The sequence below is a fragment of the Manacus vitellinus genome, unplaced genomic scaffold (genome assembly GCF_001715985.3).
Source record: "Manacus vitellinus isolate BGI_N305 unplaced genomic scaffold, ASM171598v3 scaffold_10_pilon, whole genome shotgun sequence".
Taxonomy (NCBI): domain Eukaryota; kingdom Metazoa; phylum Chordata; class Aves; order Passeriformes; family Pipridae; genus Manacus; species Manacus vitellinus.
This window is the reverse complement of record NW_021938838.1, coordinates 5,924,211-5,996,299: the sequence shown is the minus strand read 5'-3', so window position 1 is coordinate 5,996,299 and position 72,089 is coordinate 5,924,211. Positions and strand designations below refer to the sequence as shown.

General features: G+C 41.6%; 2 protein-coding genes across 2 annotated transcripts; both read left to right on the top strand.

Moving 5' to 3' along the window:
- The first annotated feature begins 15,257 nt into the window (after positions 1–15,257).
- On the top strand, positions 15,258–32,175 carry KCNG4 (potassium voltage-gated channel modifier subfamily G member 4). The gene is made up of 3 exons (XM_008925057.3): positions 15,258–15,603; positions 16,458–17,257; positions 30,754–32,175. The coding sequence occupies exons 2-3, from the start codon at positions 16,508–16,510 to the stop codon at positions 31,543–31,545; spliced, it is 1,542 nt and encodes a 513-aa protein (XP_008923305.1). The 5' UTR covers positions 15,258–15,603; positions 16,458–16,507; the 3' UTR covers positions 31,546–32,175.
- Positions 32,176–61,322: 29,147 nt separating this feature from the next.
- On the top strand, positions 61,323–65,083 carry HSBP1 (heat shock factor binding protein 1). Its single transcript, XM_018083861.1, has 4 exons — positions 61,323–61,423; positions 62,131–62,197; positions 62,372–62,491; positions 63,698–65,083. The coding sequence occupies exons 1-3, from the start codon at positions 61,379–61,381 to the stop codon at positions 62,488–62,490; spliced, it is 231 nt and encodes a 76-aa protein (XP_017939350.1). The 5' UTR covers positions 61,323–61,378; the 3' UTR covers position 62,491; positions 63,698–65,083.
- Positions 65,084–72,089: the final 7,006 nt, after the last annotated feature.

Genomic DNA, 72,089 nt, shown 5'->3' with positions numbered 1-72,089 from the left:
GGAGCAAATTGCCCCAAGTTCTGAAATTGCTGAGATAATTTCGTTTTCCAGTATTTTATATGGACATGATATATGGAGAGCAAAAGGGGGGGAGAAGCCATGTTACACAACCCCCTTTCCTCACGTGTCCCTTGACAAAATGCTTAATATGAGCACAATCTGCCAATGTCACCCACATGACAGAGCTCTGCATCTGTGTGGCCATATGAGGGCTTAATCTGCCTGTTTCATAAGATAATTACTGAAAGAGGCACCAATATGAGCCATAATCACAGTGGCTGGGGCTTTGCTAACACCTCTCAACTGGTCAAGTTCCCACACCAGTTTGCACAGAACTTTGAAATCTTCGTTGGACATGGAAGTTGGAAGGACAGAATTAGGACTGAGCCTGAAATTTGCTCCTTGTGAGCTCCAAGTCCACAACCATTACAATCCTTTGGGCTGTTTACCTCAGACAAACTGCTGTAAATAATCCATCAGCCAGTTAAAGAGCTTCCCCCTGATTTCTGTAGTTAATAGAAGAGCATTAATTCTCTCAAAATAATTGCATCAAAATAGAAAATAATGTGGGGCATGTTAAATCTCTTTTGAGGAAATTCTAACACCAAAATGTTCTACAGAAAATGGTTCCTTGAAGTTTGCAAATCAGTCCTGTAGAAATGTTAAAGAGAAAAGTTCCCATTCCTGCCTAGTGAAAGTGCAAAAATTTCTACAAGAAACTAGAGCAGTGATTTTGCCTCCTGCATTTCTCAAAATCAGGTGTGATGGATTATTCATCATTTGTGACACACTATATCCTATAGTAGGTGTGCATATATATATATATATATATTTATTTACACGCACAAATATGTTTAATACAAGTAATAGGAATTAAGAAAATGAAGTTATATAGTAGAGGTAAACAAAAATTCATATAAAAGATGCCTGAAAGGGATCTATACAAAAATGGTAGCGAGGAAATGTTCTTTATATATCATCTCCTGCATAGGCACTGCCTGAAAATAAAATGCTTCTGAAATGACATAAATACGAGTTTTTGTCAAATTCCTCACTCAGTTAAAAACTAATCTTTGCCAGTGCGGGAAAAATACTTTAATTCCTCACAAAATGCTTATTTCCACGTGTCCTTGGGCTGTGTTTTGTGCCAGCTATTGAGCTGCTCTCCTGCAGAGCGAGCGGCCGTGATCCGACACCCGGCGATGCCCTGACGGGGTGAAGGAAGCCCCATCCTCGGGTTTCAGCGTTGTCAGGGGGCACAAAGACAGGCAGGAGGGATGTGAGGGTGAGGCAAAGAGCAGGATCATCTGCTGGGCAAACAACACCAGCCAGGTGATTCCAAACCAAACACAACACCGCTGAAGACAGGGGCTCTTTGATGACAGACTCCTAAACCTCCTCTCCTGGGATGTCTCTTTCCATGACTCAGTCGTTGGTTTTAATGATGGTCTCTTGCTGCTTGTGATCCAAGAGAAGGCCTTAACCAAACCACTGCTGCCTGATTAAACCACTCATGAGATATCTGACAGCAGCAGAACTGTGTATGAAAGGGAGGGCAAACAGCCTTTGGGAAGAGAGGTGTTTTCATTCATCAAATGTCAGACGAGAAAAGTTCCAAAAACTGAGCAAAACCAAGACTTGCCAGTGGAGAAAACTCCCCCTGTCACTCCAGCTCTGCTGATTCCAAACAGAAATGGCAAATGCACAGAATAGGATGTTTTAACAAGGGTTTGAGGGGACCTCACCTTTCTGGCCCCTTCTCCAGCAGTTTGCCAAAGGAAGGAGGGCTCTCTCCTGCCAGAGGAGATCCCATCCAAGGCACAACCCAGGTGGGGGTAACTGCTGTGGCTCAGTGGCTGATTGCTTCCCAAACACTTTGGAAACGTTCCCGCTTGGTTCTTGTGGGATAACTCACTGGATTAGGTCATTTTAGGAGCCCAGTTTTCCTCCTCTGAAAGAGTGGGGCATCTGTCATGGATCAAAATGACCCAGAATCAACCTTAATAACAGATAAATAAGAAACAACTTAAACCCAACAAGATTAGCAGCAGTGGAACCAGACTGAAAATGATGAAGTGGTGAAAAATATTAAGATTGACAAAACTATCCTCTTTCATTCACAAATGTGATGGTTCCATTTGTGTTGTAATAACATTATTTTGCACAAGTGAGCGGTTTAAAAAAAAGAACACTAAATTTACATTTAAGTCAAGATGTGTCAATGCAGTAAAAGCATTTCAAAATCCCTGGCCTGATTTTCTACTCACTTAAATCTCTCTTTGCTTGTGTAATCCCATGCAATATAATAGCTTTGTTCTTTAGGGGATAAAATCAGATGCAGAAAAGAAATTACAACTGGAAATGATTCCAAAAAGTCACAAAATAACTTACTCCCCTGTGCAATATGTCAAGGTGGGAGAATTCATGTGTCTGTATTTTTGTCTGGGTAAGAAGACAAATGAATAGACAAAAATTAAGTTAATCAGTATTAAACAACATCACCTGAAATGCTCCTAGATAGATGTGACCAAGAAACTAATATCTAAAACCCAGAAATATTCAAACAAAAACTCTTTGAAGGCTGAGTATTTTTGAATATGTGTCGTCATTTTACCTCCAGTGGGGACCAGACATTCCAGACTCTGCACCTTCAAATACACAAGTGGACTTATTCCTTACTTATTCAGGTTGTAAAACATTAATGTCCCTTAAAAAACTAAATTCTAAATGCCAGGATATCAAAAGCACTGGAAGTTCATTCACAGGTTAAACACAGAAGGCTTAAAATTAGGTTTCCTTGAACCCACCCAACAGGACAAATGAACAGCATAGCACAGAGCTGCCTTAAAAAGATGGAGCTATGGGAATAGTCTCATGTATTCTCCAAGTGAATTTATCCACAAATGAATTTGGCTTTCCCCCCCCCCCCCTTGTCTTTATCTGAAACAAATGCTATGAAGAATAATGATAAAATCACTTTCCTGTCAATTATGTATTAAACTGTGAGGCAACTAACTGAGATTATTTTTTCTGCATAAAAATGATCAAAACTATAAAAAGAAAATGTTAATAATAAGCCAACTGGCACATTTTGAGGCCTTCTCATGAATACAGCATCTTAAATGAGTCAGTCATGAGACTGTGTTTTTGAAGAATCTACATTCACACTAAAAGATGATATAACTCTTAGTAAAAGAAAAAGGATGAAAGGTTCTATTTTTGTTTGTAAGTCAGCCTAAACAAACTGAACTGTAGTGAAGTATATTTGGAGAAAAGAAGGAAAACATTTGCTGATGTTGTGACACAATCACCACATCCTCGTCCTGTGAGGGGCACAGTGAAGGACAACCTTGGGTTCAGGACCATGCAGGGCAGTGGGGTGGGTGAGATGGTCACAAGGAATTTACTGTGCCACGGCACTGAAAGGGCCATTAGGAACTCAGAATTCTGTGTGCTTGGGATCAGTAACTAAAAACCAGTTTTTTAAAATTAGAATTTAATAGAAATACCAGGATATGGGAGTGTTTGTGTGACCAGACTGCATCTCCAGTCAGGAGAGTTTGCCCCTTATAAAAAAATTCACTCCAGGTTCCATATACTGGCACATAAAATTAAATCACTTACTGAACAAACAGTAACTGTTGCAGGTAATTTTTATTAGAGCTGTAAATGTAACGAAATTAAAATCTTTTTCAAAAGAGGTATTTTGAATATTTTATAAAGTCGTGTAGCTTCTGACTACAAATCAGCAGTCTACTCTTACTCTAAAGACACCCCAGGAGAGAGACGTGGTGGGAATCTAGCAGGACAAAGCTTCAGAAAAGCAAGGAATTACCAGTGGAATTTATTATGAAAGGATGAAGTTCAAACACATCACCATTAGCCAGCTAAATCCATTGTAAATAGCTTCTGGAAGGAATTGCAATTTAAAGGACTCATTAGTTAAGGTGGGTTAATATCAGCCAAAGACTTTTACTGCCTGAAGCGAATTCAAAGTGAAGATATGACTGATAGTAACACTTGCTCTTACAGACTGCTCTGCACACCATCTACAGCTCAGCATTACTTCACCAGAGTCTGAAACCATTTGCTTTGGCCTTGGCCTGGAAACAGATGGTCCTTCCTTTTCTCTAACAACTGCTGACAGATTTGGCTTGTCATGTCCATATGAACATTTTCTGCTCACAGTTACAGGACAGAATCCAGTAGAATTGAAATGAACAGAACAATCCTGGGATGGAGGCAAACAGGATTTGGCCCTGCAATTATATGTATCAGGCACTTGGTCAATTAATGACAATTATGGGAATTCACTTGAGAGTCTCTCGGTGAAACTGAAGACCCAATTTTGCCTTGAAAATGGGAAATATTTTCATATGATACAAACCCACAGAGCTGACTTAGTCTGTTGCATGTATTTCAAGGGTGAGCTTTCTGAAACAACAGCCATCTGTTTGTCCTGTGTTTGTACTAAACAAGAGGGTGTTCAAGCCTATTCCTTGGACTCTTCAGCTCTGCTGCAACACCACTAATGACCAAGTAATAGAAAAAACAATCTTGTCTCAGACACCATGGAGTCAGCATTGATTTCTAGAGAATACTCATGTAAGAAAATATTGGGTTTTGCTGGAAATCATAGAGCCATAACACAGCAAAAACATCATGGAAAGTCCATGGCAAGGGAGATGTATTACAGAGGTGGTTGTATCCCAATTCCCTGAAACACTTCATCTGAGTTGGAATATAAATTATGAGCTAATATCACTTTACATGAAAACAATAACGCTTCTGTAACAGTATAATAATTAAGAGCACTACCAGAATGTGAATCTGGAATGTACTAGTCCTTCCAAAGCCCTGCAGCCAGCAAAAATATGTTGGAGTACAAAGCTTCATAAAGCTGTGCCTTAAAATTAAGATCTCATCCTAAAACCAGGAAAACATTATGCCACTTCTTGTTTTTCTAATCAGCTTTAGTTCTTTCCTTCTTCTTCCATCAGTAATGAAGAATTTATAGTCCAAGCTATGCCCTCCATGCCCTTGAGTCCCTCTCAGCTCTCGTTCATCACTGAACTCTGCCTGAACTTTGTGATCAATTCTGTTGACAAGGCAGAAATGGGAAGATGATTTAGCTGCTTTTCTGCTAGCAGGATTGCTTCCCCAAAGCTGGAGGAGAGCAGCATCCTCAGTACCTGCCTCTTAGTTCAAGCAGGGAGTTGGAAGTGCTGAGTAAAGCAGCAAAGTACAATTTTTTCCTTAGTCATTGTTCAGAGTAGACTCTGTGTTCAAGTGATGCCCTCTGATAATCTTGTGTTTAGATCACATCACCTCAAGTGCTCTCCCTGTTTTTATCTGCTGATGCACTTACAGGTGAGAGAAGTAAGCATCTGCATTGATTTTACAGGGTTTTGCAGACATAGAGGAGAGTACCAGCAGTAACACACTGCACTGTCACCTAATGAATGAAAGGATGCACTGTATTGCCTGGTTCCACCCCCATGGTCTGGTACCCTGAGGTTACTCCTGAGAAGGAAACAGGCTGGCCAGAGTTCCTCTGGAAAGGCCAGTTACTGCAGAAATAGTACAAAATGGCAGCATGAACAAACCCCAGCAGCAATCAGAGTGTGGAGGGTCGTGGAAACTCATTCAATGTATGATCAGCAACCAGGGTTTCTTGAAGGACTCCACCAAGAACGATATCAGGGAAAGCTCACTGATACTTCTGCTGCCTGTGTCACTTGAGGAGTTTATGACAATTTGGGTCATTTAATTCTAATCAAAATCTTTTCCTATTTCTAATCCCTTCAGCAGATTAAATATTGCTAGAAGGAAAATCAACACCCACACAGAAAGTCTGGGCTCGGCTGTTGAGTGTAGTTGTCTCCTGGAGGTCATTAAGGTTGAAAGACAGGCCCTCTTGGCCAGCTCTATACCCGGTAGGGAAGGACAAGCAACAGGAGAAAATCAGCCTTTTGGAGATCTCTATCACCCTCTAAGTAGTTTCTTGTTCTCTGCTATCGAAATAAATCGTCTGCAATGAATAAAATTCAAATTAGCCTCCTTCGTTCAGTGAGATGGAGCTGCGCCAAGTGCTGCCATTTACTGAAGTCCTTCTACATCACTGTTAAAAAGGAAAGTTCTAAACAGTGACATCTTGGAGGCAGAATTTGTTCTGGGCACAGACTGTGATCAAAATGTAAGCACTAATGTTAAATTACCAGGGACTTGGGGTTTCTGCAGCCCATGTCTAAGGCAAGGAACTATTGCTGTGGTTTAAAGCACTTCAGCTAAAGAGGATGATAATTTCTGCTTACCTCGAGCAAAGGGGCGCATGGAGACATGTTTATTGTGTTTTATTCCATGTGAAATGGTTAAAATGAACTACAGAAGTTCTAACTTCTGTGAAGAAATATTACAGCCACAATGAGCCTTCCAATTCACTTTTCTCCTTTGCTTGCTGCCATACATTTATATGTAATGCAGCTGCCTGGATATTTCCCAAGCGAGCAATAAGAGACCAAGTGGTAATTAAGTTATTTCACTCAAGCATCAGGTGTATTTGGAGCCATGGTAATATCTCAGCATCTCCTGTACCTTTCATGTCCTGTTGTTTACCAAAGGAGCAATGAAAAGGAGCATGGGAATGAGGTGTAGATGGATATGAATTATTGAAAGGGACTAGGAAGAAAGAGCTGCAGAAACAGGAGTATCTGTCATTTAAGCTCTGGGTAAGAGGTTTTAAAGCACAAATGAGAGCAGTGAATGTGAGAATGCTCTGAGTGGTGTTTGTGCTGCTTAATAGAGAGTAGGGGGTGTTACTTTTATAGTCTGCAGCAGTGTGTCGTGCCCTGCCTTGAGCCAAGGGTAAAAACCCTTCTCTCAAACACCATCCTCTCCTGCTTACGCCAAGGGCTCACACTCATCCAGACCAGCCACTGGCTGCTAACACCTGGCAGGACAAAACTGCTGAAAAAGCTCCTGTTCCTTCCAGAGCCTATGTGACATTTTATTTAAGATATTTTTTATCGTCTAGTCCAGGCATTCAGCCTGAAATTTTATGTCTTTCCTAAATCATTCAAAGCAGCATCTCCCTTCTCTTCATGGTAACACCCATTTGACAGCTGAGGGTGGTGGTCATGTCAGTGATCATCTTTTTTTTGCCTTTTCTTCATAAGACAAAACTTTCATGTCTATAAATTGCTTTGTCAACTTTACTCCTCTCCAATTCTACAAATCCTTTTCAAACAGTGAAATCCAAAGCCACAGGAACTGAAAATGTAACACTACCTCCATTTAATCCATGATCCATTGCATCTTCTCTTTAAAAATCTCTACAGGCATCTTTTGATTAGTTTGGTGGACGGACTACAGGAATGGAGTAATTTTACATTTTCCTTTCTTCTACTCCATCATATTATAAAACCAAACAGCATTTCTGCTTTCCAGACTCTTGCTTTTCATTTCACTCATCTCTCTTCCTATTTTATGGCTGGTTTGTTTTAGATTAATCCCTCATAGTGGACACAGAGTCATTTCCTCAGGTTCAGCCTGATTTTATGGATGCCTACCATTTCCTCTAATCTCTTCAGCTCCTCTCTGTCTCTCTATCTACCCTGCCAGACATTTCCCTTGATTTTATCTTTAATTAATACATCTTTGTAGTGTTTACAACAAAGGCTGAGTTGTAAACGTGACTCACAGATCCATTCCTTGCCCCCCTCCCTCCCCCCCAAGTCACACCTTTGCTGACTCAGAGTGCTGATAATATTTAGATTATAGTGAAGGGAACACTTGCTGGCCTTTCAGCAGTCACAGCCATAAGTCCTCCTGAGTTTGTAGGATAGGAGGATGCAGGGAGCACAGGTGGAGAGCAGAGTGACCAGCTTGTAGAAGGTAATGGCCCAGAATGTCAGCTTTGGGCAGGGAAGCTCATGAGCAGCACTTGTCCCTCCCTAATCCCTGTGCCATTGCATGCCAAGCCAGCTCTCTAGAGAGCCTTTGAGCAACCCAAAAGTTTCTCTACATGAAGGGCTGGTGAAGCAGCCAGAGATCAGGAAAAGTGGAAAACACTTCCCTGTTGACAGCAGGACAGGAACTCCAGCAACCCTTTAGCAGCACCGGAGCTTTTCACCGCTGAAGCCTGACAGCCCTGAACCTGTGAGGGGTCTGTCCCTGGGGGCTGATGGGACTTTCCAAATAAACAGGGAAACAGGTTGTAGGGAGGAAAGAGCAAACCAAGGGCTTGCTTTGGAGAGCGGCTCTGCAGCTCTTAATTCACTTTTTGAAATATGAACCTGCAAAGAGCAGGTGCTGTCAGAGGGATTGAAAGATGGGTCTGGTGAAGAGGTGGAGAGAAGAACTTGGTTTCTCACTTGATGATGGGCTTTTAAAGGATGTTTAGTGTCAGCCTAATAAAGTCACCCCCAAAGCAGATGGTGCAACTCCCAGAACACACACAAGGAGTAAAAGTTCTCCCCTTGCCTCTCAGAGGGAAAAGTAGAACAGTTCTTCAGAGGTCAGTGCGTGGGGATCTCTCACAGGTTTCCAGAGACTACAACACAAGGACATGGTCTCTCTACTAATTCCTTAAATAACATGATCAAATCATAATATCTTTGTATTTTAGTCTGAACAAGGCTAGTATTTCACGGATTAAAACAGATACAGATCTCAAGGAGAAACCAGCTAAGTTATTAAGAAGAGTTCAAGGGTACTTTTTAAGAAGTGGGTGGTACAACAGCATAACAATGTCTTTTATACATATTGCTTTTAAGACAAGGTCACAAGGCTTGGAAAGAAATCTAATTGGAATGATTTTTTTTCTTTTATATTTAATGCATCATAAATGGAGAACTGGATTTGTAGGGGTAATTTGTTTGAACAGTATGGTATTAAGAAAAACAAGATGAAGAAATCAATCTCACCCGTAACAAACAAAACAAAATTCTCAGACCTTCCTTCACTAGTTTTAAATGATTTGAGAAATAAATCATAACAGCAGAAGGGGAAAAAAAACCCCCAACAACATTCAGCATTCAAACCCACCTCACCGACTTAGCAATTCATGTTTTAATCTGGGAGTTTGTCACGGCAGCTAATGGAATTTTAACACTGTTTCTCTTTCTATTTGAAAACTGAAAACGCTGCTGCATTTTATTCTTCAGCTACACAACTTTAAATAATCAGTCTTTCTAATGACTCACCCACCTGCTAAAAAACTCTCTTTTCCAGCATGGTTAGTTGAGGATCAACTTTTCAGTACCTCCTGTCCTTCTCCCCACATGGGAGCTCGTTGTCACACCCCAGTATTACGAGCACTGTTCCTACAAGACCACTGTAGTTATATTTATTTGATTTATGACTAAGAAACAGAGGCACAGAGATACTAAATGATATGTCTGGGATGACAAAGAAAGGATTTTTGTCTGTGTGTGCAGGTAGACACCCACAACCCTGTGAGCTGGAAAAACAGCAGTACTTAGAGACTTACACGTCCTCAGCATGTAATGACAGTATACTTGAAACATCTGTTTGAATGTTTCTTCAACTTTTCTTCCTAGAAAATTAACAACACCTTCTTCTGCACGTTTTCCTCTTCAAATTCTGAAGTGGGTGTTATTTTTTCCTAACTAGTGGTGGCACAGATACAATCTCCCTGTTACCTGTCCCTGTGCAGATACTCCTCAGAGCTTCTCTCTGAAGCAAAGCTTTCTCTTAATCATGTCTGCTGTTGCTGACATAGAAATGCATGAAAATGGTAAAACCCCCACCAATCTTGGCACTCACTCAGTCAAATATCCCTTTATAGGGAATAGTAGAAGTTATTATCTGTATGGTTGTATCCTGTACCATACATTGGATATTTGTGGTATTCCAATGATCCTGAGGTGGATCACTGAAATGACTCTTTTAATATCAGTCATGAAAGTGGTGTGATTCATAAATGCTTTGGAATTGAAATAAAAAGCACTTGGCAAAAAAAACATTTATATAGTTTCCGATTTTTATCTCACCGAAAGATTTGCACTGTCAAGATGTTTTCAGCTCTGATAGAAACATCAAAATGCACAGTCCAAATGTGCCTGCAGGGTATGAGAGAAAATGGAGGTTTGTACTTTTGAAGAGAACTTCATTTATCAGCAAGAGCCTGATTATCACCAGGGCCTCTCTTTCAAGCCTTTGGTTGCTAAATTCTCAGTGAGGTCAAAGATGCCAACCCAGCTTATTTCCTCATGTCCACACAATTAAACAGATGTGCCCTCTGGTTTGGAGTCCAGGAAGGGAAGGTTGTCTCTGCTTCCCATAAAAAGTGTTGTCACCTCCTAATGCTCAGAGGTGGCAGAAAAACTTCTTCCTCAAATGCTCAGCTTGTGTGGGGGGGGCTGAGGGTGAGACTGATCCCCAGAACGGGAATCAGGAGAGATTTGTTCTCCAGGTCTGGCCATGAAAGACTGGAGGTTGCCTTCCTCTAAAGCAGGACTCCCACATTCCCTGGGCACGTCTCTCCTAATCCATCTCTTGCCATGTGGAGAGGCACCAGCTCAGCTCTAAGTCATGGCACTCAGCTGTTTCCATGCCACACATTTTAATGCCCTGAAACCTTTAAAACCTCAGTGATTCAGCCCTTATGCAAAATTCATTGGGATAGACATAGGAATGATTATCCACTTGAGATTCCTTTCCTTAGGTACTGTCCATTAACAAGTATAATTTTCTAGACAGTCCAAAGGAAATGAGCACAGAGAACTTCAGGGCACTTATCCCAAAATGATTCAAGTTCAGTCTTCATGCATGGAGAGGAGTGAAAGGGCACAGAAATAGTGTGTTACATATCATGGACCTTATTTTACATCTACATAGCAAAGAAATCCTCTGAATGGTTCATTTGCTTTAGTGGTAACTCACCTAACAAGAAATGGCCCCTTTTAGTTTCCATCAAACTTGACAGAAATAAAAAAAAGAAACTTTTACAAAGACCAGGATGAAAATAAGGAATAAAACACTGCCAGTGATATGTGACTCAGTTTTCCAGGACAATTTGTGGCACATCAGGACCATGGATCACTACTGGGGTTTCCAAGGGCAGAGATGAACTAGAAATATATTATGAAAGTGCTTAACAAATCAAGGGTACCCATGGCCTGATTTAACACATATTCCTGAGGATTGCAGCATTATTCTACTGGAATCAATAATGCTGCAACTTGGTAAGACTTGAATAATGAAGAGGTGAATCGAGTCCTTTACTGTCAATTTAATTATTCATACAAACTAGGCATTTGGCAAGAAAGGGTGTTTCTATTGCTCCATAAAGATAAATTATGAGGAAAAAACAGGAACATGAAACAAACATTGTTGGACTGAATAAAATGTTGGAATAAATCCTTAAAGTTTACATTGCCATGTGTAATATCATAATTAAATGAAGAAAACAAGGCTGAGCTATTCTTTATGCCCAATGAGTAACAGAGGGATCTGAAAAGATGCTGAATTTCCATGTAAAAAGGCTATCTGAATCCAATTAATTCCAGAAATGCCAACCACCTGTGAACACAATGGAAGCATTTAAATGAATTTTTGAGTGTTAAAATGCTCTTTTCAATCCTACGAATTTATTTTTCAAAGAAATGAAAAATTTTTTTATTTATTTTAAGCTTTTACATGGCACAAACATAAAGAACCTGGGAAAAGCCAGGCCTATACATTGGCTGAGGTTTAGAGAAGAATTAGACAGACAGCAGGCAGACAACGGGCTGTGCACTCAACTGATAAAAGAAACAACATCCAATGATTTTGTGATGAAATTGCACAGACTGACGATTCAGCACTGGGCTATTTTCTAAGCCAATGAATGAAGACAGTGCAGGGTTTTAAAATTAATTTCTTTTCCTTATTTTTTTTTTGGTCCCCTTTTCGGTGCATTCATGTTTCCTTAAATAATGATTTTTATTTACATTTTTGTTTTCTCTCTGATTTTAAAAGCCTGAAATGCACCTTGTGTTATAGATTCCAGGCAAAACAATTATCTTTGTATTATACTTAAGGGTTACAAAAAGCCCAGTTGGGAAGGAAGGAAGATTGACAACAGGGTCTTTATTAAATTACATGAAGCATCTCTGAGTGTGCAGCCTCCCCCTCTGTGAGATTGCCCATTATATACAGAGATCATTGGTCTGGAATATATATATATATACATGCACACACAGATATAATCAGATAATTCAGCTCTTTTTTTGCTGTTGTAACAGAGAAATATTGTCAAGTAAGTAGTGCATGATCAACCCAACCTAGTAGAGCCCAAGGTTCCTCAGCATAAGAGCATCTCCACAGAGTCACACCAGTAGCTGCCACATCATCTATCAAAAATCTTGGGAAAAACAGACCAGGAAAAGCACATACATTGTGCTAAAATATCTCCCTGCTGCCCAGAAATGTGTTTCTGTGCCAGACATTGGATGTCCCTGGTGGACTTTCCTGGCTTAAATTTCTCAGTCCTTTATCTGAGTACTTTACACTTTGGGCCATCACAACTCCATGTGCCCAGAAATTCTGCAGTTTTAGTAAGTGCTGTGTGAAAAACAACAACAACACAAACAAAGTATCTCTATATTCTGTATTTATCTGCTGCCTGATACAGGATTCTGGTATAATTGCAGAGAATAAAATAAAGGAGAAGAAATCACAGGTGAGCAAGTGACAGCGAACATCCCTTCTGTTTCCCATCTCCTACAGCATTAACTATTATCAATACCCAAATACCAGTCCTGCAAATGCTATAATTACTGAACTATGGAAGAAAAATCTGCTCACTTCAATGGATGCCTGCACCAGATTCTCCTGTGTGTGTCCCAGGGAGAGGATTTTAACTGCACCATCACACCCACTGGTTTTCAAGACAGCTGGGGAAGCACCACCTCCTTCTGCTCAGCTTTCCTCTCAGCAGCGCCTCGTCCTTGTGCAATGGGAATGAGAGGCAGGTCTAAACCAAATTACAGTAGAATGGCAAAACAACCAAAGGAGGGAAACAGGCTTGTCATTCATGTCAACAAAGAGATGAAGCATATGGAAACTGCATTTAATGCATAAAAGGTATGTAAGGAGTTGATATGAGCAGATGGCTAAGGAGCAAGGAGAGAGCAATTCCAGAAACTGTGAGGGAACTAGAGAACAGAGAAAAAGATTAAGGATTATGAACTTCATCTTGAAAAGAACAAAGGGAATTTAACAGGAAAACTACGGCAGTAGCTATGAAAATTAAAAAAAAAAAAAAAGTGAAAAAATACATCAGCAGAGGTTAGAACTGAGACAGGAATATGCCTTTCCCATCTGGGGGGAGATATCGATTTTGTGGTGTCAGCATTTATAGTTCTAGATGCTCCACTGCTGAGGGGGATCTCCCACAGACATGGCAGCAGCTCTAGGGGAGCAGAAGCAGAGACTGGCCAGGGTGGAAGGACAGTTTTGGGGTGAGTTACATGTTTAAGACCTTCAGATCTGGGTTAAGGGTTTGACTTCCTCAGACACTAAATTAAGGATTTCTCTTTTGTGTGCCTTCATCTCCTATTAATACAATCCAGATAAAAGCATTCTTGTCTCATTTATGAAGACAGAAGACTCTTAAGGACTGTCTGACAGATATTTGTACAATTCCAGTCAACAGTGAGGTCCTGATCTAGCTACAGACACAGCTGCAGATCCCGATAAAGCAACTGTTAGAATACCCAGTATTGAAGTCTTAAAAACTAAAATCCACGTATTTCTTGATAAATAGGTATAGCACTCAAATCACTCAATTGCATACAATAATTTCTCTTTTTATTTTATTTATTCACCTTCCTGTGAACTGGTTTCAGAAATATAACCTTTAACAACACCACGCAAGGACTTCACAAGGTAAGAAGGAAATGTTAATTGCTTTTATCCTTTTGTGAAACAATCCATCCAAAGTTAATTAGAATAGGTTTGCTTTTTCTTTGCAAAAACAATCCATAAGAAAGACTGATAGGCAGAGCAAACTGCCAGAGGTGGTAGGATTTAAGTGATTTTGAGCTACGCTCCCAGAACTCAGGTGCCTTCAGGCATCTATCTGGTCTTTCTCTTGGATGGCATAATTAGGACTTGAGTGAAAACCCCAGTGGTGAAGCCTGATAAGAAGTTAATCTTCTGGACACCACGTGGGCCAAGAGAGATGTGCCAAAAAGTCCAATTAGCAAAGGCTTCCCGTCCCATAACCTTGCTCAGCACTGACAAACAGCCTCAGCACCTGCTGCCAAGGTGAGTGTGGTGGTGCACAAACCCCACACACACCACACCACACCTGCACCTTGTCCCCACACTGCTGAAAACCAGCTCAGTGATCCCAGCTCATCACACTTCTCCACACAACCTTCACACTCACTGCGGGACACAAAAATCCCACGGATTCACACACTTCTCTAGGAATAGGATTCACCTCAGTGCTTTCAGCCCTGCTGGGTATAGACACAAGCTGAGGCATTTGGGAGCACCACAGAGGGTGCTTGTCAATAGAACCTCAGCCCAGGTTTACTGAACCCTCTGACTGAGGCCAAGCAAGCAGGATATGGGTAAAATCCGTATCATCCCAATTACAGACCAAGGCAGCTCAAGACCCTCTGGCACTACAGGACCCAAAAGCATTACAGCAATCTCAACCCCCTACAGCCATGCATGAGTAAAGTGAGAAAAGGATAATGTCTGATTTCCCATCATCTGTAAAGAGGAAAGGGGAAAGTACTTGGCTGTTGGAAAACACTGCAGATCTGGAAAAGAGACTGCTCAGCACCTGTGCTTTACAAGCCAGAGACCCTTTCTTTTACAGGAGGAAAGCATTTCCTTGGTAGCCAAAGGAATGCTGAGGCACAGTATCCATGCACCCAACAAACTTCCCTTTCTTTCTAGGGATATTAGAGAGCAAAGCCCAGTTTCATGGGAGATGAAGGTCATGGAAACTGCCTCTGAGGAATTTGACTGGTGTCTCCAGCCCAAGCAACAGTAGCATGTCTATGACGGAAGGAGTTAATAGACACTGGAATTGTTTTATCAAGTAGATTTGCCAGAATTTACTGATTATTAAACCTCATTAGTCGGGGACTTGTACTCCATGTTCTTACCCAGTTGCTGCCTGCTGCCTGCTGGATAGATGGAGGGATGCTGCAGAGATTATTTCTAAGCCCTTCCCCCTTCCCTCTCCCCTCCTCTTCCAGGGCCACATTGGCAGTCCCGGGGGAAACAGAGGAGAGACAGGGAGAGGGCAGGATCCACCAGCTCTCACTCAGCACATTTCACCAGGAAGCCCCAGGAGAGGAGCTGCCCCTCGGGACACCGCCTCCCTTGCAGAGGATCTGTCAGTACAACATATGTTACATGAACACACGCGGCTGTTCTCCCCGTCCAGGAAAGCAGGAAAACAAGACGAAGAGCAGAGAGACTGCCATCTCCGGAGTGCTCTGGTGATTTTTTTTACACGCAAACAATACTGTAAAACATCCCCAGGTGTTTGTGCCGGAGCAGCCGAGCGGTGGGCGGGATGTGCTCTTCACCTGCGGGGCAGGCGGGCACCCGGCAGCAGCACCCGGAGCGCTGGTAAGGAACTTCGCGGAACTTTCCTTGCAATTCTTGCACTTTGGGATAAGAATAAGAAATGCCTTTTAATCTTTAGAGCTGATGAACAAAAGCAGGGATTTGTTCCTGAAAGGAGGGAAGTTAAGGAAGGGGTGAGTGTTTCAACTGCTTCCTCCCTCCAAGCTGATAAAACACTTTCTGCCTGTGTGGCAAAGTTTTCTCCGCGGTCCCTCTGTCTTCTCGGTAATTTGCAGTGACACGAGGTCGGGTTGATAAGAATAGTCATCATTTACGCAGCACTTTTCCACTTAAGGAATTTTATAAACCTCTAGTAGCTAATCCCTGCCATACCCCCGAGAGGCAGAGCCGGCGTGCAGGGAAGGAAAGAGGAATCACAGTCCGAGCAGTCAAGTTAAAGCAATTAGGAACTTTGCATCCAGCTGATGGCAGGTAATTGACCACTCCATCCCTAATAACTATTAAGCAGCTTAGTTGAGTTAGAGCGTGTTTGAGGGTTTATGGAAATAACAAAGCAAAGCGGCAACTACAGGAAAACAACGATCTAACGATGCCTGAGATCTGCTCCGGGAAGAGCCCGATCTGTTCCCGGCTGGATCTGCAGGCACCCGACCCTCTGTGATAATTATGAATGAGGCTGTAGCTCCTCTGTGCCTGTGTTGCCAGACAACCAATGAGGCTGCAAAGCAAAGCTCATTCACAGGCTGCAGGTTTCAGGAAGAAGCACAGAGGTGACTTTTACTTACAAAACAGGCACTCATTAATTTTGTGATTTAGGAAAGTAGCTGGAAACACCTTTTGTCTTGCAATAACCTCTGCTATGTTTTCTCCTCCTTCCTGTATCTTCTGGCTGACAGATACCCCTGCTCTGATGCCATTTCGGATGTCCCGGTGAGAACTCTTAGAGATGCCTATTCTCTCCAGAGGCAGTGACCAAGACTATAGTAACATTAGCTACAACTCCTGTAATTCCTTGAGCCACTTCATCCCTATCTGTGTGGAAACCCCTTCTGTCAAAGGGGTCCATTACCAGAGAGCCAGGAGGATTTACCACCCTGACCAAGTCTCTGCGGCCGATCTAAAGACAGAGATCATGATAAATGTTGGAGGCATGAAGTACCTGCTGCCTTGGAGTACTTTAGATGACTTCCCTCTGACCAGACTGAGCAAACTAAAGCTTTGCAGCAGCTACGAAGAGATAATTCAGCTGTGCGATGATTACGACGAAGACACCCACGAGTTCTTCTTTGACAGGAACCCCAATGCTTTTGGGATGATTGTCAGCTTCCTAGCAGCAGGGAAGCTGATGCTCTTAAGAGACATGTGTGCCTTGTCTTTTCAGGAGGAGCTGAGATACTGGGGGATTGAGGAATCCAACCTGGAGAACTGCTGCTTTCGGAAACTGTTCCAGAAACTGCAGGAGTTGGCCGAGATCCGCAAAGAAGAGGAACTTCGGAGGAGCAAAGAGGCTACGTGTGTCTTGGATGAGAAAACCAGATTTGGACAGTTTATGAACAGACTCAGAGATATGGTAGAAAATCCCCAGTCAGGACTCCCAGGCAAAGTCTTTGCTTGTCTCTCCATCCTCTTTGTGGCCACCACAGCTGTAAGCCTTTGTGTCAGCACAATGCCGGACTTAAGAGCTGAAGAAGACAGGGTAAGTCAGTCCTTTTTAACTGGTCTAACTACAGAACTAATGAAAGTCTGTACCAGAAAACACAATAATGGCTTAAATGGGTTCTATCTTTTTCGAAGTGATATTGGGAATAATGTGAACAAATATTGTACTAATCTTTTAACTAAAATACAAGAAAGCTTCTGGACAGAACAGATATTTCAGCTCTCCAAAAAACCACTTTTTTCCTTCTTAGGAAGCAGTTGCCAGTATAAGATTAAGTTGTTAGCACTGAGACTCTCTAACTGAAATTGTGGAGTTTTCAAGATGCTTTATTCTCTAGTTACACGAAATGTCTCATTTGGACACATCAGCTACAGAAATATTTTCCTCTGACATCCTTACTTTTAAAACAGCTGGGTATCTTCCTTTGTGATTAGACAGTCAAATCTTTAAAGAGGAAGAAATATTCATTAACTTTTATTGTTACAATGTTACATTCCAATAGCTGCATAAAGATTAAAGGATGAGAGACAGATTAAGTGTATTTGCAGATACTGATATTTAAAAGCTGTGCCTCCAAAAATCATAATTCCATGCTAACTGAATTCTGTATGTGCCCACATATATATGTACATATTTTAGGAGTAATGCCAAACACTAGCTGAAGTGCTAACTGCATTTAAACCCTCCTCAAATAAGTTATCCACATTAATTCAGGGCAAATAAATCAAGCCTGTATCATACATTAAAGATCTCTATAACATTGCTGTGAATATTTCAGCATTTAAAAGATTTATTTTTCTAACGATAAAACAGAGGAAAGTAACAATACAAAGTTATTGCAGATGTGGTAATGTCCACATTCATCAAATAACCTTGACTAATCCCTGTAATGAATCCTGTGCTTCATTTGCAAACTGCCCTTTCAAAAGTGCTGAGGAAATCCATGTGAAATAAACTCCCTGCCCCAACCACTGCTGTAAGATAAGACGCCCCTCAGAGTATCATATATCGATGAATAAAGTCATTTTTACATTTATAGCACAGCAGAGTGTGCACAATACAAAAATCTGTGTATGTTTTACTGCCCAAGCCATGAGTCGAAGCAGCACATCATGGTGAAGATGTGTCATGATATTTGATGTCTTTGAATAAAACTAAGGACTGCACAGGAGGCTGAAATCTAAGATCATTTCCATTTTAACCCCTTGAATATTAACTTACACTTGCATAGGGAGACTATAAGGAATAAGCCTGATGCTCTTGCAGCCTTGCACAGCTATTACTTTTTGGCAGGAAAAGCTGTTATCACTGTTCCAATAATTCTTCCGAGGAAGTACTTTAAATATAGAACATCCTTCTTAGAGATGTACAAACATTACAAACTCTGCTCCAGCAAGTGCTTCCTACTAACTTTGTTAATGGAAGTAGCCCAATGCTTTTTATCCTAATTTCCCAACCACTGCAGAAAAAGCTTTTATAAATACTTCCCATGCAGAAGAACAAGTACATGATGTTTCAGAGCTCAGCCAGAAGTAACATGTTGCGTGTTTTAAAGATAATTAAGTGTAAGTTAGAAAGGGAAGCTCGCTGAGGGTTACAAGTGTATCTGGTAGCTGCAGTGGAGCTGCTGTTCCTGGATTTCCTATAAAACATGGATGACATTACTACTTAGAGATTTGCATATATGTCACTACTTTAAAAACAAGCAAACTGGCATGAAACAGCCTCAAAAGATGGAATGTTTAAAGTGCAGGGGAGAGGATAAAGGATGAACTTGAGCAAAGGACCACATTTGTCCAAATATTTGGAAGCATCCCATAGTTTACACTTAACAGCACCAGCCTAATGCACTTTGTCACTGAGTCCCAGAAGCACAGAACAGAGTATTAAAAGTCCTATTACTTGAATCATGTGAAATTATGCCATAGAAAACATAGGGGAATATACAAGACAAAATACTCATGGGCTTGTGGAAAGCAGAGAATCTGAACTACTAAAGAGCAGGTTTTTTCATCCTTACTATTCCATCCCTAAATTCTTACCTTTCAACACCTGAGATTTTCTTACTGGGATCTCAAAAGAGAATTTTGGCTATAACTGGACAAATAACTCCATGAATTTAATTGACTAAAAATAGTACTTGGCTGCAGCTGAGTCATACTTAGGCAAATTGTAACTCCAGGTTGATTTGTAACTCAAAACTGTTCACTGATCTCAGAAAGTGATTCCAAGATGAGAACACGTTTACCAGCAACCAAGGACAGGCATTCAGAATCTGAAATTTTGGCTTTTTGGGCTGAACACAGTGGTGACTCAATATCTGCTTGCTCAGTGACAGAAAACAGTCAAATTCCTTCCCAAAGTTTCTGAACCACCTGTGATTTCACATCTGAATTCTATCCTGAGGTTTATTAATTTCTGAGTTGAAGCTTGGCAAGACCTCAGTGGCAAATGTGCTTACAAGTACTGCAAGGATCTATTTTCCAATGTCACTAACGCTGGAAATTGAATTTATCCATCCTGAAATACAAACAAAAAAAGATTTACCTCTGATGCACATGTACCACTCTAGGGTCCTGTTTCTCCTCATCACAGACACGTTAAAGAGTGAGAACTGGCTCAAGGAGAAGGATTAGAATCAAAAACAAAAAAAAAAAAGAAAAATAATACAAGGTGACTTCCACTTCACTCACTTTGCTCAGAGGCTGCTGATCCCACCCTGCAGACACATCAAATCCCTTGTCCTTTCAGCAGCTGCTAAACCAGGTCTGCTCAGGAGGGAGAAAAGCTGCCTGGGCAGGCAGAAGAGCAGACAGGAGTCCTCACTATCCGAGGGAAAGTGAAAACTCCAGTCTCTGGGAGAGGGATGGCAAGGAGCCAAGGAAAGAGCATCTGCATCAGGGAAGCCCAGTCACCCTGGCAACCAGAGGGGAGGGAAGGATCCATCTCCATGGGCAGCAGGGAAGGGAGGGGAGGGTTTGCTTAAAGGCAGGAAAACAGCTGAAAGTAAAATAAAGAAGGAGTTGCTATAACTGATACCATGCACACACTTCAGAATATGTCAAATGCCATTTAGGAACCTCCTCGTTAGAGATATGAAAGAAAAATATGGATTTGGGCAAGCAGTTCTGTAAGTGAGTATCACATGTGCACCTGCCATGAATCCCAACCCAGAGTGAGCAGTCCCAGCAGAAGGAAGCCAAGAGTTCAGGAAAACTGTAGGGCAGCAAATAATTAGCTCTAGTGATGTCAATTTTAAGTTTGACTGTGAAATAAATATACAAAAGGCTAAGGAAAGAGGAGTCATCAAAACAACCAAAATGTCACGTTTTCCAAGAGTTATACATCCTTGTCCATGATATTTGCATTTATTCTTTGTGGAGATCAAACAGTCTTTGGTAAAGAAGCAAATATAATATCACTAAAATACAGCAATCAAGGCACATGTGTATGTAAAGGTAGAAAAAAGGCATATTTGGAGATAAACTCTTACTGATCTGAATGGGCAGCCTGAGAAAACTAAAAATCTGAATCAGAGACCACACACATAGAGGATAATAAAGATGAAGGGACAAAATACACCAGTATTGCCCTTAAATGAAGGAATTAAGATCATCCCACTAGAGACAAGGCAAAAATCCCATCAAAGTCCCCCCAAAGCCCCAATCCCACATAAGAGTTACAACCAGGATCCAAGAGGTGTAACTGCAATAGTCACTGCTCAGCACATCCAACCCAAAGGGAAAAATATCCTTACACCAGGGAACTATGGAATTAAGCCACTGCAGAAGAGTCTGGAGGGGCAGAACACTTTGAAGCACTCTTGGGATTTTCCTGAGGCTGAGATATTTCATTTAATGAGTCCCTAAAATTGGCGTCCTCTCGAGAAATGACTCAGCAGAAAGGACCCAGCGAGGTCTTTGCTTTGGGAAGGCAAGGAAATGAAGGTCAGGGGGAAGAAGAAGAATAAAAAACCCCAGATATTTCCCTTCCCTGACCTTGTTAAGACTATTTTTGTATTTGCTCTTAACTGACCTTGAGAAGGTTGCAATTGCTGTAGGTATTGCATGGAACCTAATGAAACACAAACCACAGAAGCTGCAACCACTGTTGTCTCATGAGAAGATTTTATCTTTAAACTCAGAATATTCTTTTTTTTTTTTTTAAAGCTTCCATTCCTGGAGTAATTTCGTTATTTGAAAATCTAATTCCTTTTTGAAGAGTAAGTTTTTGGTCTGTGGTTGCACTTAGAACCCAGAAAGCATAAACGCATGTAAAGAACCCAATACTTAACATATAGAGCCACTTTTAAATTTTTTTTTTCATTCTGCACCATTATTCTGGAGGCCCTGACTTATGCTTTTCAATGTTTGATATTGCTGAAGTTGTCTGTATGACACTGAAGCCAGAATATTTGGCTTGTACACTGGAGGAAACTGCCAAGAAACACATTTTCTTTAAAAATGGAATAATTTTACTTTACAGGGGAAAAACCAATTTATTTACCTTACTGTGAAGAGAAACAAAATCCAGTGCTCATTTACAAGTGTAAGACTATAAAGAATATGTCTACATGCCCATCTATAAATATACTGGTATATACATATGACTTGAAATTACTTGGAACAAAATAAAGCTGGATGTGCTTTGGGTTTATTGCATTGGCTCAAGCACATTATTCTGTGTTCTTATCAGGTCACCTTCTGTGGACACTCCCTCTCCTAAATTATCTAGGCATCTAGTACAATTCTGATTTCTTCTAAGCATTTTGATCAGCAAAGAAAGTATTGCAGCATTTTAAAGTGGGAAAATGTGCTTCACTGAAGCCCCCAAACCCTCCTGGTCTAGGTGTACTCTGCACAGCAGAATCCAGCCAATTTATTTGCTTCATGGACTGAAGGAGTTAAATTAATAATGACTGAAGAAAGATGAAATAAGAAGCCGTTAGATCAGAGTATTCAAGCCTAGGACTTTGAAATATATATATATAAATTATTGTTTAATGGGATCTACCCTTTTTTTTTGAGGCTTGGATGTCACTCAGTAATGCTAAAGGATTGGACCTTGAGATTGTACTCTTACATTAACACTCTGATTTCATAGTTCCACGTTACAAGTAACTATTTTCCAAGCATCTGCAAAGAGAATTGCATATTTCAGCATTAAATCTATTATGTACAACATAGATAAAGCTCATATTACTTAAGCCCTGCTCTCCACAACCAAAGAAGGCACTGCAGGGGCGGCCACTGCTGACCTTCTGCGTCCCAAAAAACAATTTTCTTCAGAAACTTGGGACTCCGGTGAGGAAAAGGGCAATACACAGCTTTCCAAAGCTGGCTCTGCCAGTCCAAGGCCCAGTGTTCAGAAAGCACAATTAGACATTATTAGTTTGCCTGATGTTCATCCAGTTTTGGCTGTGTCCCAACAGCACTAAGTCTCCGAGCTTTGCACGCCATGATGGGGGGACTCCCAGCTGTTCCAGCTGCTGGGCAATATATGATTTAGTAAATCCCTTCTTTGGGAAGGTGGGTATTCCCTCTGAGGGAGGTGCTGTATCTCTGGAAAACTCTATTTGAAACCAATGCATCCTCCAAGTTGCTAGTAATAATGCCACAAGTATTAAAAATAATATGTGCTGTAGAAATGCCTCTTTGGCTATGATGAAAATCTTTGAGGACTCTTCAGTCTGCTGCTGCAGTCAAATTCACAGTCTGGTGTTTGAATTCTGAGCCAAAAAAAATCATAGAACGGTTTGGGTTGGAAGGGACCTTAAAGATCATCTGATTTCCACCCCCTACCATGGGCAGGGACACCTTCCACTATCCCAGGTTGCTCCAAGCCCCGTCCAACCTGGCCTTGGACACTTCCAGGGATGGGGCAGCCACAGCTTCTCTGGGCAACCTGTGCCAGGGCCTAATTTCTAGTTATAAAATCTAATTGCGAATTCCATTGCAGCATCAGGGCTTTGAACTGCATACGTTGTGTTCATTCCCACAGTGTCAGCACCTCCTGTTAGCATTAGTATTTTCCCTTATAACAGATTCAACCATACTTGAGACCTCTTGTAAAGCCTGTACTACACAGATACAAAAAGAAGGAGTTTCTGCTCCAAAGAACTTACAGTGTAGTGAGAAAAGAAGCAGAGAAGAAACAGTAACAGGGCAAATGATTTGACCAGCAGCAAAACTGTCAGTTGAAGGTCATCCTCTCAAGTCCCAGATAAATACCTTGTCATTTTGAATATATTGCTCTTCACAGTTACAAAATTAAGTCTGTGAAATTTCTTACTAGAAAAACAAGAAAAAGATCATTCTTCCACACCTTTCTCCTAACACAAACACTTTGGAGTCACCAACTGGTTTAAATCAAATTCAGATTCTTCAGATTGATTCTCGCAGTATTTGCAGAATAAAGACCCAAGCTCAAAAGTTAATTGAAATATTTTATTTTAGTTACACTTCTGCCCCAGAGGACATAATTATGTGTTGGACACAGAGGTAATAATTTCTTTCTATGTTCTAACGTCCACATTAATACAATCCCAATATTAGTTCAGTTTCCTCAAATGTTCTAGTTGTAGTAACTGTTTCCATAAGTCCAAGCTTCTTTCCCATAAAGCAGAACGAGTGGGAACTCATTGTGTGCTCAGAATACGCAGCACTCCTTTAACAGGCTCATCATCCTCTAAATCAGGTTACAGTCTCTTTCTCAGCAGGCTGTAACCGCCTGTTTTTACTGCATCAGTCTGAAACTGTAAATCCATGTGCTGAAGTGATCCATAACACAGGGTTTTCAAGCTCTCCCTAACCCTCATTTGATTCAGCAGAGCATGGTTTAATTATTCCAATAACAGCGGCAATGCGGCCGCAGTGATTCAGCAGTACCTGCAGCACTGCAGCTGGGTCCCACAGTTCAGGTATGCAGGGAACACACCCTGGCATGACACTGCCTAACAGAGTCATCCCTTAACAGCCAAAAGGGATTTCTCCCCTGTGCCTGTTCATTTCCTGCTGCCAGCTGGGATAAGAACAGCCTGGAGCTGGTTGGGTACCTCAGTTCCTTACATCGAGGTCTTGGTTTGCCTCTGCTCCTGCCTAACCACTCTCTAGAATTTACAGCCTCGCCCTCTATCCCCATTACCTTGGAGCTGTGGGCAGGCAAGAGTAAGAGTCAAAGCTTGTTTTTCACTATGCCATTAGTTTGTATTTTTCCCACAGAGGGAACTGCTTGGGGAAAAGCTGTAGACCAGGATGCACTGACCAGGGATAACCTTGAGAAGAGCAAAAGGCTGGAAAACAGCCCCCTGCCCAGGAATGGCAACCTTGAGCTTAGAGAGGGAAATTCCTGCTAGTTTTGCTTCTAAATCCTCCACACAGAGGGTTGAATGTTTTTGGACAAAGGGCCAGGCTGCAAGAAGAGCAGCCTTGCTGGGATAAGTGCTGGACAGCACAAGCTGGCAGAAGGCAGGTCGAGAGCCACAATACAGGCTGATCCCATCTGCTGCCACTTCAGTGGACACTGGCCTCTGTCCACAAAACACTGGATCAGAGGAAGGATCTGAGCAGTAACTGGCTGCACTTGACTGTGCCAAACAAAATCTGGACCTGCCAGGGTAAATTTAGCAGATGTGAATCGTGACCTTGCACAAACCACGGGGCCAGGCGTGTTTCTGGTGTGAAGGATGATGTTCTGGCAGCCTGCAGAGTGTTAAGAAGGTCCTGTGTTTAAGGAAACGTCTTTAGGACTCCAACAGGAGTCAGAATCAAGAACATCAAGCATATTACTCTGTGAGCTCCTTCCCTGCTTTGTTTTGGGCTGTTTAGCCCAGGTGACAGAGCACCAGAAGAGCCTTTACTCGAAGCAATCACTGCTGCATCTCAGGCAGATCTGGCTGGGAAGAGGATTTAGACCCTTTCAGTCCATTGCTCATCTGTGCTATGATGATGAGCCAGCTTGTTTCCATAAACATACCCTGGGAACAACAGTGTTTGCATACAGTGGTTCAATCATGGCTTCTGGCTGGGTTCAAGGACTTTTATCAACTTGGCTTCATAAATAACATGAGATGCCTTCCTCCTAAGTGTGCTGTGTAAGCAGCATATCTACATATTGCTGATGCACATGTTGATTTCCACTCTAGAGCTCTGAATATATAAAGCTTAAAAATATTAAACTATATGTATGACATGATTCCGAAATAATCCATATACTGATCAAGCAGGGCTTGTTAGCAAAGTGTTCTACGAGCATTGGAGGAGCTTTTGCCACTTAACTAAGAAATAGATTGACACAAGAAACACTTGGTATCACTTACACCATCCTGAGCAGTATTCACTGGCAAGCACAGAAAGGAGATAGTGAGAAATGCTGTAGGTTTCCCTCTTTGACATCTCAGACTCCAGCCTGTTTATAGACCGTGTGAAATCACAAATTACACTCCACAGAAAACAGGTTCAGATTGCTGTCAATAAACTTCCACTTAGAGTCAGTCACAACAAGGGCAGAAAGTTGGTACCTATCCAATTCTATCCTCATACAGCTGCAGCACTGCAGTCCCAATATAACGGGAATAACAGGATTTCTTTCTGCAATTCACCCCTAATTAAGAGGGACAAAAGGGTAAACATACATTGCAAAAACTGTTGAGGTAAATCCTTGGCAGATCAGGTAATATATAATATATATATAATGTATAATTTAGTCTCCCTGGGCATTACCAAAATTATCGATGCATGTAAAGATATTATTTTCACTAGATGAGATTTATATCTCTTCTAGTTTAGGTTAGTGCTGCATAGCTCTGAGATCTGATTTTGTTTATTATCCTCAGTGTCATTACACTTTAACTAATGTTTTCTGGTGAACTAAGAGGGTACTTGGCCAGGAAATGAGGCATATGAGTGGCACATAGCTCAAGCCCATTTAGCTGGGATTCACAATTGGTGAATAAATTTCTATTTTGGAAACTCACCCATGCAATCGAGGTCTGAGATTTAACTGTCACAAATTACTCTGGAGGTGCTGAATTCCTGAACCTCAAATCCTTTCCAGAAAAGGTTCTCCAAGAAAGCTGCAGTAACACTTACCAGAGTCACACAGTTTCCCACTGTTACAAATATTACATCATATGTACAATATACATATTGTCCTTACACAGATCCAGGTGGCTTAAACTTTTTTGAACAGTGTACACACTAAAAACAAAAAAAGTGATGGAATTCTTTATCACAAACTGGATATAAATTTGACTCTGTAACCTACAGCTCACCCACACTTTAAAACTGCATGGCCAAACTTCATAGAAGAGCAATTCAGCTTGATTATAGAACACACCTCCTTTGGCTCAGGGAGCTGAAGATCAAGGGGGAATGGCTTTAAACTGAAAGAGGGTTGGTTTAGATGAGATAGTGGGAAAAAATTCTTCCCTGTGAGGGTTGTGAGGCCCTGGCACAGGTTGCCCAGAGAAGCTGTGGCTGCCCCATCCCTGGAAGTGTTCAAGGCCAGGTTGGACGGGGCTTGGAGCAACCTGGGCTAGTGGAAGGTGTCCCTGCCCATGGCAGGGAGCTGGAACAAGATTCCAAGGTTCCTTTCAACCCAAACATTCTATGAAGCTCTGGAGTGGAAAATAGAAGCCAGGAGGTTTGCCTTGGGCACCTGTTTCCTCAGGCTGTTGGCACTGGCCTAACTGGACTCAGCACTGCTGTTCTTATATTTTACTGTGAACCTATTTTTTCATATCTGAAGAGAAGTAAACAAAAATATCCTAAAATGAACAATCTCAGTCTAACACTGTGAGCTCCAGCTCATCAGAGAACACAGAAAATAAGCCATTGCCTTATACAGCAATAATGAAGAGGAAGCTTGAATTGCTTATTATCTCTGGTGGTACAGGAGTTTGAAACAACTCCTTTGCTTCTTTGAGGTGGTTTATAAATTTAAGAAACCACTCAATATTTCAGGCATCAGGCTCAGTATATATCTTTTAGATACAAAATATTGTTTCCTTCACTGCTGAGCCAAACGCTCATTTCACACGTAAGATCAATACCAGGCACTCATTTTATGACATTTATATCACATGAGGCAGAATTTCTGCCAGAGGCAAGTTCCATAAGTCCTGATGAATTCTTGCATTGTTGAAAAGTAAATCTGCAGGATGAGTAAAGAGTTATATACTTGCTCACCACTGGCTCTGTGATAACTCTTCTCCCATCAGAGCTCATGAAGGTTTCAGTACTGATTGATGCTACCATAGAGTAAAACATGTTGAAAATACCCACCCAAAATATGCTGTTGTCAGTTATAAATAAAACCTCACCTTCCCCCCTTGTTCACAGTCAGCACTATACTGGCTTGGAGCTTTTACAGCTTCCCCTACACTCATGGTACTTCATGTTCAAAACTGCAGGCAGGAAAAGAAAATGGTCAGTGAGAAACTGGACTGAAAGATATGAAAATAAAATTCTGCTCCAGTTAATGGTGAGGAGTTTGCTGTGTTTTGTGTTGGCAGGCCCTGAACACTAAAATTTCCCAAGTGGATTTGTTTTGTTCAGAAAAAAGAAATATATGGAAGTTGTTGTGGCAGAGAAATTTCCTTATTGGCCACGTAGGCAAAAAAACTCTCTTTCATGCATCAGAATATTTAGGCCATAATTTGACAGTTCACTGAAAGTAACTAATGGGAACATGGTGTCAACAGCAAATTTGACATCTCCCATGGCACAGAGGCATCAGTATTTTGATAAGAACATAGATTTGAAGTCTGTATGTTATTCTGCCTGTTCTTCAGACAACAGTCGTAAGTGGAACATAAACCACTGAGTTCTAAAAATCCTCAAAAATACTGGGAGAAACAGAAATTGGCCTTGGTAATTAATATTTCCTCTTTCCCCCCCCTCTTATTCCAAATTTTGCTGCTTTTGAACAGGATGTTCGAAAGGACCAAGAAAGTTTAAAGAGACTGATATTAGAGAGGGATATTCTATACAAATCATATAATTAATATTACATAATATACACAAATGTTCCTAATATATTAAACTTGCCCGTACAAACTCATTGCATGAAATCTATCTCCCAAATGTGAAGTCAACGAGCACATTCTCATTAAACACCATAGTCAGACACTGTGATATTTTCACTCTTTTTGTTGCTGCAGCAGAAAAAGGGACTGTGGTTTCATAGAGTGATGTAGAAACATTTCTGAAATGTCTTTTGCAAGGTACATAAAAAAGACAAAGTGTGCTAAGAGTGGAGAACTCCCTATCCTTTACATGCACAACTATGCTCAGAGGGAGAATAAAATGCACAACAACATTCCTGAAAAGTTTGATCTGAAGGATGCTTATATCTGAAAAAAGGAAATACACATTTAGGAAGCTGCCAGCACAAATTGCTTTCTCTAAATATATGTAACTTTCCATGGAGAGTACCGAGGCAACTGAGGATGGCAAGGAAAAAAAAAAATCTCCCAACCAGTTCTTGCAATGCTACACCTTGAAACTACACAGTTAAAAAAACACCCTGGATCTTATTGGTTAGAACTTCCAGCAAACAAAATTTCTTTTCTATTTTTCAAGGAAGAAACAGTGAAAGCTACACGATGATCTGAGAGCAATGTCACCTGTAAATTTATAAAGGGAAATAAATAACAGATGCACTGGAAATTCAGCCCAGTTAACAAAAAATAAAATAAATCTTGATGGGAACAATGAATAATTCACAGGCCACATCACTGGAGTGACCACAGGCGGGTCTGTGCAGGGTCCAGGCTGCACTGTACAAATAATTTAGAGCTCAGAAAGAGTGAGCACTGCATAACACAAGTGCTGATTGCAGGCAATCTCCTGCAGCCCAGTCAGCAGCTCTGCAAACATCAAGGTACTCCAACACTGCCACAGCCCTGACTGCAAATGGAGCCAGAACCTGATCCTGCAAGTGGGGCTCTGGTAGGGCCAAGACTTCAATACCTCTTGTGGTGTTTGCTTTTAGAGGTAAATTGTGAACTTGACAGTTTACTGTGCAGAAAGGAAAATCCCCCAAATGGTGCTACAGAGCTAAACTGTTCTGAGGGTTAGACAGGGTAAATATATCCCTAAGGGAAATGTTGCCACTTTACCAGGGGAACCTCAGGTGGCCAAAGCCATAACCACTGCCTGAACAAAAAGACTTGTTACCCCTGAGTGCAGCAGGAATTCTAACACGAGGTACACTCTAAAGCCCATCACACTGCACTGCAGAGAGTAACTGAACTAAATTGGTATTTGATTAGTAGTAGGGGTATGTGTTTCCTGCAGTGCTTTTAATCAATATTGCTCATGAAATTTGGCTGAAAATGGCTAAATTCCAGACACAGGCCATCAGGAAAAGTGCAGACAAAAGCCCTGACTTCATTCTTCAGAGGTTACAAAAACGCCTTTCACAAAACAAAGGGTCTGCAGATATTCCTGAGTAGCACATGGCCACTCTGCTCTCCCAAAGAGGTTCTTTCTCTGCACAGATCTTCCTTCATCGTCCCCAGTTCTGCTTGATCTTCTGCAGTTGTGAACATGCCAGAGATGCAAGTCCCTGTTCTGCAAGAACATGAGAAGACTGTTGAACCTTGCTAAGCCTTCACATATCAAAGTTGCAGCTGAAAAGAGACGTGTGCTAAATCCAAGTAGCATCAAAATCTCAACTGAAATTTGCACCTCCTACATTTGGGCTTCCTTGAACATGCAATGACCACCCATATTGTGAGTCCAGCCTGGAATTTCAAAGGGTTGTGATACTGGTCAATCCCTTTCTCTGGTTCCCAGTTACAGCTGAGATTTCTCATCTTCACCAGAAATCCAAACCCCAGACAGTGGATTTTGATTACATGCTCTGCAAAGGAAAGCACACAAGGCTGCTTCAAAGTCAGCCAAAGTCCATGCAAGACTCCAGTTCAGCTGGTTTTGGATTAGAGCTACAATCCCAATGTTTACACTGGTGCAAGAACTTGAACAGCAGCATGCCACTGTGAGAATATCATGAAATACCTGTTAGGTGGAATTTTTCAATAAACTTATTCCCAACACTTAAAAACTAAAAACCCCATCATTAGTCCTATTATAAGACAAGGGTTATTAACCCTGAGTATTTTATTTCTGTGTATAAGGACAGGAATATATCTGCACAGGCTTATAAATCAGTCAAGTTTAAATTGATTTCTGTTTGAGATCAGAAAGTGAGACTTACAGGATGCATGCCAGGAATTTATACAGAGGTGGGTTTTATTCATTTAGCCTGGAAGAAGTAGTCTAATAAAAATAATAATCATCTAATAATAAAATAAGCTGGGAGAAAAGTCCGTTCATTTAAATATTTCACATGCTAGTTATTCTCTGCACACAGCTGAAAGATGGCTTTCATACAACTACCTGCTGCTGGGATTTGTTTATCTCTGATACCAGTGACTCAAGCAGATCCATATTGCTTCTCCCTTGGTGTTTTTGGTTGCTGGTTCACAGACTGTTCTTTTGTTTAACTCTCTCTTTGTTTTGCGCCAGGGTGAGTGTTCCCAGAAGTGCTATTACATCTTTGTCATAGAGACCGTCTGCGTGGCTTGGTTTTCCCTGGAGTTCCTCCTCCGTTTCATCCAGGCAAGGAGCAAGTGTCAGTTCTTCAAAGGACCCCTGAACATAATTGACTTCTTGGCTATTTCCCCCTACTACGCTTCCCTCATCTTCTCGGAGGACGACTCCAACGAGGAGGACGACAGGCCAAGCAGCAGCAGCAACACGTACCTGGAGAAGGTTGGTTTGGTGCTACGGGTTCTACGTGCCTTGCGGATCTTGTACGTCATGCGCCTTGCCCGGCACTCCCTGGGCCTGCAGACCTTGGGCCTCACAGTTCGGAAGTGCACGCGGGAATTCGGGCTGCTCTTACTCTTCCTGTGCGTGGCTGTCACTCTGTTCTCTCCTTTGGTTTACCTGGCTGAGAACGAATCCGGGAGGGTGCTGGAGTTCACCAGCATTCCCGCCTCTTACTGGTGGGCCATCATCTCCATGACCACCGTGGGCTACGGAGACATGGTCCCACGGAGCGTCCCGGGGCAGATGGTGGCTCTCAGCAGCATCCTCAGCGGGATCCTCATCATGTCCTTCCCTGCAACATCAATATTCCACACATTCTCCCACTCCTACTCGGAGCTGAGGAAGGAACACGAACGGTTGCAGTCGCAGCTGAACAGAGCGAAGAACGCCAACCACCCCGGCGAGAGCAACACCTTCAACGAGACAGACAGCCTGATCCTGGAGGAGCAGGCATCTCCCATCAAATACATCTACACAGGGAACTGAGCCTGGCTCTAAAGCACTCCCAGGTACACATCAGCAAAACACACAAAGCAAAGCATCAGCATAGGTTACAGCACTGTCATCTCTCCTGGCGTAGGTAATAAGCAGCAGTCAGCCCAACACAGCCAGCTCCGGCAAATCCCCACGGAGCTGGAGGTTGGGAGAAGGTCAAAAGTCAGTTTATTCAATAATAAATACTCCTTCTCTGTGACTAACAAGAATGAACTTTGTCTCTACCATCATGTATCTTGCTGAATACCTAATAACAAACCAGCTTCTGTTGGCACAAACACACTCGTTATTTTATTTGCCTTCGAGTTTCCAATGTTCTTGCAATTAATATCTTGAGCCAAGCATTAGAACGCATTCTTTGAGGGCTGGTGTTGTTATACAAAGTTCATCCACCAGGCACACAGATAAAAATCTCAATTCTGTATCTAAAGCCAGTAATATGCTTAAAATAAAATGACTGTATGTGACAGCTTTCAAAGTTTGCCTGTAGCCAGATGATCAATCTATAACTAACAAACTGCACTGCTATTGTATAAAACAGTGTTTGCAAGAGCATTTGCTTGAAATGCAACCACAGTCTGCAGACTGTAAAAGTATCATACTAGACAGCAAAAGTCTTCAAATTTCTTTTTCACATATTTATTTAAAATAATAATGAGGAATAAAAAAGCCCAGGCTTATTGATCACATTAAAAAGTGTTGGTGTTATCTTTTTCACTGGATGATGATAGTTCCTCTAGAAGAAAGCTAAAAGATAGACTTATTGAAAATGAGATAACTCAGAAGTATCCAAAGATATAAATAGTAAAGAATGAGGTAAATGATTGCTAGAGAGGCAGTGGGAGTGATTTCCTAATGGTAATGAAGATGTCCCTTTTGGGATGTCCAAGTATAGCCAGAAGGAAGCAATATGAATATGCAGGAGTCAATGCTGCTTCATGGGACAGTCTGGATGGTCTTGTACAATTTGAGCTTTTGGATGGCGTGAACAAAGTTGGTGAAAACCAAGTCTCAAAGGCCAGGTGTGCACAGACACCTGGGTGTCCAGGCCCACATCACTCACAGCACACAGACAGTGCTGTTGACACCCCCAGGACATTGACACGCCGAATTTTGGGCATGTATTTAAGCATGGAGATTAATCAAGGCCTAAATTAGTTTTTAATCAGATTTTCAGCTTTCATTATTCCATTTCTTAAACCTCGCCAAGGTCCCCACGACTTTGGGACGGAGCAAAGCTCAGGGAAGTGACCGTTCCCTGGAAGCAGTTTTTGGCAGGCACCGTTCCCACAGCACGGGGCACTCTGGAGCCCGGGAGGCACTTCCAGCACTGACCCTTCTCCCACCTGGACACACAAACACAGGCACTTGCAGAGTTCTGCACCTTCCTGCAGGCATTTGGTTTTCAGAAACTCTCCTCCCCGAGCTGCACAGCTCAAGTACAGAAAAGCACAGTTGTTGGCACAATTGGGATGACGTGACTGGGATTAATCTCACGGGTTTATCTTGCTATTGACCTTATGATTCAAACCAGAGGAACTGTAGCAGATTATAGATGGGATGTTCCAACACAAGTGGAACAAGTTGACATTAGATAACAGGCATTTATGTTTGCCACACAAAGGGTGGAATTTCTCCTGGTTTATTCTTAGGTTGCTCTGATTTTTTTTTATTATTTTTATTTTTCACAATTAGCATTTATTTTTTTGCCAGGAATTCTCTACTGAGATGGCAAACCAGGCAAAATCCCACCCTGATCTGGACACAACCCAGACCTCTGCAGGGTCCTATTCATGGTGATGGCACCTGCATTTCTCTGGAGAGTCTGCATTTCTTTACAATTAAATCCAGTTTCTGAGGCAAACCAACTGCAGACTGCCACAATACCCAGCCCACTTCTGCCCCTCTGGTCTGGCAGACCCAAACCAGTGCTTGTTTCTGCTGACTGGGGACTGCTGGGACACATATCCTGATGCAGAATAGCTGCACCTTTTGACAGACATTTCTCCCCACTGACACACAGTTTGGAAATACAATCAGGTAGGACAACTGATTGGTTTTTTCTAATTAACAATTGCCTTGTTAGCTCAGGAGTTAGTTCAACATGGTCCCACAGAAAATCAGCCCAGCCTGTTGTTCTAAACATGTAGATAGCTGGAAAAATATTGGGGATTTTGCTGCTCAAGTCCTTGTAATGTAGGTGGGACTCTGGACATCAGATGCTTCTAAAAATCGCAGCAATCCAAACCCTGACTCGGTCAAGTGTTTAAGCTTGTGTAAGTTCTTCCAAAACACAACCCAAGAATGTGCTGAAACACAGAGGTAACACAAACAAGCAAATCACCAATGTCTGACAGGGAGGTGAGCGTTTGTATTTTCTGCAGAACCAGGATCATCACACATGTTCCTGATTCTAACTTAATCTCCTCCTATAGCTGGGTCTGGGCTGCACCAGCTTTCACAGAAAACGTCCTGCATGATTCATTGTGTTACTGGGGAGGGAAAAAATATGTCGAGAGGAACATTTAGTGCCCGTGTAACTCAACTGAGTAACAAATTCAGAACAAGCTGTTACAATTAGCAGATATTGTTGTTGCCAAGATCATATCATTTCATAACCAGATTTAATTAAAAGAGCAGTTTAGGTGCCTGGCACCCAGCTTCTCTTAGTTCAAAGCCTTTTCCCTGAACCTAAATCCCAGAACCAGCAGAGGAACAGCACCCATCACCCAAGAGAAAGCAGGTTGTTCAGACCTTACCAATGTATTACGTCTCTTTTTAAGCTTCTAATTGCTACTCTGGCATAGCAACGACTCCTGTTGCTGTAGGGAACTGTAAAAATCCCCACCAAGCTGCTTTTTTGGAAGTTGATAGACACCCTGCTCTGCAAGCCAGATACAGACACCGGAGTGTGGCAGAATCACCTGGAAACAAACACAGCACAGGAGCCTTCCAAGTGCTCTGACTGGCAACCAAAACACAGTGAGTGGGTTTTGATCACGGGCTAAAAGCACATTTTCTATGATCTTGAAATTGCAGTGGAGGGGAGACCTTTGCTCTGACCTAGCTCTCATTTCTTCAGGCATTCTGCAGATTGTTTCAGGTTTCTCTGCAGCCCTGATACCTCCCAGCTCCTCTCCAGCTGTTTCTCCTTTTTGACTTTCATTGGTTCCTCTGGCAGAGAAACATTACATAAGATGGACATATTGTTATTTCAGTAATGAACTCCCATTAGTTTCATAAGTTGAGTATTTTATTATTCCAGCCTGCTGTTAGACCCCCTGAAAGTTGCTTTTCACCTGCCTTTGGCAATCTGAAGTTTGCATCCAGTCACTAACATTCACAATATAAAATTACCTACTTTATTATTTAAGTCACATATATTCATTAGAGGGAACAGTACATTATTTTAGGAGCAAATTGCAAAAGAATTCACTAAGTGTACTGCACATTCTAGGCATTAATTATAGCAGAACTATTTAAAACTTGCACTGGTCAATAATTTTGTTTCAAACACGTCCAAACATTCTGCAGTTATTTTGATCAATTAAGCACATCTGCTGACAGAAGTTAAACTCAGCATGACCCTTCTGGTTTTATTCCCAATGTAAGATTTTCCTCCCTCTTTTTTTTCTTTTTTTTTTTTTTTTGTTCAGAAAATTATTTTAATACATTGCAGTAATCTATAAATAATGATGAAAACCTACAAGGTCAGGGAAAGGAAAAGCACAGCACATTCCCTGAAGGAGCATTAGAAAGTTTTAAACTTCTACAAGTAATAAATTATGTGCCACATGTTAAAGTTAAAACTAAAAAAAGGTCATGTTTCCTAAATGGAATCTGGTTTCTGCATGGTAAAAAGTGAGATATTCCAGCACATTTGACTCAAAGAATTAAATTCCTCCTTCTGAATTGTTTCTTTCTGTGGCAATGGGTGAGCTGAGCTATACAGGGCTTTAACCTCTCCCAGGTCCCAGCCATGGAAAAATACCCAGTTAAGCCCTAAGAAAAAGGCTGAAAATTTGGTTAGGAAGCTCCAGTTCTTAACTTTCAACATTAGGATGAATCCTAATACTCTGGGTTACTTTATTTTTTTTTCTGGATGACTAAATTGATACTCACAAAAAAAAAAAAAAAAGATGAAGAGAAAGAACTGAGGTGTTCCCTCCCCCCCTTGTGTTCCTGTCTTTACCATTTTCCTTCTGACAGGAGATAGCTCTCAAAACCTTACTTTCCCCAAAGTTTAGTGTTCCTGTAGTTCCCTTATGCCAGTGGAAATACTCACAGAGGGGAAAAAACCCCTAACCCAAACCTACTGCACTCTCAGAAAGATCTGCATTCAGAGACGTACCACAGAAAAGTACCGTGTAAAAAATCCAAGCCTAGATTATCAGCACTAAGCAGAAGTGCTTAAGGAGCACCTGAGCAGATTATTGCAGTAGATTCAGCAAGAGGGATAAAAATCCAACCGGGATTTCCTTATTTCCATACTTGATTCCTGCTCTAACTACAGCAGTTGTAAAAATCAAGCACATATCTAAAAGAGAAAGGGCAGTAAAAGGCCCTTCAGGTGTTTCTCTTCACAAAGTTACAGCTTGTTATGTCATCAGTAATAAGTAATAAAACATAATCATCCTGAAACAACACCTCCATATTTGAATATTATATGAAAAGCTTCAGGCCTGACAATTTTGTTTAAAGAAAATCATTTAGGATTTAATGTATTAGCACAGAACTTCAGGCATGCATGTAATAAAGTCATAATATCTTCTGAAATGTCCTGCCTTCCACTTCCAGCGTTCAGCCAAACATCAGTCAGTCAGACAGTAACCACAACTCAACAGGTTTTGTCTCAGCTTATTCAAAATAATTTCTTTTCATCAGATTTCAAGAAACTGTGACTATTCTCAGTAAGAACAATCAGAGTGAAACAGAATTTTCCTTCTGCCTGAAGCCCAAGCAGATGAGGTACAATTTATATTGACCTTGCAGGGCAGTGAAGCCTCTGTGAGGATCCAGGGATGTTTCACTTGATTTCAGACAAACAACAGGAGCATTTGCTGATATTCCACCATGTGCCTTTAACTCCACATCCAGGCCCACCTCACTCCCCAGACAGACAGGACACAGAGCATGTCCTGTCCTAGTTCCATGGCTTTTGTTTTCACCTGCCTGCCTGGGAACCCCATGTCAGGAATTGTTCCTTTGCTGTACAAAAAGCCATCTCATTAAAGACATTTCTTATTAAGATTCATAACCTTAAAGGTACCGTGTGAGAAATACTAAAGATAATTGGATTGCACTCATGAATAGAGAATACTAATAAAACAAAGAAAGTGCTTTTATGTCCTTCAATCAACAGCTCCTGTACTGTCCTTTAAGTGTCTTACACAGTCTTTCAAGAAAATATCCATTAAAATTTTCTAATTAAGATTTCACTTGCAAATCACTGTTCTTGAAATATCTTCACCAGGACAACAAAGCAGGTAACACTCATAAGACTTTATGCCTTGAGGATCTGCTTCTCCAAATGATGTAAGTTCTCATTAGTCTGATGCTTTACTTTTCCCTGCCTATCCTGAACTTTTCTGAGCTGCTGAGTTCCACACCAAATTAGCCAGAGTTCTTCCACCTCTGAGAGACTTTTATACGAGTATTTCACAAAAATCATCTCAGCTCAAAGACAAACTCGAGGAGATTTCAAAGCTTCGGAGAGACAAAAAGCTGTGAGCTGCTCATGATTAAAGGAAAAAAACATTACACAGTTCAGCAAAGATTCATGAACAGACTCCTACAGCACAATTACTGTTTTTCACGGGATATTTTTAGGAAAGAGAAGGTGAAACCACACAGGCTGAAACCATCTCCATCTGTAATTCCTTGTCCATACCTAGACTGGTGCTTGCAGAATTTAGAACTCTCATTTCCAGACTGATCAAGATAACACTATCAGCTCATTAGGGTGTGAGTATGCATGCTTAAATAAATTAAACTAATTTCATACTGATACAAAGATATCTAAGGGAAATTGAAGGTCAAATAGATTTATACCATAAGTGATTCAGAGATTGTGAAATGTTCCAACAGAATTTAGAACTCCATTTTGTCTACAGAATCACATATTTCTGAAAAAATCTGTAACCAAGGGTCTATTTCTCTGGGTTGTTACAAGAGTGGCATCAAAACAAACAAAAAAATACAACAACCTAAATACACAGAAGTGCATTTCAAGAGCAAGAATATTGGAGGGAACACTGCACAGAACAGAAGATAAATCAGTTTCAAATTGTCTACCAAAAGAATAAAATATGGTAATACCATAGATCTGCTGGTCTTTAATCACTGTTTATTGAAATAACAGCAAATTAAGGGCCCATTTTTGCAGGTTCTGGTATAATTCCTGTGCCAAGTGTTTCCAGCTTTTTGAAAGTCTAAAGAGTTTCAATCCCCCAGTACTCTGAAAACCCAAAAAAGTGCAGATAAATATTATAAGGTACCTAAATTTTATACTTGACTATATTTTATTGAAGTAATACAGATCCTGACAGATATTTCACACTGCCTGATTCTACACCTCATCTTGGGACACCAAAGACAGAAAGAAAAGCAGCCCAGGTGTGGTATAAATCAGTGTCACTGTTAGAATCCATAGGCTTAATCCAATTTACCACAGCTAAGAGGGAGGCTGTAAACACTTGGACATTGTTGTAGCATGTTCACTGTCATCCCCTTCCTTCAGCAAATGTAAAATGAGGAAGCTGAAGAGAAAACTCAACCTTCCTTTTACCACCAAGATCAGCACTTCAGGCTTCCCAAGTTTTGTTGGACTGCAAGCCCTGTAACCTGCTGACAAGATTTGCAAACCCAGGCACAACCTCAAGCCTTTGTATTTCCATTTTTATCTATATTCCTACCACTGCACACTGTATTTTTACATCTGTGCTGACTACATATTTATAATGACTACACCAAACACTCCCAAGCACTTGCATTTCCACAAGGAAGGGAGTTTCATCAAGTCTTTAGAGATTTCCAGGGTGGCTGACTCTGGTAAGAAACTGGAATAAAAAGGATTCAATTCTTGATTCATTCTGTTTCCAACAAAGAGAAAAGGGTCCACCAAGGGGTCCCCAACAGCAAGGAATATCCCAATGTGTAAACTCTTAGACAATAGTTGTGTCTTGTGTAGGAGACAGAATATACTTCAATTATAACTACAAGGAGGTGCTGAACCTACTCCTGAAGGGCACATTTGAGAGAGAAGCTGGCACAGTCAGAGCTGTTTGCTTGCTCAGCTCTGGCTAAAAACCCAAGGACTGCCAATATTTATGTGATTCTCTTGCTTTATTCAGAGAGCAAGAACAACCAGCCAAGAAGTCCTGGAGCAGCACCCTGAGCACAACAAGGCAGATATAGCACTCATTTGTCATCACTGCTTTTCTGCTGAATAATCAAGCTTGTATTAGTTTTGGAAGTTTTCTTCTTCTAAGGTGTGGGGGGTAATTCAAATGGTTTCTAAACTGAACATTCTGCACAGGGCTCAACCCTGCCAAAATCCAGCCATGGGAATTGTCCCAAGGTACTGTATTTGCATGACTGGGTCTCATGAGATGTCAGGGAAGCAGGTCTAGAGGAACAAGTACTACTGGGGGTTTTTCCTCAGGAAATCTGTGGGTTTGCCCATAAGAAATGACTCCAATTTCTACAGCTCACAGGTTGCCACAGGTATAATTTCCTTGTTTTTTCTTTACATTCAGGCCTGTTGTGCTGCATGGGGACAATCCATTTTTTATTTACTGTCTGGAGAAGGATCAGTACTTCCACTGTGCCATAGCAGGCAGTTTTTAAGTGAGCATCTCCCCAGCTGTGACCTGCAGCTGCACTTCTGAGGAGTGAAGTGTGTCTGTGCAACCTTGCATTGGCCTCCCTCCAGCACAGTCACTCTGACTTTTACTGACTGAAGGAAATTACCGAAGAAGCATCTTATCAACATATGCTCCAAATGTCCAAGGGAGAGCAGCTGAATCTGCAGGAACACGGCTCTGGGGCTCAGCCAATATTAAGACATCAGTGTTCAGGATTTTCTCCCACTCTTCCAGTCTATCAGGGAAGTGAAGCACACACAGACAGATGATGTGCTCACTCTACAGGGCCTGTGTTCCAGCTCTGTTACAGACAGACCTGAGCCCAAGACTAGGGGCCAAACAGGACCTCCACAGTGCTGGTCCCCTTCTTTTTTAACATCCTCTCTATTTTGTTAACACTTGAACTACCAAACCAGAGTTCACTTAGCCTGACAACAGAGGCTCAAAGATTTTTCCAGCCTATGAAACCCCACAGCAGACCACAAGCACACTGCTTCTGAATCACAGGAGGTTTGGATTGGAAGGTTAAAGCTCATCTCATTCCACCACCCTGCCATGGGCAGCAATACTTTCCCCTAGACCAGGTTGCTTCAAGCTCTGTCCAACCTGGCCTTGGACACTTCAAGAAGAAGCCACAGCTTCTCTGGCTGTGCCAGTGCTTCACCACTCATAGCAAAGAATTTATTCCTCATATCCCATTTAACTCTACCCTGTCTCAGTCCTATCCTTACATGTTGCTTTCTAAGCCCAAACATGAATCTGTTTCTAATTAACAGCGATGACTTGCATCATATAAAGGCAATTCAGCAAGACTAAGTGTGTCCAGCCCTCCAATTGTTCTGACAGTTAAGATCCCACCCCCAAAACACTCTGTAAAGGCTCTGCATTGCATCCTGCTCTGCCCTGGAAGCTCTCCCAGAGGTTCTACCACCTTCTGTCTGACAGTATCTGACCCTCTCACCTCGTCTGAGAGCACCTGTGCTGCTGCCCAACGGATGATTGCTCCAGGACATGCACAAGGTGTGCAAGTGGTTCAGTCACAGACACAGGTGATACCACTCCAGCCTCTCTAGAAGTCTTGACAGAAGTTTTTCGTTAGGAAGCACCTAGGGCAGTGATTCTTATGGCTGCCTTTAGCTGCTGCATTCTCCTCCTCGGAAACTTCTCTCATCCCTCCCCTGCTCTAAAGCACCTTGTACAACTTGATTAAAGGTTGTCAGACTCCTCCTGCAGACTGAACTTGCTACAGCACTTTCCAGTTGACTCAAAGCACTTTCCTGCCCACTGTAACAAATACAACTCGAGCTATTCTAGTTTCTTCCTCAGTCATCAGCTGGATCCTTTGGTAATCTAAACGCTCAGATTTACACTAGAGTCACCCAGAGATCTTTGCCGTGCTTTTATCTTCGCTTATCCCCTCTGTAATCTCCTCCCACCTGAGCCTTGCTCTGCATCGTCCCCAGCAGAGGCAATGAGAGAACACATCTCCGAGCTGCTTTGCACGACAAAGCAACAGAAACCACACAAACCTGGGCACATTTCTAAGCTCAGCAGACCACTGCACCCATTCCTAACTACAGACGTCCTTCACTGGGCTCGAGACTCTCCAGGTGCTGCACTGCCCTGAGGTTCTGAGAGCTGTGAAATTAATAATGAAATATCTTGGGTAGCTTAGCATGAAGGCAGGAAGATTGCAAATTAGCATTAAGTTTTATTCAGGTTTGCCCGGAGGGCAGGAGTGTATCCTAGTGTTAAGGGAAGAAAAAAAACCTGAAAAAAACTCCAAAGATTTAAAGAGTCAGGACAAGTATTCAGAGCCAGGTGTGGATATTCCATATATTACAACCAGCTCACAAAAAACCATCTGCCTCCAATGTTTACCTTTAGCTGTACATGTAGGGGTTAATTCACAGTACAAAGATTGACACAGTTCAGGAGAACAACTCATTGCCCAAAGCATGATTTGACCCCAGAATACAACACCTAGTCCAGTTACTGCCTGAGTGCCATCAGGCAGATTACTCAGCCCAGGGCTCCTGCTGGAAACAAAAGTTGTAAACAGAACTTGAAGGAACATGAGTTATGGTCAGCTCCAAAGATGAGGATATTGGGGAGCTCTCAGCACACTGCACTTCACGCTTGCTCTTCCTCTAGATTTAGAACATTCAAGCTCTAAGTTAATTAAACCCCTCAGCTTCTCATGGTAGAGATAACTTGCATGCAGTGTTTTCCTCCAGCACTCAGAAGGGGCATATGAAGCCTTCAACCAACAAACAATGCAAGAGAAATAGTTCTAACTTAAAGAATAATAGGTAAAACTCACCTCATTTCCTCCAGTCTGGATTCTCTACAGAAAAGAAGGGTTTTTTTCTTCTGCCAGCTAGCATGCTGACCACTCAGCCCAGGTGGCAGAATTCCCCAGGAGGCCCAGACTGCTCCTGATCCTCACAATTTATAATGATCCCAGCTGGCCCTCATCCCCAGCCTGATTAATTAACCCAAAAGTGTTTTTCCACTTGTTGGGGCTCTGTGTCTCTTTGCAAGGAAACAAAGTGAAGAAGAGAAAGGGAAAAGCTCCAGCTGGCACTCATCCAAACATATATCTTTGTGTAGAAGACAATATCCTCGGGGAGGAAAAAGGACACAGTAAGCTTTCCAGGACATAGTGCAGCAAAAGGGTGCTGTGTTATGCACTTTTTGGGCTTTTTTGCCCCTATTAAAAAAGTCAGTAGTTTTTTTCAGACACTTTATATTGCCTCCTTTCACAGTTCAGAGGCATCAATCACAGAGGAAGCTCAGGACCAGCCCTCCTTCCTAATAAATCCACACTGAAAGCAGCAAATAGACTTGGTTACTGATGTGCACCTTTCCAGAATGGAAGCTCCAATTAAGGGCTCAAAAGCTTCCTGGGAACTCCTGGTGAAACATATTACTTCTTTTTTTAATGTTTGAGAGCAAATGGACCAAATTACAGAAGTTTGAAAAATCAGGTGAGTATTTTGTCACCTACAAATGCAAATATAATGTGTGCAAGTTTACAGAAAAACAAACAAATGACTCCCTATCCCTCTGAAACCTGACAAGGTGGATGGGAAGAAACAACAAAATTAATTGATCTTCAAACCTCAGCCTTTTCTCTGCAGATAAATCTCTGTTGAAATCAAACACAAGTAAACCAAATTAAAAAATCTAACCACAAAACCTAAAGTCAGTGATGTGAGAGAGAACATAATTTGGGTTACCCAGTCTGACCTATAGATTTTTCTTCACATTAAGCTGCTGAAATGACTGAACCAGAATCTGGCACAGGGTTACTCATCACTATTTGTCTGTAGGTCCACCAAATTGCACCCCGAGTGTATTCCCTGAAGGGAGAATGGATGTCTGCTCAAAGGAGTTCACAGTCAATGCAAAAGGAAGAATGATTTATTATGAACACTTTCCATGTGCCTCAGTGGTCCCACATTTTTATCTAATGTTCTTATTCTCAGCCCTCTATTTTTAAAACATCTCAGAAGGATGTGCTTGTGGTGAGCCAGTGGGAAGGTCTGAAGGAGGCAAATTAAAAAGAGAAAACTTAAGAACAGTAGACAGTGTTAAGAAGGCAAGTCCCTGCACAGGGAACTGGGCTGGAACATGGACTGTGTGGGAGATGCCTCTCTCATGCCATAAAAGCACATTTTGAAATGTGGTTTTCACTGCAGTCCTAGAGCTTGTCATCACCAGGGCTCGTTGATCCTCACTGACTCATCTGTGCAGGGCTGTCGAGCTGCAGTTTGTGTGGCCTGCACCCAACAGCACAAATGGGAACATCCCCCCCAGGGAAATGCAGCAAGGGTGACAATGGAAGCAGAATGTTTGTCAGGACCATTTACCAAGCAGGTGTTCCCTACTTCAACAACAGTACAAAATCAATAATTCCATTATTGACAACATGTGAAGATTCAGTTCCTGGAAAAATTCCACAGTAGATTTTCTTAAATTCTGTCTGAAAACCAAAGCTGACACCTGACTTAGAGTCACAAAGCTCAACCCTGACCCAGCTCCCAATTTCTCTGCCCCTCACACAACTATGGACTGGAAAAGCCCCTCAGCTGTTCCGGGGTCACAAACTGAGTGTGAACCAGCACAGCAGAACCATGAAGAGGAGTTTAAACCCTGAACCTCAGTCTGTTGGCCTGGCAGCTTTGAAACTTTAAGTTATTTTTTTGCCAGCTTCTATGATTGCTGCTGTGGAACCTGGAGTCCTAGGATGTTGGTTTGGGTTTGTTTGGGTTTTTTTAATGCACAAAAAGAGAAAAATATGGCGAATTGGGAATACAAACCTTTTAAATGAACATAAAGCTGCTGAAATGTCTTTATGAGAAATTGTTGATATGGTTTTTTTGCCTGAATTAAAAGAAATTTCCTCCTATCAACAGAAAATATTGAGATTTTGAGACTTCTATCTATAGAAATTTTTTTTTGCTTTTACAAAACAGCCATTTTTTTCTTCCCAAGACAACTAAAGCTGTTGATTTATGTGAAGTCAGATCAAAACTGTAGCTATAAACACCACTTGTAATTAAGAAGTTTTCCTATTTGTTTACTGGTGGAGTGGAAGGTTGGACCTTTGGTCTTCTCTAAGAGAATATGAAATGAAACCCAGGAAGAACTGGCCATCTGTGATGAAGATGCCTGAAATAACTGGGAATACCATGATTTGAGAATTCACTGGGGGGGGGGAGGTGAAATGAGGAAAAATCCCCATATTTCATTTTTTTTCTGTAAAAGCAGAAAGTTTAACACAAGCTCTTAGCTGGCAGCTAAAAGTAAAACACAGATTGTTTCTTAGGCTGAATTATCAGTACATGTTTCATAAGGATTAACTAGTATGTTGTTATTAGAGTAATCAGTGATTCAGGATGCCAGAAGATTGGAAGATTAAACAAAAGCTAATCTCTAGAAAAGTAGGACAAAATGCTTTGTTTCTTTTTCAGGAAAAACAATTCCCAGGTCCTCAAAAGCTGCTTCCTCTTCGCTTCCCCCCTTGGTAAGGGGACTTTTTCTCAACAGCAATACTTTCACATCTGCCTCTCCCAAAACAATGCATTTTCCAAAACCTGTATGTACAGAATATTAGGGACCAGGAAACACCAATGTTGTTTTTTTTTTGATGGCTTAGCACTAATAATAATGTATTTTTCTATAAATCAGGCAATTCACCTGTTGCACTGGTGGTCAGAGCCTGACACAACTGGAAATGCTGACACAGCACATTGCTGTGGAGTTTGAAGAGGCATCAGCAAACCACTGTGAGAAGTGATACACTTTTATTTAGCAGGATATTTAAATAATATTTTTTTTTTATATATAAGGAAGGTGGTGAGTTTAGAGCCAAGCTCCTAATACGAGTCTACATCAGGTTTTCCTTTTAAGTATCACATTTTCAGCAGCACCTCTCACCAGGTTCTCTATTGGAATATCAATGGCATTCAGGACTGATAAACAGGTGAAGGCAACAACAATAAATACAATTCTTGGTAGGACACAAACAGAGGAACTCCTACACAATACAAAGATTTTTAAAGGTGGCTTAGCTTTTGGACATTGCAAAGAGATTTTAGTATTTAAGGGACTTCTGACAAACAAAAAAATCCAGGAGTTTAGCACTCAGCTTGCGCAGAAATAGCTTTTGAAATGTATAAATATCTTCAGTAGCTCTGAGAAATATTTAGTATCATGCTGTAGGACAAAGAGTATTAAGTAGATCTCTTGTACACTTCTACTAAAAATTCTCCTGCACAGGAAGGAACTTCCTGTCCAAACGCAGGAGATTGGCCAGGAATGGCAGTAGCACAAGTATTGCTGCTCCTGGGAGGATTTATCCAGGAGAGAGTGAAGCTTTAAAACATTTGCAATTCATACCTGAGTGATCTCTTACTTTCCCCCAGGCTCCCTCTGCAGTCGTGTTCTGCTGAGAGTCTCAATTAAACAGATGTAGCTGCTAAAATTAGTTATTTTATCCAGGATGCATCGGTTCAAGCCCCTCATTGGGATCAAAGGCACATCAGTGGGAATGACTCTGACAGCTGGGAAGGTCACTGAGGAGTTCCTGCTCAGTCTGCTCTGGGTCAGACCTTTCCCATGGCAATGTCTGGACCCAGCAGTTGGTAGTGGGTGCTTTTTGCCTCCAGGAAGCTCTGCCATGGTTGCAGTGATCTCCTAACCAATGGAAGCAGGAGGACTGGGCTCTTAGGTCTGCACAGCACATCCCCTGTGGCTGGACTGTGTAGGAAAATGTAAGAACCAACTCTGACTTCCTGAACTGATTAATTTTAATATTCCTTGGCAGTCTCTCAGCTCACAACTGTCTATCTCTTGAGACTGGAACTCAGCAGAGACTGACAAGCCCTAGAGAGGGGTAATCTGCAGGAGAAGTATGTTAAGACTACTTATCAAAAATAAAGCACATGAAACCTTCCCCTCAACGGGATTAGGCAAATTGCAACAAGCTTAAAAGTCCTTGTTCCTTTTATCTCTGTTTTGCTTTGCTCTCCATCTCCCTCATATCCCACTTATGGTACCTCACTTTACATTACCTTGCACCTCTTGTTGAGAAACACGAATCAAATCAGTGTTCAGTGAACCCATGGGAGGCCTCTTTGATTTGTAGTTTCAGTGAGGTCCATGTTGAGGCATCATTGCATAAACAAGTGAGAGTGTGAGCCAGCTTTAACTTCAGGATATTCCAGGCTAAGGGCTGGTATGGAATTTTTATCAACCAGCTCATATATTCATTTGCTAACTTGTCCTGGTCTCCTAAATCCCTCTACCCAGTCCCTTAAAATGAGAGTACCCATTCCTTATTAATGAATAAGGTTTCTTGAGTTCCAGATCTCACAGCAAAAAACTGTTATCAGTGTTACAATATTTAACATCTGCTGCAAGTCACTCACAGCTAATGATGAGCTCTGCTATGACTCCCTAATGAATTTCTTAGGGAAAGAGAGGCAAGGCTGGAATACATTTGACCCCCAGTGGGATGACATAGCTCATGTTGGCAGGGAAATCTGGAAAATGCTTCTCTTGAGTGACATTTTTGATGGCCATCGTGGCAGTGACACTTGCCAGAGCAGCATCTGTAGAAGAGCGAGGGATGAGCACATCAAACACCCTTGTTCTGTGCAGGCAGCTGAGAAAAGCTGTGAGGAAGAATTTACCAGATGAATAGCCATTTTGAAGATTAAGAGCTCCTGTAGCCTGAATAAAATGGCAGAAATGGATTTGTTTGGAGTTTTTTTCCCAGTGGAAAATAACTTTGCTGACAGACCCCAAATCAGAAGGTAGAAAATCTGTTCAATTTGCAAAATTTCAGTGAATCCTCTACTTTGAAATCAAAGGCATGACCAGCATCATTTCCAGGGTGTTTTGGCCCAAATGCACCTGCATATATTTGGTAGGCAGGTCCTAGAGTCCTTCCACACACAACACATCTCAAACCCCACAATTTTTATTCACATTCACATTTATTCCTGTATCTGCAGGAATTTGTTGAAAATCCAAGGAAATAGCCATCATATCCTCAGCTGGTGTAAACCAGCATCACTCCATTGAATAAGCAAAACCAACTTCTTACAGATTCAGCAAATAATTTCTGAAATGAGCTCTCTGAGATTTCCTCTGTGCAGCTCATTTCTAAGGGGCAAGAACAATGACACAGACCTGTCTCTGTTTTGACAGGTTACAAAATGAGCCACGAGAACCTATTGAAATTATTAAACAGGAATAATTTACATCTCAGCATCTGACCTCATTCTGTGATTCAGGTGTTGTTACCTACCTGCTCAGTTATTAAATTTTCATGGTCAACACCAGTTCCATCATATTTTATTGTTCTGGGCTCACCATTCACTTGAATAAAGAAGCTGAAAAATTGACTGTTAATGTCAAGACTTCTGGAGTGATGTAATGAGGTGTTTTGTTAACTAAACACACATCATGAGTTGGAGTTATAGTGGCAACTCAGTCTTCCTGCGACTGCTGGAAATTAAAAGAATGCAGAATATGGAGAATTTCATGTTCTTTTTACTGAACATAAATTAGGCATGAAAAAAAATTTTTACATACTGATTTACCTGAAAATTCAGGTTTGAAAATAGGGCTAATTCTTTCATAGACATATTAATTGTTCTTTCTCAAATCAACTTGTTGCCCCATACATTGACAGTTCCTTGGTGGGCAGTTTTTTACCCTGAAGGCATTGCTGATTTGTAGTCCACTTTTTTCTCTACATACAATTAAATACTTCATAAGTAATTAAATACTTCATAAGAAGTTTTTCTGTTTACCAAAAGTTGTAGCAACTGCTTGGGAACGTTCATAAGGCTTGGACTGAAAGGGCATTAGAAATCAAGAAGCCTGAATTTTATTTTTGGCATCTATCAGAGTTCCCAATAATGTGGTTATTCTGTACTCAGTCTACTAAATGGACATGGAAGGAATTACAGTTCTCTGGTTGTGAATGATTGATTACTCTCCTTGGTTTCTAATTTTGCCTCAGTAAATATTTCAGGTTCTGGTCTTGATTTTGTAAAATAAATCATAATATAATTATACCTTGCCAGTGTTTCAGAAGAAAAAATGTGCACGGATTTATTATTTCTGATAAAGAGTCTTATAATAAGAGAAGCCTGAGCAAGACAAACAAATTAATTCTTCTATCCATGCATTTCATTCCAGGTTAAAATGGCCAAACTCGGAATTTAAACCTGACCCACTTCATTCTGGAGGATGAGCAGGCTGGTGCTCACAGACACAAGATCATGAGCAGGACAAGCACTTGTTCCTTTGGGAGGCAGCTGGATTCAAGCTGTCAAATACACCCAGCCCAACAGTGTGCACTGGAGCATTTTATCTGCTGTCAGTGGTTATAAATTGCTTTATTTTACATAATGAAAGTGCAATTTGTAAAGCCACTGTTTGGAACTCAAGACACTGAATTTATGTTGTAAGCTACCTGATTTTTGTCTGTCAAGCTTAAAACCTCTCTGGAGAGGATGGAAGTCAAAGGCTGAGATTCACTCAAACTCTAGAGCAAGATTGTCATGACAGGTTGGACATAAACAGTGAGACAGAAGAGAAAAAACACTTAATGGTGTGTGATAATGCTGTGTGTTTGGAGTGGGGAGTGCAATTCCCTTGTTACCTTATCACTGTGTAGCTCCAAACTTGCCTCCTTCTCCCTTCTCTTTCCTTAGGACATAGGGAATATCTCTCCTCCAGTGCTCAAATAGAAGTTGGCCTCAGGCAGCTGCAGAAGAAAAAAAGTGCAACTTGGAATGGCTGAAAGAGCTCAGATTTTTTGATTTACCCAAGCAAAAGCATGAAGACTTGATCCTGAAGTCATCCTCAGATTCAAGAGGCAGACACTTCTCTTGGACATGTTGCCACCCACCCAATAGCTGGGAAATCTGGGCCTTATTCACCAGCCTTGATGGATAGTAATTCACCTCGTGGAGTTAATACATCCTCACTCAGCCTGGCAGCAATCATGACCCAGACCTGGAACAGCACTTAATGCCACCAGCCATCTAAATTTACTGTATAAATGGAATATCTCAGTGGATCCCTAATGATTTCTATTATGAGACTATAAAAGGCAGAGACCTGAAAAACCTAAATCACACCTCTTTTGCTGTTTGACTGCTAATGGCTGTGCTGCCTGTTTGCCTGGGTGAGCTGCACAGAGCAGAACAGGACAAGCTCTTGCTGCATTTCTTCTCTCTGACGTGTTTTTATTCAGCAACACTCGATCTGGGAGACATTCCTGTCACATCTGGCATGTTCTCAGGAAGCAAAGGCAACTGCAGCTTGAAGAGGCTGGAACCCACGCTTGCTCTGGACAGCAGATAGACTCTCAAGATGGATTACTTTCAGCCTTCCAGTCTTTTAAATTGTTTTATCTTCTGAGAAGTTCTGAATTATCGACCGATATTTTTCTTTTTAGCAATGGAAAAATTAATTTTAACTAATCTGCTTCCTAATCTCGTTACGATTGCAGCATTCAAGAATGAAAGGGTCTCAAATTACATTAAACTCCTCAGGAGACACTTGGGAAATGCTGATTTAAACACCAAATAGCAACCTGAGCCATAAACTCTGAACAATGGACTAACTAGACATGGGAAAGAGAGTTTATTTCAAATTACCTGATTTAAAAAGGCACTTCCCATAATCACCATATTAATTCTTCAAAGACTCAGCTCAGTTAAAGCATATCATCTACCACCTGTGATTCCTGCTCTACTTTATTTCTAGCTCATTTCAAGAGATGTGGATTGTTAGACCAGTTCTGTGAAATTATAATTACCTACCATTGGAGCTTCAAGAGGGGAGAGTGTGATAAAAATTAGGGGTATAGAGCCCACATCTTTCACCAGCAAAAGGGACTGAATATCTCCTTTGATGCCAGACAGTGACACATTGGCATGAGCCTTGTGGGAGAGAAAGTGAACTCTTGCCTCTGCTGCAGGGATCTCATTTCCAGCTGCACTTAGAACTTCTCAGAAGACTAGTGGGGCAGGATCAAGAAGATCATGCTGATCATGACAACAGACCTTGCTCAGCACTGGCACTGCCTCAACCAAAATGTCCTGGAAGGATGGCAAGAGTTTAGCAAAAGCATGAGCTCCCAAACAAATAGAATCCAAATGTACTCAAAACCCTAAAGCTCAAGTCTAACATCTGTTGTATGAATATCTAAATGCAGATATGGAATAATGTGCTGGATCAAATCAAGATTGCTGGTGAAAACACTCCAGAGTTTTGGCTTAGGTTGCATCCAGTCTGAGAATGTACATACTTACAAATAACCTTCCACAAAAGTAAAGGAGAATGAAGAAAATCCCCAAGAACACTAAATTTGAATGCAATGAATTACAAAGAACCAGGCAGTCATGTATTGGGAGACTGAAATCTATTCACAGTGGGTTGAAAACAGGATCTAACAAGGACATTGGTAAAGAGCTTAGCAAAAAGCCCTTTCTCAAGGCTGAGTTCCTCCCTCAATGCCTAATTCACTGTAGTGACTCTGAAAAATTCCTGCTCATCCAAGGCTTTTAAAACTCTAATGATCTCTGAAACTGGTGACTGGTCTCCATATCCAAATGATTCCCCAAATATCCATTCAGTTCTCTCCTGTTTGCTTCAAAACTTTCTGTTTTGACCAAAACTGACAATTTCAATGCACCACCAACAACGTTGGGATTGCCATCATCTAAACCATAAACAGAACTGCTCTGGTGGTGGTCAGATTGATTTAAACACAGATTTAAAGCCAACTGGTGATTGCCCTTTTAATGGGTTAAACAGTAAATGGAAACCAAAGGTAAATGACTTGGAATTTGAATAGCCAGTAATGCCAAAAAGTAAAAGTTTACTGTGTGGAAAAGGAATTTTAGAAGAAAATCTTGTCTTGGAAAGCTACTGACTCTTCAAGGATGTTATAAAAAGATTTGATACAAGCCACTGCTAAGCAATTTAATTTTGTAGAAAAACCACAGTGAATTGCAAGAGTTCATATAATGGTCAATGGAAGATTAAAATAATGAAATTTTGACCCCACAAGATATTTTAAATCATCTCACTGGGATAGGGTAATCCCATTATCTGGTTCAAAATCTGATATTACTGAGGAAAGTAGCTAAGACCATTTAAAAGAGTGGATCAGATGCTGTCAATAAGGACCTTGTTAGCTGTGTAAAACAGGCCAGAGAGCAGAAATCCATCCCAATCAAAATGCTGAATGTAACATAGTTGGGGAACTCTGAAACTCTCACTTGCATGGAAGGATGGGAAATAGGTGGAGATCCCTAACGATTCCTGTAATGATATCCAGGGAACTTGATGTTCTGTAAAAGCACTGGAACCCATGAGGGTGAGGATATCTCTTTAGCAACAACCATCAACAAAAGCAGGTAGAATAAATAATAAATGCCACACCCTATAAGCAATCAGACATTCAGAAGCCTCATTTTCCCTTATGGGAAGTATTAACATAATAAAAAATTGAAAATGGCATTACACAGAGTTTTGCAAACATGTCTGCCACAGGCACCAGTCCTGCTGACTGTGGAGGATTCCCAAAGTGAGACACGAGGGTATTCCTGCCTGGATCGGTGTTCAGGGACACTCTGGTGACCAAAAGGCTTCACAGGAGATGAATCTGAGGCTCTTGATATCCAGCACAGATTATTCAATTGAGTGAAGGCTCCTTCTACCAATATCCCACTGAAAAGAAAATCTTTGCCCTAAAGCGATGATTTTATTTCCATGGAAAGCAGACTTTTAGTAACAAGTGAGAGTTTTTATGACAACAGGTTTCTGGTTCACAACCCAGGCTACCCAAGTGCTAGAGGAAAAGGACTTCTCTGCAAGTTCCTTCTTTGCACTCAATGCTCACGAGAGAAAACAGAATCATGATTCAAATATTGAGAAAAGGGAATTTCATGACAAAGAACTATCTATGCTTTCTTGAGAGAGAAAGTTTGGGACATCATCTCATCCTTCTTGGTTTTCTTGCTTTGCTTAGTAAAGCCCCAGTGTTAACTCCACCATACTAATGATTTCCATTTAGCTTTGTATTTCAGATAAGACTTATCACCTCACTCACACATCTGTGGCTAACATTGACAAAATATCTTCCTTTGCAATGCACACACAAAGTCTGCAGCATTGATCATTCTATTATCACTCTGTTATGCTTAATTTCCTCTTTCATCTTTCCAGTCAAACTCCATTTCAGGCGACATGAATAGTGGTGGTGACACCCTGATGGATCACTCTTGATTCGGTGTGCTGCAGGTACGGTGTAAAATTGGTTTTCTGTTTGTAAAATTGTTTTGTGAGCATTCCTAACTATTCAAAGCATCAAATTAACAAGTGCATCGTGATCTTTAAGCACTCTGATATGACTTTGTAACAAGCAGTGAGGTGATGCAGCCAGACAGTTTGACTGAGTGCTAGAACTCTCTGCTGACTCCATGAGCAGAATCCAGCTTTGGCACCCACCTGGACAGCTCCTGCCTCAGTTCTACCCTGGACAGGTCACACCCCAAGTGATCTCACATGTTCCTAGTGAGCCAAGGAGGCTCCAGGACTGCCCTATGGAAAAGCAGGGATAGTCAGTCAGTGTTCTCCACCCTGAATAAACGAAGGCAGTGCAGAAAATCAAACACAAGAATCTTGGTGAAATGAAGTAACTCCTTGAAGCTTCCAGAGCAAAGGAGTTTTTGGGAAGGAATGTCCTCAGAGTTCCTCCTGACAGGAGCAGTAATTTCCTGTTGAAATCAATGGTTGCCACCGGCTTTGATTCAAAGGATGACAGAAATGCTTTTCCTTCTCCTTTCCAGATCCAGCCAAACCTCCAGCACCTGCCTCATTCATAGCCCAGTAATGGGTCTCATTGACCCCAGAAATCACATTACTGAACACAGGGGACGTTTGGGATTATAAGAAATGCACAGGCCACTAACTCTGCATGAGGTTCATTTCAACATGATTATGATTATGATTATGATCATAAGGGCAGGGAAATAACCAGCAGCTTTAGATGGAGTTTTACTCAGGGCTGACTGAATAATGAAATCTCAGTGTGCACAAATAACACATTGACAAACATTGATTCACAGGTATTTATCACATTGTTTTGAGGATTGTTTTCTGTTCTAATTTATTTTCAAAATGTGACTCCTCTCAGTTTCCATCATTCTCTGACTTCTACAGCTGTGTTACTGACCCTGCTCAAGTTATGAGTTTTGACATCTGAAAGCAGGAAACTTATAGTATATAACATTTACTCTTCCCTTGGCACTCATGCATGCACATACAGTTTGTAAAACAATACATTGCTTGAAATTTTTCAGCCCATGGAGCCTCAGAGCAGGGAAATGAAAGATGATCTCAATGTCCCCTTCAGGTTATACCTCTAATGGATTTGTTCTATAGCTTCAGATACAGTAAAAGCATTTCTAAGACTGTGTAACCAGAATAATGAGAGTTGAATTTTACTGCCTTGCAATTAGGGTTATACTTTAATTTCATTTCTTCTTAAACTTGCTGGTTGTTTCATCCCAATGGGATATTACTCTGTGATCCTTTCAATACCATGCTTGGCACAGGCTTCACCTTTTTGCATGGAGTTAGAAAATATTATATTCATTCAAGGAGACTGTAGCAGGAGTCCTGCTACATTTATAGCTTGATATTGTATATTGTTGTGCATTTTACTGCATAAATAAGCACTCCCCACTGAATATCAAAGGAAACACATGGAAATGTATGGCATCCAAAACCTGAAAATAATCATGTACAGTCTGAAAACAGGCAGTGTTTTAAGACCGAAGAACAGTTATGTTCTCTCACATGCACACAAGTGTAACTCTCATTTATCACAGGCTCTAAACATCTTTTTACAGTTTATAAGAACATAAAGAAAGAACTAGGTTTTTTTGATAGTAGCCACTCATGTTACTGATACAAGGGGAAAAGAGATCAGGCTGATAAAACCAGTTCTCCATCTTATCTGGCAATGGGAACAGCCTTGCAATATTCAATATAGCATATATGTCCCAGATATAACAACACACTGAATCCAGCATGAGGAGCTGGAGACACAGCTTCCCATGGGAAATGCTTACTTAGGAACAGGAACATTAGAAATTTGGATCAGTGAACATTTTTTCACAGCCATTCCTTAGCTGATTTCCCTGCACTGAGAGCCTTATTTATCTCAGCACAAACATCATTCCCATGTTAGGACTGATTTGCTGTTAAATTCACATGAGGAGACCTTGTTGGATGATGGATGGAGAAAAGGCAGCACTGACACAACGTGAAACTAAGATTAAAACTGAATAGTGAGGTGTGGTGGCACAGAAAGGTAACAACTTGAGATCCAAATGTCAAGGCTTAAATTTTACACTATCATTTTGCCACTTTTTACACACACAGTCTTCTCTTCCCGGACAGGGCAACAGGAGTAGAACAGGAGCACACAACAGGAGGCTTTTACACTCCACCCCATTCCTTAACCCCTTACTGTGAGCCAAAAATGATCAGTCTCTCCCACTGAGGCAAATGAAGTGGTTATAGACATGGTTAGGGTGGGTTGGAGATGCAAAAATCAAAAGTCAGACTCCAGAACCTACGAGATCACCCTAAAAAGCATGAAATAAATGCACTATATCTTACTGCCCTACTGCCTGTTGGAAAAGGATCCATGTGAGCCCCAAATCCCACCAGGGTTATGGAGAGACCCTTTTCACTTCAGTGGTGTCTGGTGTGGACTCTCGTGAGCAAACACTTTTTCCTTTTCTGGTTTCTACTTATTTTCACCCCAACCTGACCCAAGGTGCCCTAAGGGTAAAGAGTGCCCTAAATGAAGAGGATCTTCACTCTATTAATGCCTCCCTTGGGAGTGCCAGGGACAGACTGGGAGGAGATGATCACATTATCAAAAGCTTTATTCCTCAGAGAGACAAGTCTTGTGAGTTTGTTTACATCGGACACAGTGGTCGGATTTCACTTGACACATCACAAGCACCCAGTCTGCTGGGCACAGGAAAAATCATAGGAATAATGTAGCAGGGAACAGCTCTGTGCCAAGCAAACAGGTTGTAAAGCAGCTCTGCACAAAATCTGGGGAACCAGCTGTCTAGATCCAAGGCACAGAATAGTATTTATTGCTTATGCATCATGCTGGATTGCTAAAAACATGGCTCAAAACCAGGGAAGGGGTGATGAACAGGGAGGAATTTTCTGTTGTCCACCGTCAAAAACTCTTTAAGCACGTGGAAAACTGCAGGGAACTGCAAGCATCACTTTTAAGGCTGTTAACATTTAAAGAAGTCTAGACTGAAGCAGATAAGGGAATATCACAGTCTATCCACAACAGATGAGACAACTGCAGATTTTCCTGTGCTGAGAGCACTGGAGAGCAGTTTGGGCAGAACATGAAGAAGTCGTTCTAATGAGTAATTTGGGAAGCTAAATGTAGACCCATCTCAGCCTGGATGCTGCAGTTGGAAACCTTTCCTTCCCTATCATGGTGCTGAGCAAACAAATGTTGGTTTTATTCATTCCTCGGTGGGTGGATTTTGCAAAAGAAGAGCTCAGCATTGATCTAATTGTGACCACGGGAATTTAACACCAGCTTCAGCCAGAGCAGGAATTGGCTGTCATTGCTCCAGTGTTACAAATTTACACATTCTGCAAAGCCTTTAGAATTCCCCATTATCCAGAGTGGCTGCACAGCCATGCAATTGCCCCCTTTTCTGCCCTGGCTTCCAGTGTTTTCCATTTGTTTTCCAGGTGGCACCTCTGTCTGTTTATAAATGATCCTTTTCTGCTGGCTGCAGTTTCATAGAGTTGGAATTGGACGGAAACGTTTCAAATTTCAATGAGGAAAAATTTCAGCTGTCCTTAATTTCAATCTGAGAGATGTAGTTGTAAATACATGATTGATTTGCCAAACTTCTTTTAACACAATAACTGAGGGAAAAAAAACATCTTAGCGGAGCAGACACTGAGAATAATTACCTATTCTCCTCCACACATGAAGTATTTATAATCAAATCATCCAGCTTTGTCTAGTCAAAGCAGCACAAATGCCAATGTATTCTATAAGAAATATCCAAGGAAATGTCATCCTTTAAATTTTCAGCTAATTCTGGTAGACTTTTAGCATTCAAAAGGTAAGACATCCCTAAACTGCTCATCCACAAGAAGGCAAGAAATAAAATAAAGGAATATTTCATTATTGTGCATAAAAAAAGAAAAGGAAATCATTATTTTATATTTGTGGAAAGAAATGAAGGCTTCAGCAAACAAGCTGTACATGAAGATATATCAAGCAGAGACAACAGCTGTAATTCAAACATAAATGTATAATCCTTAGAGCAGAGAACTCTTTAAACAGAATTACTGATGAGTGGAGTTAGGAAAGAGGAGAGTAACAGAATTGGTGTCTCTCAGAAAACCCTTACAATTAGCAAAATTAATAATTTTTCAGGGGGAAAAAATGTGAAATAATCTTAGTTAAGATTAAATAATCTTAGAGTGGCTTTGTTATAGTCATTGTTTGGATACAGTTTACAGTGCAGAAATTCCCCCCTCTGCCCACTTCAGTCTGTAGCTCCAAACCCCTTCTCTTCCCATTCCCCATCCAGGATTTTTACACAAGAGTGAACCCACATAATTCATGCCCTTTACTGAGGTTGCTGTTATAACCTTCTATTAAATTTGTTTTTTGCTCCTCCAACTTCCCAGCTGAGACTAAATATTATCACCTCATTTGGAGCCCAAACATCTCCGGGAGCACTTTTTGTATTTCAGCCAGAAACTGGGTAGTTAGTGCCTGACACACTCTCTAACCTTCAGTGTCTTCCTCAAGGAAAAGCCTGGAGTTTGGCAGGCTGTGTTTTTGTCCCCTTTTGTGTGACCTAGGCCTGCAGAACAACCATGGTTCAACCCTGAGGTGCTCAGCACCTGCAATTCCACATAATCAGCAGCTTGCAGGATCAGGCTCTTAGTGCACATTCCTTTTTTGGGGAAAGAAGTAGACAGGGCTAATTAACAAGTTAAAACTGTAAAGACAGGCTTATCTCTCTGTGAGTTAAACCATAAAATAACTTCATTGTACTAAACCCTTGTGAACCTTCAAGTAATTCCTTGGCTTGATTGATTAGACTGGAAATGCAAAGGCTGCAAAACCAGCACTCAGCTCTTCTATTTGTTATAATTATATGTGAGAAGAAAATATCTCATTTTGGTGCATGGGTCACACTGCACGAAGGTATGCATGCAAAAGCACTTTGTTTTAGTTGCTGTTTTTGCTTTAATACAAATTACCCTCACGTTTATTCCTGACCTGGGTTTGCTGTTTCCATAATTTGTGTTTTATCCAGTTAAATATCCACAAATCATGATACTGAACATTTACTTTCCTCTTGACAGTTGTTTTCTAAGCACAGTCCTTGTTTAATATGTTCTGGCCTCATGTATATTTAACAGCCTCTAAGGAGTGTCATTGCTTTGGAAGTAATAAATAAATTCTATTTGTCCTATTTTTATATTTTCCCAAGAATTTCTGCCACAAGGAACTCGGGTTGTAACTGAGATATTAAAATTTAATCTCAAGATTTCATTGTAAATCTCTGACTTGAATAAAAGAAAATCTGTGATTTTATGTGCTGAGTGTCTTAAGATCCATAAACTCAGCACTCTGAAATGAAGGAACAGAGGAGTTGTAACAGTTTGAGAGAACAATCTCTGTATGAAAACAACCACAATTATCTGAAAGTCATCAGGGAGCACAAATAAGATCTGATAGTCAAAGCAATTAAAGTATAGTTGCTATTTATTGCCTCACACAGTACACAGATATAATAATTTCATCTTTTCTAACTGTTACTAGTGAGCTAATGCACTAGAATTCCACCAGGAATAAAGTCCTCTGGTAGAACTGCTATTAAAAAAAGACATAAATACAGGCCCACAGATCTCTGAGGCCAGTACAGAATCAACAGAAGTGGTTTTGCTAAAAATGGACTCTTTGCAAAAAAAAATTGTCTTTGCAAAACCCACCTTTGGGAAATTTTATTGTGCCTTTTTGAACTTAGATTTCAGTGGATGTCACCCAATCCCTGGGTCATGATTACTGGAAAGAAGGCCTGACAACAAATGTAGAATTAATTCTACAGCATTAACTACTTAAAGTGATTTGGGCATCAACTGGCACAAAAAGTAAGCTCTTAAATTAATAGTCTTTTTTTTTTCAAGTTGTTGAGCTCTAATCCTTCTTCACCAAAGGACACAGGAACTGGATTAGAACTAAAGACACCAGTACCAGAAATCCCTACCATGGTTCTCAAAGTCAAAGTTCATTCTGAGTTCTCTGGAATACTGAAAATGTGCTGCTTTTGTCCAAAACCTGACACAACCCGCTGCTGTAGGAGGTCCAACTGTTCTGCATTGGGACTGCATATCCCTGAATTTTAAAGGAGTTTCATTAACTGTTTTTAAATTTATCTTCCTACATTTCCCTTGATTTTAAGGAAAACAACAGGCTCTTTGTAAATTGTACAAGTCCTCGTCCCCTGTATACTTTAAATTAAGACTTTGTCAGTAAAAAGCCAGCAAGGGAATTCAGCCTTCTGCAGCTCCATTTATTTGAGTAATCTCCAAACAGAACTGTGAAAGGGTCATTAATCCCACCAGTCCTCCTTGCATAGCATTTTCTTTCAGTGCAGCCTCAAAAAGGAGACAAAACTCTGCAAAATGTCACTCATTTTTTAACCATATCACACTAGAAAGCAAACAAATAACAAAAATATTTTATCTTAACACAAAAAAAGATTTGTAGTTATGAGAACAAGTGTGAAGCCATTTAACACTTATTAAAAACCTTAATGGCCTGAGGAATCATTTTATCAGTCAGATCTGACTCCTGCATAACAAGGACTGGTTAGTGGGCTCCTGTTTTGAGTTATATGTCAAAAGTATCTAGGGCTTGTCCAGACCCTAAAATGGAACATGGAATTAGGAGGTTTGAGCTAAAAGAGGGACCAGATGTATCCAAACCTGCCACGACTGGTGACAGTCTGGAACGAAGGGGTGAGGTCACATCACTAATGTCTCATTAGCACCAAGGGACCAGGTCTGGGTCTGTTCAAAGGGACTTTTCACAACAAGTTTATCTGATTCCAAATAACAGTTCTGAAAACAACCACCTTTCCTAAATACATAAACCAAACGAATGGGAGACAATTTCTCAGCATTTTTCAGTACCAGAAGCCATATTTACTTTTAAAAAGACAACAAAATTCCCCCAAACTGGCACTAAATAGGTTTTTTTATTACTCCTACAGTGCTCCAAAAGGCACATCAATAATGCAAACACCCTGCAGCTCAGGTTTGTTCCTGGCTGTGGGATGAGGCAGAGTGTGTCAGCACATCGTGTCATCTTCCAGGGGAAAGGAGACATTTGAGAACCACCTGCTGTGAGGGGGAAACACTCCTCATTTACAGGCTCGTATTCAATGTGGTTGTTAAACATTCTCCATTTACAGATTCATATTCAATGTGGCTGTTAACTTCAGATCTTATCTGGGTCCACAATAACCAAGGAGTGCAAACATGGGCTCACTTCACAAACAAAATCTACAAATGAGCAGTTTGGGTCTAAAACCCCTATAACATGACACTTAGGGAGCACTAATCCTGTGTCCATCCCCAAATCCATCCTGTGGAGCTTTATGGTATCTTAATGAGTATGTCACTAATCTGGGGTGGGCATGGATTTAATCTGAATCACAGAATAGTAGGGGTTGGAAGGGACCTCTGGAGATCACCCAGTCCAACCCTGCCAAGGCAGTGTCACCCTGGAGCAGGTGACACAGGAATGTGTCCAGGTGGGTTTGGAATGTCTCCAGAGAGGGAGACTCCATGCCCTGCCTGGGCAATTGTCCCCGTGCTCTGCAACCTTCAATGCAAACAAGTTCTTCCTCGTGTTGAGGTGGAACTTCTTGTCTTTTAGTTTATGGCCATTGCTCCTCATCCTGTCACTGCACACACCAAAAGGAGTCTGGCACCATCATCTTGGCACCTGCCTTGGAAATATTTGTGCAGATTGCTGAGATCCCCTCTCAGACTTCTGTTCTCCAGACTAACCAGGCTCAGCTCCTGCAGTCTCTCCTCATGAGAGAGATGCTCCAGATCCCTCATCATCTTTGGGGCCTCTGCTGGACCCTCTTCAGTAGCTCCTTGTCTTTCTTGAACCGAGAAGCCCAGGACAGGACACAGTATTTGCCACAATAATATATTCCCAGGGGGCCCCTCTGGAGCCCCTGCAGTGTGTGCTGCCGGGCTGAGCTGCTCATTCCTTCCGAATTAACCCACCACAGAGCAATGCTCAGCAGACAGTCTATGAAAACACACCCATACATATCCTCAGGCTGTACAAACACATCTGTAATTCCCTAACTCACAAAGTCATTGTTTAGGAGCACGAGTAGGACTGTTGAACCACTGTGTGAGGGGAGCTTTTGTTCTCAGCGTGAAATTACATGTAGGCTCAATGTTCTGGGGTAAAAAGAGCTGTTTTGAAGCCATCCCTCCCCACACAGGGCTTAGTTTGTCCCTCAGACTGGGTGAACACCCAGGGGGGCCAGGGGCCCAGCAGAGTCCGGAGCTGCAAAATGTGGAATCTGTGAAATTTTTCTTAAGAAAGGATGTTCTTTGATGTCTGATCTTTGTGTGCTTTCAAGCCTAGCCAACAAGAAGGAAGGAGATTTAATCCGTGAAACAGGTAGATCTAAAAAGCACTAAGTGATGTCCAGGTGTTAAAAAGACAAATTACTTGTTGGCAGAACATGTTGATATTTAGGGCTGGACATCCTCCAGTGACCTCAGACCTGGGGTGGAGGGAGTGGGAGTTTGGGGACAAGGATGTAACACTGATAGCGGGCACAGAGGATGCAGAATTTAAGGGGCCACAGGGACATTTGGCAGAACTCTCAAGATAAGGAAGAAAACTAATAAAGATAATTGAGTGACTGTGCTGAATCAGCTCCGACTGGGCAACAGGTGATTCTGGGAGGGGGAGATCGTGACCACAGACCCAAGAAACCCAAGAAAGAGGAGGAAGACTGAGCATGGCACCAATCAGCATGCGGAGAGAGAACCACTAAGCAATAGAAGATAGAATTCTAATTAACGAGGGAAACATGTGACTTGTGGGCAATGAACACCAACGCTGCTGAAAGGTACAAAGACCGAAAAGCTTTGTAGTGCCGGAGCGGTGGAACACCCGAGGGCGAGGAACTACAACTCCCAGAGTGCCCCGCGCGCCGCGGCTCTCGCGAGAGGCGGCGGAAGCGGCGGGCGCGGCCCGGAAGAGGCGCAGCCGGAGCGCAGCGACCATGGCCGAGACCGACCCCAAGAGCGTCCAGGACCTGACGGCCGTGGTGAGGGACCGCGCCGCGGGGGGACGGGACAGCGGCCGGGGGCGCCGGGGAGAGCAGTGGTCCGGGACGGGGAGGTTGGACGGGAGCACCCTGATCTAGGGAAGGTGCCCCTGGCCGTGGCATGGGGTTGGGACGGGCTGGGCTTTAAGGTCCCTTCGTCCCAAGCCATTCCAGGGTTCTGTGGTACCGAAAAAAAAACCGGCCTCTGTGGGATTAACAAGATGCGGAAACAGCCGTTGTGGGTTTAGCCCTGGTTGTGAAACACGGGCGTTTTTTTAGGTCTTACAAATCATAGGATATTCAGAGTTGGAAGGGACCCACAAGGATCATCGAGTCCAACTCCTGGCCCTGCACTGGACACCCCAGGAATCTGTGCCTCAGAGCGTTGTCCAAATGCTGCTCGAACTCACAGGCTTGGTGCTGTGACCACTGCCGTGGGGAGCCTGTTCAGTGCTCAGCCAATTTACTCTAATGTTTACTGTAAGCCTCAGTTGTCCTCTGTGTGTATATATATATATGTATATATATTTATGTAAATATATATATATTTAAGTACTATTTTTACATATATATATAATTACACTGCAGAGTTTGGGCACGCTGGTGCTCAGCAATGAAAGAACATTGTAGTTACCTCGTTACATGAGATTAGATAATGCAACAGCCTCTAATGAAAGCAAAACGTTTCTTTTCTCCCTTTCTATCAGGTGCAGACACTGCTGCAGCAAATGCAGGACAAATTTCAGACCATGTCTGACCAAATCATCGGAAGAAATATCCTTTTTTTGAACTCGGGTGCTATGCAGTAAATATCATAGGGTCTGTTTGCTGGTGGGATTCGTGAGATAAATTTAAAGTGAGCGTAAAAATTTGAGCAGAGCTGTGCTACTAAAAGCAAACAAGCCCGAGCAGGGCTGGAATGGTGTCGTTTCCTTGACCCCTGTGCCCTCGATGACATGAGCTGTCGCATCGATGACCTGGAGAAGAACATCGCTGACCTCATGACACAGGCTGGGGTGGAGGAGCTGGAGGGGGAGAACAAGACCCCAGCCCCCAACAAGAGCTAAAGTGAGACAGGCCCTGGTTGGCCTTGAGACAAACCCTTGAAATTACTGCCTTTGACAGATGGAACTTTTTCCTTTGGTTTGTGAGGTGGGGTTTGTGCAGAGCAGAATTAGAGAATTGTGAATACAGTGTCCAGGGAGGGGCAGTGGAGCTGAAGGTGTGTCTGGAGAACAGCTGAGGGAGATGGGGGAAAAGGAGAAAAGGAGGCTCAGGGGGGACCTTCTTTCTCTGTACAGCTCCCTGACAGGAGGGGGGAGCTGGGTGGGGGGGGGTTTGGGCTCTGCTCCCAGGGAACAAGGGACAGGATGAGAGGAAACGGCCTCCAGCTGTGCCAGGGGAAGTTCAGATTGGACATCAGGAGGAATTTCCTCATGGAAAAGGTGGTCAGGCTTTGGAAGGGGCTGCCCAGGGAGGTGTTGGAGTCACAGGGGCTGTAAATTCCTCCTGTGTGTAAGCGAGGAGCTTGCCGAGGGTAGTGACTCACACGGGGCAGTGCAAGAGAACACTCAGGGATGAGGCAAAATGGGTCCTAGGGCAACATTCCCTGGAGAAAGAAATTTCTTACTGAAAGGAAAATGCGATATTATATATTATTATGTAATTTCTTAATTGATAACCTGCCCCTGTATTACAGAAACATTGGAGAAGTAGATGTTTCATCCTCCTGGCAGCTCAAAATCCAGTCCAAAAACATGTAGATAAGTTCAGGTGACGAGGCAGCACAAGACACAGCATTTAAAATTGCTGAAGGCATTTGAGGAGATGAGGCAGTGCAGGTACCAGAACTGTTACAGCATAAACAAGGGGGAGGTGTGCTTAACTATGGTGTCTGAGCACTGAGATTTCACTTCAGTTTGTTCAGAGCTTGATTTCTGCAATCCATGGAAGGCAACTGGCAAATAAAACATGTTTCATGTTAAAGGGTGACTAAGACAGACATGTCTCAGCCTTTCTTAAGCTTGAGATTCTGAGGTCATGTCTTGCATTCTCTGCAGTCTGTATAGTGTTTGGAACAGATGTATTCTGGCTCATTAAGATACTTATTTTTTGTGTTACTTTGACAAAAGTACCAAAAACCTCACATTCTTACGGGCTTCATTGCCCTCAGTGTCATTTCCCTTGGCCTGAACTCCCCAAATGAAAACTTTTGATGAGCATGATTCTCTTTAATTCTCAGTAATCTATTTTCTTATTATTTTTCCCCAACAGGTTGCCAATGCCTCAAGATGAATCTTGGAAGTTGACTTTTTCTTTTTTCTACAAATCCTTGGAATTACAGAATGGCTTTTTGCAACTCCTGTGTGTAAAAGCATTTTTATATTGTTACAGAGCTTGCATTCCTAATGTACATTGTATAGTTGGGGTAGGGTAGTTTATATTTTGATTTGTGTACTGTAATTTCACTTTTTGAATTCTTGTTATGAGGATCAATTGGTTGTGTTATTAAAACACAGATCTTATGGATCTCAACTACTGGGTGCATTTTTTTGTGAAGTCACTTTTTTCTCTTTCCTGTACTTTTCTAAATGTTTCATGTTTGATAGCTCAGCATTTAGTGACTCTCATGAAATGGGAACCTTGCCTTGTCCTGTGTGACTTTGTGGAGTGAAGCACAAGATTGAAACTTAGCATAAGTCTTAGTTCTAAGCATCAAGCACTCACTAGTTGGGGTTTATGTGTTGGTTTTTCATACCTGTAATAAGGTGGTTCTGGAAACACGAGCCACTGAACATCAAAATCATCTCTCCTACTCCTGGTATTACCTGAGCTGTGTGTTCCTGGAACATAAACCAGAAATACGGATTTACCATCTGTGCACAGCTGAGCAACCACTGCCACTCACATCTGGGACATCTGGGCAGACAAGGAACTCTTAACTATGAACAATCTCACTATGGGATTGAAGTTTTTTAACACTCCACTTTGTCCCTGTGCCCTTTGGCATCACCTTTGAACAGTAACTGTGATCGAAATGGTGATGCTGGACAGAACAGGACAGTGTTTTTAGAGTGTCTGCACGTGGGCTTTCAGTTTAAATCACTGGCTCCTTGGACAAAACAGTTCAGTAGCAAAGCAGTTATATATTGGACAAAAAGGAGAGAATCCAGTTAGATTTTTAAAGCCTTGCTTCTCTTCAAAAAACTTGATTTGGAGAAGTGTTTGCTTTTCTATCGTATCCACATTTATGGGCCTGCAGTTTAATGGGTTACATTAGAGTGTTTGGGCAATGAGAAGTGTATTTGGGGGAGTCTGTACTGTGTCACTTGTGAAGAAAAATGACCCATGTCAGCCATTCCTGACAATCATTGCATTGCTCCTCCAGCTTCAACCCCAAATTTCGTCAAGCAGTGGTGGCAGTCAGCAGTTGCATGTGGGCCACACTTAAATTGCTCTTTTAATGCCACCAAATTAGCACCTCTGTGCTGTGAGGGCAAAATGACAGGTCATTTTTCCAAACTGAGGGGAAATTGTAATAAAAGGTCATAATAACAGGGAAATTTTGTGAACATAAGAAATGTATCAATATACCTTGTAATACCAGCCTTAGGTTCTTTGTAATGTCATTGAAAAATCTAATAAACTGTTGTGTGGTAACCAGTAGTCAGGTCATGTATATTAAAGCATCATCTAGCTTAAGTATATTGTTCCATGTGAGATTATATTTAGTTCTAAGTTATAGAAAGGCTCTGACACAGCTGCTGCTCAGAGAATATAGTTTAGAATTACAGGTGTGCTCTGTGTAATGAATGGGTGATGATTCATGCCCTGTCAGACCTGGATGTTAGTAGGTAATTAGAACACAGACCAAAGGTGTATTAAATTGGGGGACCATTTTGTATGATGTTTATACAGCTATAAATTCTCATGTGCCCATGTTCCTCCTGGGGCAGAGATGGTCATTCCTGAATTTGCCTGCACTCTCCCCTATGCAGCAGCAGTAGCTCTGCTTTCCTGGAGTTTACTGTGTCAGAATAACTTACTGGAAACTTATTTCAGCTTTAGGAGGAAGCTGGGTTCTCCCAGTCACTGGAAAGATTCTAATTGTATTTCAGTAGGGATTTTTTCCCCTCATAAATTTAACACTTCACTGATTTTAACTGCTCTCACCTCTACCTACTCTGGATTTCCATCACCACCATCCTCTTCAACCCCTGCTTCTCTTCCCCTCTGACTCTCCAGAGCTCCATTTCAGCTCTTCCTGAGGAAAGAGCCATTGTTTCAAAACTCTCTTTAGGTAACTACAAAGTGTAGCTGCTCTTTCACAAGAGCTCTACATTAGGAACAGCAAATAAAATCAGTGTTTTTCTGTGACAGGAATTAAGAGGGACACCATGCAAGTCTCAGCCACAGATTTCACAGCCAGTCTTTAATAGCAGTGTTGTTTTTGAATTAAGACCAGAGAACCCAGAAATAAGTTGAAGATCACAGATGTGTGGGCTGTGTATTTTACACTGGGCAACACCAATAAATTTGAAACTGCTCTTTCATCTCTTCTGGTGTTTTAGTTCCTGCCTTTATGGCAGGAATGATACTCTTTCAGTACAGAGGAATGGTGTTATAATAAATGGATGTTTTGAAACAGACCCACTGATAAATGATCCAGAATTATGATATCCTAAAGAGGATTTTTCATTTAATCTCTGCACTAAAGACAATGTACAGTAAATAAGACTGCACACACAGCTCCCAGCTCACAGCATCTGGTTCAGGCACTAAATGAGCTGGTTATAGGCCAGAGACACGCTGAGCTGTGACACTCACTGTCTGCAGGAGTGAGTTCTGGAATCTTCCTCTGCCCAAAGCGAATCCAACCAGGTGATCCTGGCAGGTACCACTGCCTGCTGCTGCTGTGGGACAGAGGAATCACTTGGACTCCATCCTGCAGTTCTTGCAGACTGTTTTTGGCAGGGAACATTTGTGCAAATGGTGTTACCTCTCTTCTAGACTTTCTCAGCACTCCCAGTAAAGCACTGTTGTTTTCCTTCCTTAGCTGGCTGAGCCACAGGGAATTGGTTTGCCAGAAAAAACTATGGAAATAGGTAAGAGACTTAACCCTCCTATCTCCCAAACCCTGGGGGAGTGCTGAAGTCACTCACTGGCTCTTCCTCCAAATGTGAGAGCTCATGAAATTCACTCCTTCATACTGTAAAAATATTTCACACTGCCTTCCAAAGGAAAATAATGTTGATTTCATATGCTTTGGGTGTGAAACACCTGTAGCCACAGTCAGAGACACTCTCCAGCCTCTCTAATGCTGCACCTGAGTCTGCAGTTTTCCTGGAGGTGTTCACATGGAATTATTTAATGCAGCTCTTCCATTTTCCTCACGATTACAACTTTCTAGCAGATGGTGCCTTCTAGTGGGCACAGACTGAGAGGAGCAGCACTGCTCAGATTAATGATCCAGGGACCTTTAATGTAGGGGTTCAGATGTTAGGGCTCTAATGAGCCTCATGCTGCTGGAAATGTGGTTATTGCACAAGACACTGAGGCTTTGTTTACAGTTAAGAAAATTAATTGGATACACAAATCATTTCCTGAGCTTTTAAACCTTACTGTGTTTTGAAAAGACCTAAAGCTCATTGAGATTTTTTTCTCCAACTCTGATGTAGAGTTAATGAAATTAGGTCATTAGGAAAATAAAGAATGGGAGCAGAAACCTTACTGCTTATAAACACTCTGAAATCAGAAAGTTTAAAGAGGAATTTTCTGTCTGAAAAATGTGCATGTATTAACAGAAGCTGCTCTTTTGTGTTGTTTTGCTAAGGATCTGACATTTTTATTTATGGAGTTCTTGTAGTTAGCTACAGATATAAAAATTTCTGCAGTTTACAAAGCTGTACAATATACAATCCTTGCCCAAGAGATTCAATCCTGTTTGAAATTGCAGCTGGAGGAAGTGATGGAGTTCAGTGTTTCTCCAATCTCAGAACTGTAGCTGTTCATATGACAAGTGTGGTTGGAAGACCCGTGACCCTTTTGTGTCAAAGGATCTCATCCTTCCCACCTGAATTCCCTGAAGAGTTTAGATCACAGACCCTTGTGCTGCACAGTCTGGTTGTGCTCAGCAGAGGGTGTCCCAAGTTGCAGCACAGTTTTCTGTTTCATGAGGGTGTCAAGTGGAGAAATCGTCCAAATTCCTCAGCCAAATTCCCGTGGCATGAGGAGCATCCTCAGCTCAGGTGGGTTGGTGACAAACACCTGTCTGGTGTCCTGCCAGCTGACATCTCCAGCTGCTTGGGCTCATAATAATCCACCTGCAGGACACATCTGTTTTTGCTTATATCATTCCTCCTCAGTCCAATATCTCCTTCTCTGAGAACAGGATTTTCCCAATGAATAAAAGTTTCTGATTTCGCTTATTTCTGTTGCAGAAGTGTTTGCTTTTGAAGACCAGATCCCTGTGCCCTTAAAGCATAGTAGGGAAGATTTACGTATTTTAACCCCAACAGTGGAGAAAATCACTGAACTCAGCTGCTCTCTGTCCACTGGGGTAGAAACAGGAAGGTTTCCGGAAAGCTTTTATTTGTTTGATTATTTTCACACGCTCTTCAAGAAGTCAGGAAGCCAAGGATATCCAGGACAGACACTGTAGTTTTGGAAAATTAAAAGACAGAGGAAAAAGAGCCTAACTTAAAGATATGAGGCTTCCTGCTGGTTTGCAGGCATCCACACCCCACGTGTGAATCCCGTGTGTGCTGAAGTGTCCCCGTGGTCTGAGCTCTGATGTGACACATCCCAGTGACAATAACCAAGGACCATTCATTTGCTTCCCAAGAGGCTGCTCAACAGCAGAACAGCAATTCCTTTAGTTTGCCAACTGCTTTAAACCAGAAGTTTTTTGTCATACAGAAGGTGCCTGTTTCAGTTCGACTGTAAGAGGCTGAACCTCAGTCAAATCCTCTCTTCAAAACATGTTCACTTGAAAAAGTGTTCTGTAGAGCCAGAAGAAAATTAGAAAAACTCAGAGAGCACTGCAATAGTTAAAGGCCTAAAAGTGCAAATGTCATTGCTCTTTGCAAACAGATTGATTTCTGCAAGGATTTTATTTGCTCCTGAAGAACCAGAAAGACTCTTCAAGGCTCATCACCTGATCTTTCAGGAAAAAGAATGTGAATTCCTTCCTGGCTCTACAGAGCAGTACATTTTTAATGAAAATGACTGGTCATCCAAGAAAAAACAACCTGAGGGCTTGCTTGCCTAAATTCATGCTGAGAAACACAGGGACAGGCCCTCAGTCATGCTGTTATCTTTTAAAAAATACCTACTTCCAACAGCAGAGAAAGTGAGTGTTAATGAATGTTAATGTGATATAAGGGAGGGAGAAACCAACCTCCCAAAAACGACACCAGCCCTTCTGCTGTTGGCGCACAGAACACATTATAAATCGGACCAAATGTTCTTAAAAAATTGATGGAACTGTAAATGCTGACATTAATGATAAATGGAATCAACTCTTATTAGAAGGAACAACATTGGGATCACCAACAAGTGAGGCAAAAAATTTAATTAGGTTCTCATCAGAGGATTCCAAATAGATGTGTCATTTTAATAAATTCAGCAAATGGACCATGCAGCTGAGAACTGGGGACATCTTAAAACACAATTAACCAGAGATCCTTGAACGGGCTTCATTGCTCTGTGAATTCTTTCCAAGTCTTTTTCCAACTTATTAGTCATATAAGAAGATACAGATTTGTGTTCTTCTTTATGAGTAGCCCCAGCTCTCACCTTTTTAACTGACCATTTTAATAAAACTATATTCAGAGTATACAGAATCCATCAGCAAGAGCTCTTCATTTCTTTGAGAGTAGCAGGTGGCACTGGAGGAGATGACTGTGGTACCTTTGATAATCTGGTTGCAAACATTCTTAATTGCATTTTTTTACAAGACCTTCACATTAATGTTGTTTTCCTTTCAGGTCAGAACCATTTTTAAATAAAAATCAAGGCAGGAGTTTAAGACTTGACTACTGAGCAACCGTGAGAGTGAATATGACCATGAAGTTTGAATTGCTTCACAGAGTTCCCAGACATGATCAAGGCCTTCCTCCCTGCATCCCCACCGAAGACACTCTTTGGGATTCAAGGGGATTGATGAGTTTGATAATTAGTGTTGCTCATTAGCAAGAAAGGCAGTAAATTGAAGTCCTTGCACAATAACTGTTAAATTTCATTTTGAGCCCCTCTAAAGCAACAGGCAACAGCAAACAATATCTAGTAGAATGACACCATCTGCCATTTATTATTTTTTTAATCATCTTTCCAGTGTTTTAAACAAGAATTTGGTTATAAATTCTGACAACTGGCACTATAAAATACAATTTTCTGCTCTCTTCTTCTCACTATCCTCTGAACAGTGAGGAACACAAATAAATAAAGTGCAGGTTTAAATCTCAGTTTTCACACATTATTGACCTTTTAAGATGTGTCTCCAGATTAACCTGCTCCTGCCTTGTGTTCATGGGAGGGGATGTGGTGTGGACATTCCCTGAGGTTCTGCATTTGGTTGGGCCACCTGGAGCTGGGGACAGAGTTCTACTTCACGGAGATGACAATGAGATAAACGTCTGAAGGAGTGGAACAAGAGAAACCACCAGGGCTCAGACTGGAAGAAATTCCACAGAGTCATAGAATCATAGAATGGTTTGGGTTGGAAGGAACCTTAAAGATCATCTGATTTCCACCCCCTGCCATGGGCAGGGACACCTTCCACTAGACCAGGCTGCTGCAAGCCCGGTCCAACCTGGCTTTGGAAAGTCTTGTTTCTCCAAACACTGAGAAATTTGTAGGAGCTCTGTGTTCTTCCAGCGCTCCAAAACAACAAACAGAATGGAAATTTCTACGATCTTTACATATTTGTAGCCTCATCGATCCAGAGTGTTTTAGAAAATCCTGCTCCACCCCCTTGAACACACTGAACAAAATCCGTGTTTCACACATCACACAAAATTAAAAACAAATTTATTGAACCTGAGGCGTATTTAAAAATCAGGAGGGCTTTCATGCCGTAAGTTATTTTAAAACATCTTTGAAATTACTCCATAGACTGAAGTTAAACAATTAAAATGCATAATCACATTTAAAAGCAGCACCGAAAACGTAAGTCATTTTGTCACAGAGGCTGCTCCAGCATGGTTTGATTATTTAATGTTATGCTCCAAAAGCAATTTATCCCCTATACCCTTGATCTCTATTTCAATTTGGGGATGTTAATGCATGCACCATTGCTGTATTAGCTGATAGGGCAGAACAAATACTTCAGAAAAAGCCATGATTAGAATTTGAAATCTCTCTCAGCCATGTTGAATCCCCAAATGTACTCACCTCGCTGGCTTTTCCTGCTGGCTTTCCCCTCTGGAGGCCCATGTTTTATACTGGAAAGAATTGTTGTTTAACATCAGGAACAGATGAATGTAGAGGGAGTGTGTGGGTGCAGCCACTCCTGCTATGAATGCTAAAGTTGTCAGGCATCAATTAAATCTCTTCAAGCCGAGCTGTTACAAACACTCTGCCTGTCACCACATTCCGTGCCACAGAAATCTCAGGATCCAGACAGCCAAGTTTGAAGTTGCTAGAGATATTTGCTCATTTTCCCCTTTGCATTACCTGCAAAGTCTCCTCTGTTCCTTGTTCTGGCTTTGTTTGGCTGTGCACAGCCCCGGGATGAGCAGGAATTGGGGGTTTGGGTCACAGCGCAGGGTTTGAGGCCTACAGCACTCCCTGAGTCCCATCCATTCACCCCAAAGCACACAACGTGCTGGATGGACACGGACACAGGATCACTCCTGCAGGATAAATGATTTTGTGTTCTGAGTATTGCCAAGGAAGGGAGGGAAATTTGAGGAGAAGCTTGTTTGTAGGATTTCAGCCCTCAGGCAGCGTTAACACAGGGGCTACCATCCCCTGTGTCATTGGTGCTTCATTACTGGCACGTGTAGAGCCCACAAAGTGATCCTGTTCAAGACATATTGTGTATAAATACAGTCTACTATTGGAATATGCATTCCCAAGCATCTCAGACTAACCACTTGTCCAACAGAAGGATGGAACACACACTTGTGCTCTTTGCAGAAGGCACGGTGGACAACTGTTCACACCCTCCCCAAATCTTTCCCCAAAAGGAGGGATATTTCTCGTAGGGCACAGGGGGATGGGGGCAGTGGAGCGGGTATATCCATGTCTCAAAACCCAGCTGGCTTAGATGCAAGTCTTTTCCCCTTCAAATGAAGATGTAGGTGGGATTCAGTGCCAGTCAAGGACGGGCCGTGCCCATTTCAGGTAAGAGGGATTTGCACCAGAGCTGGTGGGTCCTGGCCTTGGAGAAGGCAGAAGTCTGATATAATGCTTCATAGTGGCACAACAAAGACTGCAACAACCTTTTCTAAGTCTGCAGCAGGATTGTCTCAAAAACCCTGCTTTATAAGCCTGATTCCTATAAAAAGCTACAGATAACTTGGAAACAGCTTTGCCAGGAACTAAGTGAACAGTTACTTTCACTGAGAACTCCAAATTCACTCTTAGAGATCTGCCTGGTGTTTATATAAAGAATCTTTACTCTTGGGACAGAAAGCTTTCATTTTTGCTATCAGTTAGTCTT

Coding starts and splice junctions, on each gene's coding strand:
- KCNG4 (XM_008925057.3), top strand. CDS start 16,508: ATGCCTATTCTCTCCAGAGGCAGTGACCAAGACTATAGTAACATTAGC. Junction 17,258..30,753: donor TAAGAGCTGAAGAAGACAGG/GTAAGTCAGTCC, acceptor GTTTTGCGCCAG/GGTGAGTGTTCCCAGAAGTG.
- HSBP1 (XM_018083861.1), top strand. CDS start 61,379: ATGGCCGAGACCGACCCCAAGAGCGTCCAGGACCTGACGGCCGTG. Junction 61,424..62,130: donor TCCAGGACCTGACGGCCGTG/GTGAGGGACCGC, acceptor CCTTTCTATCAG/GTGCAGACACTGCTGCAGCA. Junction 62,198..62,371: donor TGACCAAATCATCGGAAGAA/ATATCCTTTTTT, acceptor ACCCCTGTGCCC/TCGATGACATGAGCTGTCGC.